The sequence below is a fragment of the Peromyscus eremicus genome, chromosome 9, assembly GCF_949786415.1.
Source record: "Peromyscus eremicus chromosome 9, PerEre_H2_v1, whole genome shotgun sequence".
Classification (NCBI taxonomy): Eukaryota; Metazoa; Chordata; class Mammalia; order Rodentia; family Cricetidae; genus Peromyscus; species Peromyscus eremicus.
In genome coordinates, this window is record NC_081425.1 from 112,602,035 (window position 1) to 112,674,123 (window position 72,089).

The following is a 72,089-nucleotide window of genomic DNA, read 5'->3' on the forward strand; positions in this document are numbered from 1 at the left end:
TATCGCGGTTCCCCAAATTACCTGAGGACTTACCGGTATACCACCCTAACAGCAAAAAGTTCTGAGCTCCACGAAGAGGCTGAGGTTCCCCGTACGGGCCACCACTTGTCACATCAGCCTCAACCAGCAAGGAAGACACAACACTGAACTCTTCTTTCTGCCGTTTATTCAGGAACCTTGAACAATCTTCTGACCCTGGGGAAAGCCATCTTCTGACTCCAGGGAAAGCCAGCCCACGCCCTTTATAGCCACTGGGCAACCAACCCCGTAGTGCCATGTGGACAATGCCGATAGGGTCAGACATACACAAGCAAGCCAGATTCCACGCCCGAGTCAAATAAGGAGTTGTTTATCCCAGAGAACACCTGCCATCGGGAAGGCGGAAGCCGGACGCCGGCGCCACCTTTGAGGCGTGGCTGTGCACGGCTCTCTACAGGAGGATCATATCATATTGTTGCTAAGTAGTGGAGCCTGTCCTTTTGAATCTACTGCTTGGTCCTAGTGACATAACACATGGTTGTTCAATAGATATGAATGAAAAACTGGTACTTAGCCATGATGATATCAAAGTCTTGGTGCAACAATGGGCAACCATTACAATTCTTCTCATTTTATATCATAATGTTACATCTCTAAGTTTGTTCTTAAACACTGGCAGTTCTCTTAATGTTTCTGACTGACTTCTGCTAAGTTAATTCTAAAGCCTTTAAAACTAAGCATATAATTCTCACTTTTCTTTCTAGTTTCTGCTCCAGTTGATCCTTGGTCCTTTGGAGCTTCTCTCTTGAGACCCACTGCTACATCAAGCTACAATCTATATCAAGTAGAATAAAAAATTTAAAGCAAAATATTTTTCTGAAAGATAACATTGTATTTATTGAACTGTTTGTGTATTATTTTAATAGCTTCCCATTATAATGTATTAAGTAAAAGTCATAAATTTTAAGCAGTTGAATGGTGGTTAATCTGAATTTTTTCCTTTTTAAAATTTTTATGCCACTGTCCCTCGTACTAACTGCCCATAGTTTCTTACTGAGGGTTGGGGCTTTGTGATCCCTTCCCCATGCATTATGGAATGATGATGCCCTAACCATGTGTAGGATTTCCACAAGAAAATACAGCTGTATTGAGTTCATGAGTGAGTCATCATGTCATGACCAGAAGACTCCATTTTACAGCATTTCTCACCAAACCTTGACTTTTTTATTTTTATGTTTTTTGATTCTTTCTTCCATAGGATTGCCTGAGCCTTGGAAGTTGTTGTACTTGTTGATTTTTGTCAACTTGATAGAAACCTAGACATAATCAGGGCAGAGGGAATCTCAATAGAGGGATTGTCTCCATCAGATTGTCTGGTAGGAAGTCTATGGGGGCATTTTCTTGATTGATGATGGATGTGGGAAGGCCCAGCTTACTGTGAGTGGTGGCACTCCAGGGAAGGTGGTTCTATAACAAAGCAAGCTGAACAAATCATGGGGAGCAAGCAATGAGCAATGTTCCACTGTGGTTTTTTTGCAGGTGTGTGTGTGCATGCGTGAGTGCGTGTATGTGATGTGTATGATATGTGTGTATGTAAGGTACATATGCAGAGATCATATTGAAACTTTTGGGAGTTTAATCCTCCTACCATGGATTCTAGGGATTCAGGTTATTAGGTTTGTATGGAAAGAGAACTTGTATGTTGAACCATCTCAATGACCTTTTCCCTAAATTTCTTTTCATTAACATTGTTTTCATTAAAAAAAACAAAATTAGTCAGGTGGTGGTGTCCCATGCATTTAATCCCAGCACTCAGGTTGTAGAGGCAGGCACATCTCTGTGAGTTCAAGGCCAGCCTAGTCTACAAAGCAAGTTCCAGAACAGCCAAGGTTGCTACACAGGGAAACCCTGTCTTAAAAAGCAAAAAAAAAAAAAAAAGAAGAAGTATAAAAAACAAAACAAAACAAAGAGAGAAGTCTTTCTTAGATTCCTCTCCTTCATTAAATAGAGTAACACCTTGAAAAATGCTGTAGTTCAAGGGTAGAGTGAATTCCTCCTCTCCTCCCCATCCCTTCCTTTAAGTCCCCCATCCTCCATTTCCTTTCAGAAAAGAGCAGATCTTCCAAAGATATCACCTGAACATGGCATAACAAGTTACGATAAGACTAGGCACATACCCTCATATCAAGGCTGGATGAGGCAACCCAATAAGAGTGAAAATGTCCCTTAAGCAGGCAAAAGTGTCAGAGACAGCCCCCACTATCACTGTTAGAAGTCCTACATGAACACCAAGCTTCACAACCATGACATATATGTAGAGGGTCAGACCCATGAAGGCTCCCTGATTGTTGGTTCATTCTTTGTAAGTCCCAATGGGCCCAGGTTAGTTGATTCCATGGATCATGTTCTTATGGTGTTTTTGACCCACCTGGTTCCTATAATCCTTCCTTCTCCTTTTCCAAGGGATTCCCTGAGTTTCACCTAATGTTTGGTTTTGGGTCACTGCATCTGCTTCTATTAGCTGATGGATGGAGCCTCTTTGATGATGATTATGCTACAAGTATAGAAGAATATCATTAAGAATCATTTCATTAACTTTTTTCCAGTCATGCTTAGTTCTATTAGGTCTCTGGACTTTCCAGCTTCTGGTTCCTGGACACCCAGGCAGTGTCAATCAGGCAGGACAAATTGTAGGTCAAAGGTTTTGTGGCTGGATTGGTGTTCCAGTACTACCATTTGTCAGGTTACAAAAGATGGCCAATTCAGGCTCCCCCATTACTGGAATCTTTAATAGGCTCATGCTTGAAGCTTCCATTGTACTAGGTTTCTACCTTGGCCCTGAAGTGCCCCCCAATTCTAGTCATCTCTCCCAGCACTCTAGCCCTCCATCACTCTTCTCCACCTGATCCCTCCTGTGCCCATCCTTACCGTCCCCCACAGTCCACCTGAAAAACTATTCTATTTTCCTTTACCAGGGAGATCTATGAATCCCCTCTTGTGCATTCTTTATAACTTAGCCTCTCTAGGCTCTGCGTTGTAGCATAATTGCCCTTTACTTTAAACTAATATCCACCTTATAAGTGAGTACATGCCATGTTTGTCTTTCTAGGTCTGGGTTTCTTTACTGAGGATGATTTTTTCTAGTTCTATTAATTGCTAGCAAATTTCATGATGTTATTTTTTAACAGCAAAATAATACTCCACATTTTCCTTATCCTTTCTTTGATTGAGGGTCATCTAGACTGTTCTCAGTTTCTGGCTATTATAAATAAAAGTGCAATGAACATAGTCAAGCAAGTATCCTTGTGGTAGGATGGCACATCCTTTGGGTGTATGCCCAGGAGTGAAGAATAAGATCAACAGAAATATTGAAAACTAGCCCTGTATCCTAATGGATCATCATGGATTAAAGCTAGATTAGAACAACAGAAACAATATGCTACAAACTCATGTAAACTGAACAACTCTCTACCAAATGACCACTGGGTCAAGGCAGAAATAAAGAAATTAAAGACTGTCTAGAACTCAATGAAAATGAAGGCACCACATACCCAAATGAATGGGACACAATGAAAGTAGTGCTAAGAGAAAGTTCATAGCACCAAGTGCCTTCATAAAGAAATTAGAGAGATCTCATACTAGCAACTTAAGAGCACATCTAAAAGTTCTAGAATAAAAAGAAGCAAGTTCAACCAAGAGGAGTATACAGAAGAAAATAATCAAACTTGGGGCTGAAATCAATAAAATAGAAACAAAGACACCAATATAAAGAATTAATGAAATGAAGAGTTGGTTCTTTAAGGAAATCAAGATAGACAAATCCTTATCCAAACTAACTAAAAAGTGGAGAGAGAATATCCTAATTAACAAAAATCAGAAACAAGAAATATGGTGATATTTTATTTGTACTAAAATGTTATTTGTATGTTAATAAATAAAGATGCCCGGGGGTCAGAGCTATTAGCAAGCCATAGGAAAGCCGGGCGGTTGTGGTATATGCTTGTAATCCCAGCACTTGGTAGGCACAGTTAGGTAAGTCTCTGTGTGTTCAGGGATACAACCAGCATTGGATACACATGCCTTTAATCTCAATACCAACCATAGAAGACCTGGAGGTCTGTACAGACAGGCAGTGACGAGGTGGTCATGTGGTTGGGTTTACAACCAATGAGAAGGCAGAACAGAAAGTCTATATAAAGACTTTAACATAGGAAGTAGCTCTCTTTTGGAGAGGTAGGACCATTGCAGGAGGAAGGGTAAGCTTTTAGCTCTTAGCTCTGACCTGTTGGCTTTCATCTTTGCATTGGTTCTGTATTTCTTATTTAATAAGACGGTTGGTTACATCTACAAAGAAAAGAACCATAACAGCAGAAACTGAGGAAATCCAAAGAATTATTATGTCAACTTTAAAAACCTACACTCCACGAAACTAATACCAATACGCCTCAAATTATTCCATGAAACAGAAATAGAAGGAACATTGCCAAATTCATTTTATGAGGCCACAGTCACCCTGATATCAAAAACACAGAGATTCTACAAAGAAAGAGAATTACAGGCCAATTTCTCTTATGAACACTGATTCAAAAATACTCAATAAAATACTCACAGACCAGATGCCATCTGGCTCAGGTGAGTGCAAGCCATCCATACACCAAGACTTGAGATGGTAAAAAGACATCTGTAGTCTCATTATGAATGAGCAAGTATGTGGTGGAGAAATGGGAGAGAAAAAGAAATGGAATGGCTCATGTTTTGTGGAAAGAGATAGAATGGAATAAGTGTAGGCAATGAGTAACAGGCTGCGGTGGGCAGTCTTCTTGTCACCCAGAGCCATGGTGATGTCCAAGCCCATGCTGCTACCAAGGGCAATATCTATGTCTGTGATCCTACCAAAGCCAGGGTCTATGTGGGCTTGCATGGCCCATGTTGCCACCAAAGGCAGGGATGCCCAGTGTCTGGGGTTGCCATTGCAGCCATATAGATGTCCAAAAGCTGTACAGCCACCAGTGCCATACTGATCTTGGTGGACTGTCCTGCCTCCTCGGGCCACAGTGTTGTCCAGGCTTGAGCTCCTGGTGAGGACCATGTCCAAGTCTGTGGTCCTACTACAGCTGAGATCTGTGTTGAAGTCTGTGGCCCATGTGACCACCAGGGGCCACGTGGAGGTGTGGAGTCTAGGACACAACCTGCAGCCTTGTTAGGGTCTGGGGGTCATGCTGCAGCTAGGGCCTTACAGATCTGAATGGCTTATGCTACCACCTGGGGTAATGGTATCATCAAGCCTCTGGCTGTTGCTGAGGGCCATGTCTGGGTCCACAGCCCTATAGGAGCCAGGGTTTGTGTTGATGTCTGTGGCTCCTGTTGCCACGAGGATTCTGGAGTCTATACTGACAACTGGGGTTGTATTGGTGTCTGAGGGTGGGGGTGCTGGTGGGGCCATGCTGGTCTGATTGGCCAGTGCCATATTATGACATATGGCCATGGTGATTTCCAGACCTGGGCTGCTTCTGAGAACCATGTCTGGGTCTGTGGTCCTACTGTAGCTGGGATCTGGGTTGAAGACTATGGCCCATGTTTCCACTAGTGCTGTGTGGATGCTCAGGGTCAAGTCAGCCACCTGAGTCCATATTAGTAGCTGAGGGACATGCTGAAGCAAAGCCCATGCAAATCTAAGTGGCCTGCACTGCTACCCAATGCCACGGTGATATCTAGGCCAGACCTGCAGCTGAGGGCCTTGTCTAGGTCCATGGTCCTATTGCAGCCAGGGTCTATGTTGAGGTCTTAGGTTCCCATTACCGTCAAAGACCATGTAGAAGCCCAAGATCTGGGGCCATGGTAGTATCTGTGGGACATGCTGCTTCTGGGGCCTTGCTGATCTGAGTGGCCTGTATTGCAACCTCTAGCAATGATGATATCCAGATCTGGCTGCTGCTGAAAACCATGTCTGCATCTGTGGTCCCACTGCAGCCAGAGTCTTTGTTGTAACCAAAGATTACATTGGAGCCCAGGGTCAGGTTTTAACCTGTGGCCTTGTTGGTGTCTGGGGGCCATGCTTCCATAAGAACCATCCTAATCTGTGTGGCCTATGCTTCTACCCAGAGCCACAATCTTGTCCATGTGCAAGCTGCTGCTAAGGGACAAGTCTAGGTCAGTGGTCCTGCTGCAGCTGAGGTCTGTTGATGTCTGTGGTCAATGTCCTCAGTGGGCCATTGGAACCATTCATGATGGAATCAGAGGGCCATCTTGAGCCAGCCCTGCCCTTTACTGGCCCTGAGATAGCTGGCCTTACCCCGGGTTAGACACTACAGCAAGAGAACTGGTCCCAAACCTTATGGGAGAGCTGGGTCTTTATACTTAGGGGAAATGGCCCCATCCATCACCACAGTGGGGTAGAGCTGATCCTGATTGCAGGGCATAGGGGAACTGGCTCCACTTCTTGCCTGAGGGGGGCAACCCCAGTGGCCTGGACTGACCAGCTCACCTACCACCCAGGCCCATAGCTGGGCCTGAGATTGGCCCACTCTACCTAGATCTATCCCATCTAGGACCTGCTAGAGCTTGTTAAAGGACTGTTCCTGTGGAAAGATAACCCAGGATCTCCATGACTTGGGGCAATTGAGGAATATCCAAGAAGACTTTGGTGAGGATACAGTCATGGTGTACCAGAAACCAAAGGCCTTGAACCAGACCAGTTACTCATTGTAATGAACATTTGCAAGTAAAGCTGATTGGACAAAAAGGTATACTGTGTGGCACACCATGGCTCTCAGTGCCACTAGGAAAAATAAAGAGGTGTTGGAGAAGTGAAAAAGATGGAGAAGTGAAGAGTTTTTGTTGCTGTTGTTGTTTTGTTTTTTCTCTACATGTGTGTTTGCTTTTCCTGTTTTTTTTTTTTTTCATTTGGGGGGCTCCTGCAGTGGGGAAGGGAGAATATGGAGGAATGATGACGCGAGTTGAATTGGTATGCATGATGTGAAATTCTCCAAGATGCAATAAAAAATTATGCTAAAAGTATTGCTGGCAACAAAAGCTGGGAGGAAAGTCTAAGGCAAAAGCCCTGGACAAATAACAGGGGAAAATTCCTGGTAAAATTGTCAGGAGAATAGGATTGGCAAATATTTGAAGGACAAAGGATAATGATTTACATGGAGGAAATTGCCAAAGTGAAACCTATTTATTCACATGATAAACCCCAATTATAAAATGAGTTAGATTTAAAAAGAAACTAAAAGAATGTTAATGGGATAAACAAAGAAGGCAGACGAAAATATAAAAGATGATATAACCTAGTTGAAAAAAAGGAAAAGAATTACTTTCTGATTACATGTCCCTTTTTCTAAGCAGTTGACCCCCTTTTTTCTATCTCTAGAGTGTACATGCTATGGATGAGGCATGATTTAGCAACAGTAGAAGGGAAGTTTAAAAAATCAAAAGAAATTGCAGGACATTGACCAGAGCAATACATCTTACAATATTCTGTCTACAGGGTCAGTTTATAAAACATATTCATGTTTAGTCTAATTTCAATAAGACTAGGAATGATGTGTGTCATTCCAGGTATGTATCTCAATTCCCATTATCTATAGGAATTGTTGAAATTGAAATTTACACTGTGCTTCTGAAAATCTTGATCTCTCACTATTATTGCTCTTCTAAGAATGTCTAAGACTAGGGAAAGAAAGGCAATTTCAGTTCTCCAGATATCTCAGAATCCAGAGTCTTGCTTATTTACCAGAAAGTTGGGTATCTGTTATTTTCAAAAATTACACACTACTGTAAATCTCACACTAGTGACTTAACAGCACACCTGAAAGCTCTAAAACAAAAAGAAAACAAACTCACCCAGGAGGAATAGACACCAGAAAATAATCAAATTGAGAGCTGAAATCAATGAAATAGAAACAAAGAAAACAATACAAAGAATCAATGAAACAAAAAGTTGGTTCTTTGAGAAAATCAACAAAATAGACAAGCCCTTATCTAAACTAACCAAAAGGCAGAGAGAGAGTGTGTAAATTAGCAAAATCAGAAGTGAAAAGGGAGACATAACAACTGACAATGAAGAAATCCAGAGAATCATCAGGTCATACTTCAAAAACCTGTACTTCATAAAACTGGAAAATCTAAAAGAAATGGACAATTTTTCTGGATAGGTACCACATACCTAAATTAAATCAAGACCAGATAAACTATTTAAATAGACCAATAAACACTAAGGAAATAGAATCAGTCATTAAAAGCCTCCCAAACAAAAAAGCCCAGGACCAGATGATTTCAAGGCAAAATTCTACCAGATCTTCAAAGAAGAGATAATGCCAATACTATTTAAATTGTTCCACACAATAGAAACAGAAGGAAAGTTACCAAAATCCTTCTATGAGGCTACAATTACTCTGATTCCCAAGCCAGATGAAGATGCAACAAAGAAAGAGAATTACAGACCAATCTCCCTCATGAACATTGATGCAAAAATACTCAATAAAATATTGGCAAACAGACTCTAAGAACACATCAAAACAATTATCCACCATGATCAAGTAGACTTCATCCCAGAGACACAAGGGTGGTTCAACAGACAAAATAAACAAACTGAAAGAAAATAACCAAATGATCATCTCACTAGATGCTGAAAAGGCATTTGAAAAAATCCAACACCACTTCATGATAAAGGTCTTGGAGAGATCAGGAATACAGGGAGCATACATACCTAAACATAATAAAGGCAATTTATAGCAAGCCAACAGCCAACATCAAAAGGAGAAAAATCTCAAAGCGATTGCACTAAAATCAGGAGCAAGGCAAGGCTGTCCAATCTCCCCATACTTATTCAATATAAGTACTTGAAGCTCTAGCCAGAGCAATAAGACAACATAAGGAGATCAAGGAGATACAAATTGGAAAGGAAGAAGTCAAGCTTTCACTATTTGCAGATGACATGATAATATACATAAGTGACCCCAAAAATTTGACCAAGGAACTCATACAGCTTATAAACCCCTTCAGTAATGTGGCAGGATACAAGATTAACTCAAAAAAATCAATCGCCCTCCTTTATACAAATGACTAATGGGCTGAGAGAGAAATATCACCCTTTACAATAGCCACAAATGATATAAAATACCTTGGGGTAACTCTGACTAAAAAAGTGAAGGACCTCTATGACAAGAACTTTAAGTCCCTGAAGAAAGAAATTGAAGAAGATGTCAGAAAATAGAAAGATCTCCCATGCTCATGGATAGGTAGAATCAACATAGTAAAAATGGCAATCTTACCAAAAGCAATATACAGATTCAATGCAATCTCCATCAAAATCCCAACACAATTCTTCACAGACCTAGAAAGAACAATACTCAACTTCATTTGGAAAAACAAAAAACCCAGGAAAGCCAAAAGAATCCTGTATAGTAAAACAACCTCTGGAGGCATCACAATCCCTGACTTCAAGCTCTACTATAGAGCTACAGTAATAAACACAGCTTGGTACTGGATAAAAACCAACATGTGGACCAATGGAACTGCACTAAAGACCCTGACATTAATCAGCACACCTATGAACATATAATTTTCGACAAAGAAGCCAAAACTGTACCACGGAAAAAGAAAGCATCTTCAACCAATGGTACTGGCATAACTGGATGTTAACATGTAGGAGATTGCAAATAGATCCATGTCTGTCACCATGCATAAAACTTAAGTCCAAGTGGATCAAAGACCTCAACATAAGTCCAGTCACTCTGAACTTGATAGAAGAGAAACTAGGAAGTAGTCTTGAATGCATAGGCACAGGAGATCACTTCTTAAATATAACACCACCAGCACAGACACTGAGAGCAACATTAATAAATGGGACCTCTTGAAACTGAGAAGCTTTTGTAGGGCGAAGGACACACTCAATAAGACAAAATGACAGCCATAGAATGGGAAGAGATCTTCACCAACCCCACATCTGACAGAGGGCTGATATCCAGAATATATAAAGAACTCAAAAAATTAGACTTCAAAATACTGAACAATCCAATTAAAAATGGGCTATAGAGCTAAACAGAGAATTATCAACAGAAGAATCTCAAATGGCTGAAAGACATAAGGAATTGCTCAACATCCATAATCACCAGGGAAATGTAAATCAAAATGTTTCTGAGATACCATCTTATACCCATCAGAATGACTAAGATTAAAAACACTGAAGACAGCTTATGTTGGAGAGGTTGTGGAGCAAGGGGAACACTGCTACACTGTTGATGGGAATGCAAACTTGTACAGTCACTTTGGAAATCAATATGGTTCTCTCTTAGAAAATTGGGAATCAATCTCCCTCAAGACCCAGCTACACCACCCTTGGCATATACCCAAGGAAGGCTCAATCACATCACAAGGACACATGCTCAACTATGTTCATAGCAGAATTATTTGTAATTGCCAGAACCTGGAAACAACCTAGGTGCCCTTGAACTGAAGAATGGATAAATAAAATGTGGTCCACATACACAATGGAGTACTACTCAGCAGAGAAAAACAATGACATCATGAAGTTTGCAAGCAAATGGATGGAACCAGAAAATATACTGAGTGAAGTAACCCAGACTCAAAAAGACAAACATGGTATGTACTCATTCATAAGTGGATACTAGATGTAAAGCAAAGGATAACCGGACTGCAACTGACAACTCCAGGGAGGCTACCTAGTAAAGAAGACCCTAAGAAAGACACAGGGATCGCCCAGTGATAGAGAAATGGATGAGATCTACATGAGCAAACTGGGGGTCAGGGAGGGTAATGGATGGCAATGGTCAGGGGAAAGAGAGCTTAGGGGAGCGGGAGATCCCAGCTGGATCACAAACAGAGTAGGAGAACAAAGAGAGATATACTATGATAAATGAAGACTCCACGGGAATAGGAAGAAGCAAAGTGCTAGAGAGGTCCCTAGAAATCCACAAAGATGACTCCACTACAGACTACTGTCAATGGTCGAGAGAGTGCCTGAGCTGACCTACTCTGGTGATCGGATGGCCAAACACCCTAACTGTCATAATAGAACTCTCATCCAGTGACTGATAGAAGCAGATGCAGAGATCCACAGCCAAGCCCCAGGTGGAGCCCCAGGAGTCCAATCACCAAGAGAGAGGAGGAGAGGAGGGATTATATGAGCAAGAGATATTGAGACCATGATTGGAAAAAGCATACAGACAAATAGCCAAACTAGTAGAAACACATGAACTGTGAACCAATAGCTGAGAAGACCCCATGGAATTGAACTAGGCCCTCAGAATAAGTGAGATAGTTGATGAGATTGAACTATGTGGGAAGCTCTCAGGCTGTGGGACTGGGACCTGTCTTTGGGTTTTTGGAACCTAGTGCTTATGCTGAGATACTTTGCTCAGCCTTGGTGCAGAGAGGAGGGAACTGGACCTACCTCAACTGAATGTACCAGGCTCGGTTGACTCCCCAGGGGAGACCTTGCCTTGGAGTAGGTGGGAATAGGGGGTAAATTGTGGGCGGGGGAAAGCTGGGGGTGGGAGGAGGGAGGATAGGGGAATCCATGGCTGATATGTAAAATGACTAGAAAAATCTCTTAATATAAAATAAAAACAAATTTTTAAAGGGAGAAAGTAAAAAAAACCTCCAAAGGCAAATAAAAAGCAAACAGCAATAAAACAAAAAGAAGAAACTAATGAACAAAGGAAAAAACTAAGAAAGAACAGGAGAAACACATATTCATGCACACATACACACACAAACAAAACCCATAAAACTCAAAACTGGAAATCATAATATATAGGCAAAAGACTGGCAAGGTAAAAAGGAAAAAATATCCAAAAATACCATTGAGTTTGTTTTGTGTTGGCCATCTATTGCTGGGCATGTAGTCTGCCCTTAAATGTGGTTTGTATACCCAGTAAGACACCTGTGGAGAAACTAAGGGAAACATTGTTCTTAACAGACAAAACCTAATGGTTCTGAGAGAAATATGGGGAGTGAGAGCAGGGACCAAGTAAGTGTGGCAATGGTAGGAGCTTCTTGCAAGCTGAGGCAATGTAACTGAGCATCAGGACCATTAAAAGTGTACACCATCATCTGATAGGAGCCAGGATGAAAAAACAAAGACAGTTGTTGCAAGTAAAAACTTCAAGAGTACTGAAAAAAAGAATAAAAGAAAGTCCTGGATGCTCATTATTTGTTTTGCAACAACCAGGGACTGAATCTGGGACCTCATACATGTGGGTCATGTGTTCTACCTCTGAGGTACATGCCCCAGCAGTTTAAATGTTCATATTAGAACCTCAAATACCTATTTTTTCCATCATATAAAGTTTCATTCCCTAACAGATCTCATAGTATAAGTGTGACCAAATAACCAGAGTGAATAAAAAAATGTTTTTGAGATAAAAAACGAAAGTGTTGAAAAGTCACTGCATAAAAGCCAGATGAAAAGTCCTAGGGAAAACACCTGGGGAAAATGCCAGGATTAAAATCTTCCACAAAAGCCAGGAGCAAAGTCTAAGAGAAAATCCTTGGCACAAATGCCATCTGAAAATTTCTGATGGTGATAATGCCTAGAGAAAAAGTTGGCCAAAAATGTGGGTGCAGCAATTGAAAAATGACAAATCATAATGATTTGCCTGGAGGAAATTGTCAGAATAAACCTATTTCTCTGCATGCTAAACCCCAAGTAGAAAATGAATTAGATTGAAAAATAAATTAGCTCAGCAATAGTGGCATACACCTTTAATATCAGCACTTAGGAGGCAGAGGCAGGCGGATCTCTGTGAATTTGAGGTCAGCTTGGTCTGCAGAGTAAATTTCAGGACAGTCAAAGCTATACAGAGAAACTCTGTCTTGAAAAAAACATAGAAGAAAAAAAGACAGAAAAAAGAAATTAAAAGTATATTACCTGAATAAACAAACAAGAAGACACAATATAAAAATGAAATAACTTGATCCATCTCCCATGACTGCAGCCCCTCCCTGAGACATAGACTCCACCAGCTCTGATTGGACCAAGAGGTGAGTGTTCTTGAAGCCCTATGCCCTGAGGCACACGTGCCTCTCTACCCTCACCCATTGCAGCACAGTTGCAGACCATCAGTGCAAGAATACATTCAACAACAGAAAAAAAAACATGGCACCATCAGAACTTAGTAGTACTAAAACAGCAAAACCTGAACATGCCAATGTAGAAGAAGCAGAGAAAAAATGACCTTAAAAATGACTGTATGAAGTTCATAGAGGCTTTTAAAGAGGAAATAAAAATTCCCTTAAAGAAACTGAGTAAAAGACAAGCAAAAAATTGGAAGAAATAAACAAATACCTTAAATAAAGTCATGAAAACCCAGAAAAAGGAATCAAACAGGTGAAGGAAACAGTTCAAGACGTGAAAATTGAAATAGAAGCAATAAAGAAGACACAAATTGAGGGAATGCTGGATATGGAAAATCTGAGTAAATTAACAGGAACTACAGATGCAGCATAACCAAGAGAATGCAAGAGATGGAAGAATCTCTGCCTTTGAAGATGCAATCAATAGAGGAAATATATTTGTCAGTCAAAGAAAACATTAAAGCCAACAAAGTCATTAAACAAAATGTCCAGGAAATCTAATACACCTGGAAAGACCGAACAAGAATAATAGGGATAAAAGAAGGTGAGTACAAGTTCAATGGCACAGAAAATATATTCAACGAAATCATAGAAGGAAACATTCCCAACCTAAAAAAGGAAATGCATATGAAGATAAAAGAAGCTTAAAGAGCACCAAATAGAGTGGAACCCCACCTCAAAAAGCCCCCTCACTACATAATAATCAAACTACTAAACACACAGAATAAAGAAAGAATATTAAGAGCTGCAAAGGAAAAAGGCCAAATAACATATAAAGGCAGACCCATCAGAATAACAACAAACTTCTCAATGGAGACTTTGAAAGCCAGAAGGTCCAGGACAGATGTAATACAGACACTAAGAGACCATGGATGCCAGGCAAGACTACTAAACCCAGCAAAACTCTCAATCACCATAGACAGAGTAAACAAGTTATTCCATGACAAAACCATGGAATTTTAATCAATTTTAAAATTTAATGATTTTAATTTAATCATTACCTATCTACAGATTTAATCAATAGCTATCTACAAATCCCATCCTACAGAAAGCACTAGAATATAAAAATTCAACCTAGCGAAGTTAGATTCTTCCACAAAAACATGGGCAGTGGGTAATCCCACAGCAGAAAATCTTGAAGAAAGGAAACACACACATATTACCAAAAAATAACAGGAATTAACAATCATTGGTCATTAATATCTCTTAATATCAATAGACTCAATTCACCTATAAAAAGACACAGGCTAACAGAATGGATACAAAAACAGGGTCTATCCTTTTGCTGCATATAAGAAACATACCTCAACTTCAAAGATAGACATTATCTCATAATAAAGGGTTGGGAAAAGAGTTTCCAATCAAATGGACTTAAGAAGAGAACTTGTGTAGTTATCTTAATACGTAACAAAATAGACTTCAAACTAAATTCAATCAAAAGAGATTGGGAAAGACATTACATCATTACACATTCATCACAGGAAAAATCCACCAAGATGAGTCTCAATTCTGAACATTTATGCTCCAAATACAAGGGCACCCACATATGTAAAAAATATTACTAAAGCTTAAATCACACATCAAACCCCACATGCTACTAGTGGGAGGCTTCAACACCCCACTCCCACCAATGGACAAATCTGCCAGACAGAAACTTAACAGAGAAATGAGGGACCTAGCAGATATTATGACTTAAATGGACTTGATAGATATCTACAGAATATTCCACTCTAACACAAAAGAATATGCCTTCCTTTCAGTACTCCTTTGAACCTTCTTTATATTTGGACACATACATGGTTACAAAGCAAGTCTCAACAGGTACAAAAAAAATTGAAATAACCTCTTGTATTTTATTGGGCCACCATGGCTTAAAGTTAGATTTCAACAACAACAAAAAATACAGAGAGCCTACAATGTCATGGAAATTGAATAATGCTCAACTGAATCACCAATGGGTCAAGGAAGAAATAAAGAAATAAAGACTTCCTAGAGATCAATGAAAATGAATGTACAACATACCCAAATTTATGTGACACTATGAAAGTAGTGCTAAGAGGAAAATTCATAGCACTAAATGCCCAAATAAAGAAGTTGGAGAAATCTCACACTAGTGACTTAACATCACAACTGAGAGCTCTAAAACAAGAAGAAGCAAACTCATCCAGGAGAAACATGCCAGAAAATAATCAAAATGAGAGCTGAAATCAATAAAATAGAAACAAAGAGAACAATACAAAAAATTAATGAAACAAAGAGTTGGTTCTTTGATAAAATCAACAAGATAGACAAGCCCTTATCCAAATTAACCAAAAAGCAGAGAGAGAGCATCCAAATTAACAAAATCAGAAATGAAAAGGGGAACATAACAACAGACAACAAGGAAATCCAGAGAATCATCAGGTCATACTTCAAAACCCTAATTTCAAGCTCTACTATAGGACTATAGTAATAAAAACTGCACGGTATTGGCATAAAAACAGACAGGTGAATCAATGGAATTGAATCAAAGACCCTGACATAAATCCACACATCTATGAACACCTGATTTTTTACAAAGAAGCCAAAATTATACCATGGAAAAAAGAAAGCATCTTCAACAAATGGTGCTATTAGAACTCAATGTTGGTAGGTAGAAGAATGCAAATAAATCCACATCTGTCACTTTGCACAAAACTCAAGTCTAAGTAGGTCAAAGACCTCAACACAAATCCAGAGACACTGAACCTGATAGAAGAGAAAGTGGGGAATTGCCTTGAATGCATTGGAACAGGAGATAACTTTTGAATAGCACTCCAATAGGGCAGTCAATAAGATCAACAATAAATGGGAGGGACCTCCTGAAACTGAGAAGCTTCTGTAAGGCAAAGGACACTGTAAATAGGACAAAAGGGCAGCCCATAGAATGGGAAAAGATCTTCACCATGACCACATCCAACAGAGGGCTGGTTTCCAAAATATTTAAAGAACTCAAGAAACTAGACATCAACAAACCAAATAATCCAATAAAAATGGGGTACAGATCTAAACAAAAAATTCTTAACAGAAGAAACTCAAATGGCTGAGAAACACTTAAAGAAATGTTCAACAACAACAACAACAAAAAAAAACTGGGCAGTGGTGGTGCATGCCTTTAATCCTAGCACTTGGAGGCAGAGGCAGGCAGATCTCTGATTTCAAGGCCAGCCTAGTCTACAAAGAGAGTTCCAGAACAGCCAGGGCTGTTACACAGAGAAACTCTGTCTAAAAAAACAAACAAAAACAAAAACAAAAAGTTTAACATCCTTAGCCATCAGGGAAATGCAAATCAAAAGGACTCTCAGATTCCACTTTACACCTTTCAGAGTGGCTAAGATCAAAAACACATGTGACAGCTCATACTGGAACACTCTTTTCTTGCTGGTTGGAGTGTGAGATTGTACAACCACTTTGGAAATCAGTATGGCAGTTTCTCTGAAAATTGGAAATCAGTCTACCACAAGACCCAGCTATACGACTCTTGGCCATATACCCAAGGAATGCTCAATCATGCCAACAAGAACACTTGCTCAACTATGCTCATAGCAGTTTCATTTGTAGTAACCAAGAACCTGGAAACAACTTACATGTCCCTCAATTGAAGAATGGATAAAGAATATGTGGTACATTTATGCAATGGAGTATTACTCAGCTGTTAAAAACAATGATGTCATAAAATTTTAAGGCAAATGGCTGGAACTAGAAAAAAAATCATCCTGAATGAGGTGTCTATAAGTGGATATTAGTTGTAAAGGATAACCATGTTACAATCCAGGGACCCAGAGAAACTAGTTAACAAATAAGGCTCAAGGGAAATACTTTGATCTCTCTAGGAAGCAGAATTGAAGAGATTTCATGGATGGACTGGGCAGTGGGTAGAGAGGGGGACATGAGGGATTAGGCTGAGGGTGGGTGGGGGAGAGAATACTGAAAGAGAGAACTGGAAAGAGGGTCATTTTGTGGTCAAGTAGAAACCTGGTACAAGGGAAACTCCCAGGGAATCTACAAGAATGTTCCCAGCTAAGACTCCTAGCAGAAGGGGATACATAGCCTGAACTGGCCATCTCCTGTGATCAAGCATGACTACCAGTGGGTGAATAACCAGCCACATAACCTTATACCTCATTCTGTTGAGTCTATGAGATGTGCTAGGGTAAGGTTGACACAGAGATTGTGGGAGTGGCCAACCCATGACTGGTCCAATGCTGGCTGGATGACCCAGAGACCTAGGATAGAACTAAACAGGTCTGGAAGAGAAAAATGTCAATGTAATGATGCCTAAGAATATTCTGTTATACTTATAGATTGGTGCCTAGCCAATAGTTATCAGAGAGGCTTCATTCAGCAACTAGTGGAAGCAGATGCCGAGACCCACAGTCACTCATTAGGCTAAGTTCAGGGAATCCTGCTGAAGAAAGAGAGGAAGGATTGGAGGAGTCAGAAGAAATGTCACAAGAAAACTCACAGAATCATCTAACCTGGGCTCATAGAGGTTCACAGAGACTGAATAGACAACCAGGGAGTGTAGATGTGATTCTGAATGGTCTTATTAAATAAGAAACACAGAGCCAAATGCATAGTTAAAAGCCCAGAGATCGAGCAGCAGCCAAGAGCTAAGACCACCTCCTTACCCCTTGTTGTCACTGTCATCCTTCCCCTCAGAAAGAGATCTACTTCCTGTGTTGTCTGTATTTTTATTGACTTTCTGTTCTGCTTTCTCATTGGTTGTAAACCCAACCACATGATCTCCTTGTCACTGCCTGTCTATACAGAACTCCAGGTCTCTATGGTTGGTATGATTAGATAAAGTTGTGTGTCTCTATGCTGGCTGTGTCCTTGAACACACAGAGTTTCTGCTTGTCATGTGATCGGGATTAAGGGCATGTGCTACCACTGCCAGACTTCTGCTAAATGGCTTACTGTTAGCTTTGACCCCCCAGGCAACTTTATTTATTAACATACAAATAAAATCACATTTCAGCACAAATAAAATATCACCATAAAGGAGTCTGCATGGGACTGAACTACGCACTCTGTATATATGTGATAGTTGTATAGCTTGATCTTTTTGTGAGTCTTCTAACAGTGGGAGCAAAGGCTGTCTCTGACTCCTTTGCTGGCTTTTGGAACCATATTTCTTATGTTGGCTTGCTTTGCCCAGTCTTAATACATGGAGAGGTGCTTACTCTTACAACAACTTGATAGGTCATGTTTTGTCAATATCGATGGGAAGTCTGCTCTTTTCTGAATAAAAAGGAAGGAAGGGTGTATGGGGGGAGGGGAGGTTGAAGGAAGGGACTAGGAGGAGAGGAGGGAGGGGAAACTAGCGTCTATATATAAAATAAATAAATAACAAAAATAAAAAACAAATTTGAAAAAATGTGTTAATTGAGATTGGAGTGTGTGTGTGTGTGTTTCGATAACAAAGCACACATAGCATGATAACTTCTTAGCCATTCTTAAGTGCACAGTGTTTGGTATTATCACACTGTTATGTTAGTTACTCGATCTACTATAACTTTCTAATTTTGCATAAATGACGTGTTCACCTTAAACAACTTCTCAGTTCTCAATGTCACCAAATCCACACCACTACTATTTTACTTCTGTTTGTGAATGGACTATTTTCCATATATCTGTATGCATTGTCTTTTTGTGACATATTTCATCATCCTGCTATAATGTCATCATTGTCCATTCATATTAGCACACAATGATATGGTCTTCCTTTCAAGGCTAATACTTCCTTGTGTTGTATAACTTGTTCATCCATGTATCTTTGGATGAGGGTTTTGATGTTTCTATTCCTTAGCTACATGGATAGTGAAGCTGTGATCATAGGTGAACACGTGTCTTTACTCTAGCTTCCTTCCAGGTATCATGCCACCTCTACCTCAGGTTCCCTCCTGTCTGCCTTCAATACTCTTGCTTGGATCCAGAAAACACATATGCTCTCTTGTTAAATTTTTAGAGGCTGTTTTGCTAGCTACTTTGCTTTTAAGATATTGAGCTCTCCACATGCTTTGTATTTCACTTTTTAAATTTATCAATCTTATCAACTTTTCATTCTATACATAAATCATGTACAGTCTTTCCTCAGACTTTCCACAAATACACAATTTTCACATGTTCAAGTCTTTCATAGAATATGCCATGGCATTTGGATATAGTCTATACACAGCATAGTCTGAAGATATACAATAACACCATAAAATAAGTTTTATGGAAATCTTTGTGATTTTGTGATGTTCAGGAAGTAGTGACAAAGAAAATGGACTTGTTCAATTCAGGTGCAGTTTTTTATTTAGACCATTTCCCATCTGATGCTGTTAGTAGATTTTGCAGATGTAGGATATGAGGTGGTAGAATGTTTCTGGTGATTTTCTGTATCCCTCCTGCACTAGAATCTCAGCTGATGGTGTAGGGATAGAGAGCTGGTCTTTTTCTTTCACCATTAGCTCCCTAGCACCTACAAATGAATGTGGCAGATAGTAGTCCACCAGTCATTATATGTTGAATTGCCTGATTTACATGTATGGACTGTTTGGGATCAGGCCCATCATGTAGATACCTTAGAAATAGGTACAAGATACAGAACAACCAGGAAGAATTGGTACTGGGCTGTAACACAAATCTTAAAAGGTCTTATAAGAAAAAAACCCAGAGCCAGATATTAGGGTAAAAGCTGAAAGGTCAGAGAAACAGAACAGCCAGCCACTAGCTTACCTCTAGGAAATCTTCAGCCTCAGGAGAGTGAGTTCTTGTTTCCTCATTCCTTATATACCTTTCTCTGCCCAGACATCACTTCCTGGGATTAAAGGCATGTGTGCTTCCCAGTATTGGGATTAAAGGTGTGTGCCACCACTGTCTGGCCTCTATGTCTAATCTAGTGGCTGGCTCTGTCCTCTCATCCTCATGTAAGCTTTATTAAGGTACACGATATATCACCACACTGGACATTGACAGACAGCCTCCCTGGCCCAGACATGCATTGGCCACTCTGTATTGCTCAGACTTCTGTGGCCTCATGTGAAGGTCAGGCTTACCTTTAATGATTTCTATGAATCATGGAAGTGAGTGGGCTGGAGCAGTCTACATTTGTTCTTTCTCTGTGCTTTTCCTGGGCCTTTCCTGGGCAGGGTGGAGGTGGGGGGTCATGTGGAGATGCTCGTGCAAAATGGATCATCCCTGGTCTCATACTAGGTTCTGTAAACCCTCTGACTCTGCTTCCCCTCATCAGGCCTCTAAAGAATTGGCTACCAGTGCTGGGAGGCATATCCTCCCATTTTTTTAGGGTTAAAACAATTTTGTCTTTGAGATTGAACCAAATAGTCTGACTGTGATGAATGATTCACCAGAGAGGAAAGGTGGCCAAATGGTTCATGGTTTCAATAATATATTAATAGTAATTCTTTTTCATTTTGGTAGCCATGTATGTGTTTTACTGATGTGGTTTCTGGCTTAAAGCATGGTTCTGCCCCTCCCTTAGCCACTGACAGGCTGAGCCCTGGTACTTTGGTCCACTGACTTACCTGCCCAGTATCTTACTTTAATTAGTTTGAACATTGGAAAACAGAATGTTAGTGAAACTCTGTGCATAAGAATGAAAATCTGTAGACCACAACTATAGATACAGACAGTTGAAGGGGCTGAAGAGATAGCTCAATGGTTGAGAGCATGGTTGCTCTTCCAGAGGACCCTGGTTCAATTCCCACACTCACAAGGCAGCTAGCAACTAGTTGCCTGTAACTCTAGTTCCAGGGGATCTGGACTCTGCAACCAAAAAAAAAAAAGAATTAAACCCCTCGCTTTGTAGAGGCAGTTACTGAGGATATGAGGTATTGAGTGATGTGCCCAATCATTAGTTTTTGCCTACCTCAATCTATGAAAAAAAATGCCTCCACTTTTTTCTTTATAGACAAAGCACAGAGAAGCTTCTCCTTTAGGTTTCATGGAGACTTACATGCTCTGCCACAAATACCAGCTAGCCCTGGGTGTCATAGGTAATGTATGTCACAGGTTACATAGCTTTGATTTGGCCATTGCAGTCCTTCTCCCTCTAGATATCTCCCTGCATACTTGGCCTTTGGGTGTGCTGCATGCCTGGAATGCAGACATTGTGGTTGCTGCCATCAGAGCCCCCTGGCCAACCTGGTCTATCTTTCTTTTTCTTTTGTATGCACTGAGCCCATCACAGTCCTGCCATATCAGGAAAGGTCAAAGCTTTCCAGCTCTCAATCCATTTTACAGATTCTAGATCAAAGGTCACCTCTTTGTTCCCTAGTTGTCAGGAATGAATCTCCATTCACAGCTCTGATATTACCTTACCTGAAGGTGTATGTTGCAGAGACTGAAGATGTGCTAAGAAGTGTGTTTTGGATGAAAGTTGGAGATAGAAGATTTCCTTAGAAAGAACCTTCCTAATGTTTATAAATGATATCAACATTTCTCACTTTTATTCCTTTAGCGTCCTACACTTGGAGATTAGCAGATCTTTATATACACCAAAAACTATGTCATAATTCCCAGTCCTAGTACTAATGCAGTGCTCAGGAAGGATCACTTATGATTTTAGGTGCTGACAGGTATACTAGATGGTAGACTAAAGAGTGGCAAGAGCTTATGGAGAACCAAAGCAGAATTAGAGAAACTATGGAGTGGGTGCTGTAGTGCCAGCACACAAAGGAAGGGATCCCACCCAGAGCCAAAGGGGGGATACTAGTCCTGACAGGAGCTGGTCAAAGCTGAAATCTCAGATCCAATTGTTGCATCTTATTGTGCGCACTTAACCAGCGTATAAGGAAAAGAAACTGGGATCATTTGCTCTAGGAAGGTTATGTCCTAAGGGCACAGAACAAGTTGAGAGTGGGTAGTAAGTGAGTGCGGAGGGGGAAACAGAAACACTACCCTACCCTCCAGCCAGACTTAGTGCCAAAGAAAAGTCTTAAAACACCAGTAGCCACACAAACACCAAAGAAGGTTTAGAGTGAGGGTCTGTGGCTACAGAACTTGATATCCAGGCTCAGTCTTTGATATTGGTTGCTCTCAGTCATTGAGGGGGTGTTTAATCCACCACACTGAGAAATTTTGAAACTTGGGATTCTCAGCATCAAAACCTACTTATGATGCCAGTAACCCTGCTTCCTGTCACCTCCTCTCTCTATCTGCTGCAACCCCTGAGTCCTTCGTTCCCTCTAGGACTAAAAAAATATGGATGATGCAGAGCCCTTCCAAGAGCATAGCTTATGATGCTGATTTTCTCCTTTCTTAGTTAACTGCTCCCTGCTGCTCTGGCTGCAGATGAATTTATTTATAGTAGGAGTTATATTGGCTAAAACTGAAGGGTTAGGAAAATTATGTAAAATATTTGAGAGTGTATGTGCTCTGCTTTTATTTAATGGGTCCATTTAGAAAAGTCTCTGAACCTTGAAGCCAAGACAAAATTTGATATCTCTGAGGCCACATGTTTAAGTATTCGGGATTCAGAAGAGCCCAATTCTAGTGTTTTCTGCATCCTCTTCTGGGATCTGTGTCCCCACATGCAAGTATTTTCCCATTCATTCTTTTCATGATTAAATTGATGGTTATCACATCCACACTGCCATCTTTCATTTGAATCTTCTGGGCAAGATATTATCTAGTGATAAGTGAAGTGATGATGCCTTCATTTTACAGGTGCAGAAATTAAGAAATGCATAAATGACTCAGCCAGGGTACCTGAAAGATCTGGAAGGACCTGATCACATCCACATCCACCCCCACCCCTACACACACACACACACACACACACACACACACACACACACACACTTTTCTTTTTAAGATGTTCTTAAGATGTAATTTTCTAACAGAAGTACTCTTGGTTTATAAATGTGGCACTTTTACCGGCACTGTTACCTTCTGAGGAAAGGTCAGAGGCACAACAAAACCCAGTATCAGAGCTTTATTAGGAGGAAGAGTGGGGGGACAGAAGAGGGCTTGGCCAGGCCTGGGGCAGAGATAGGTGCAGGAGAGAGAGAGGGGTTGGGGGAGGAAAGAGCAGAAGAGAAGGGAGGAGTCTGTGTCTGGCTTTTTAAGGATTCCCCTGCACATGTGCAGGTGGGCTTAGGGAGCTATGTCATGCATACGCTTGATTGCCGTGCTGCACGCATTTGCGCAATCATGTAGCGCAAGGATGGCGTAAGACGTAAGACCCCTCGCTCAACTACTGAACTGCACATATGCGGTCGTATAGCTGGAGTACAGAATCCTAACAAGTACCTTTTCTTTTTTTTTTCAAAGAAAAAAATCAGTGTGTGTGTGTGTGTGTGTGTGTGTGTGTGTGTGTGTGTGTGTGTGTTCTATTGTAATAAAATACCATGACTGAAAGCAACTTGGGGAGGAAAGGAAAGGGTTTACTTTGTCTTACAGTTTTACATCACAGTCCATCACTGAAACAGCCAGGGCTGGAACCCAAGCTGGGCAAGAAGCTGGAGGCAGAAATAAAGCAGAAGCTATGGAGGCATTCTGCTTGCTAGCTTATTATCCATGGCTTATTCAGCTTGTTTTATTATGCTGTCCAAGACCACAGGCCTAGGGATGGCACCACACCCAATGAGTTTCCTGATATCAATCATTAATCAAAAAAATGACTCAAGGTTTGCTCACAATCAATCTGATGGTGACATTTTCTTAATTGAGGTGCCCTCTTCCAAGGATTCTAGCTTGTGTCAAGTTGACATAAAAGTATCTATCAGTGTGTGTGGTGTACACACACTATAAACATGTCGTGGTGTTGTTGTACACATACACATGTTGTGGTGTTGAAAACCAGGAACTTAAACCAAGATATTGCAAGGCAAAAATTTGTTAACAACTGGGTCATATTTTCAGTCTAAGAGACTGAAAATAGCAATCAACCAAAGTACAGGAACCTCTTTGTAGCAATCAAGCAAGTGATTAAAAGTGTTATTTTGGATCCCTGGGCTCCAGCCACTCCAGGGAAGACCTGCCCAACTTGGCCCCAGGTTCTGGTCACTGGGTAGGTTCCCTTCTAGCCCCACTGGGAAGGATCCCCTTCTCCAAGACCCCTGGCAGACCCTGAAATCTCCACACCCTGCCCCCACGCCCATCTGCCCGAGCCCCCAGCCTCTTCCTGAGACTTAGAGGCCAGCCCCTAGCTCCCATCTTGCCCCAGACTTCTCTTCTGGAGCACAGGTGAGTGCCCTAGGTCAGCCCAGACCCCATCCGTGGGCACCAACAACTACGGGGAAGGCCTGCCCAACTTGGCCCCAGGTTCTGGCCACTGAGCAGGTTCCCTTCTAGCCCCACCGGGAAGGATCCCCTTCTCCAAGACCCCCGGCAGAACCTGCAATCTCCACACCCTGCCCCCACGCCCATTTTCTCGAGCTCCCAGCCTCTTCCTGAGACTTAGAGGCTGGCCCCCAGCTCCCATCTTGCCCTGGACTTCCCTTCTGGAGCACAGATAGCAGTCACTTACTGAGACTGGCCCCCAGCTCCCATCCTGCCCTGGACTTCCCTTCTGGAGCAGAGAGAGAGAGAGAGAGAGAGAGAGAGAGAGAGAGAGAGAGAGAGGAGCTCCCATCCTGCCCTGGACTTCCCTTCTGGAAAATAGCTCCCATCCTGCCCTAGACTTCCCTTTTGGACAAGAGCTCCCATCCTGCCCCAGACTTCCAATTTGGACAAGAGAGCTCCCATCTGGACAAGAGAGAGAGAGACTTCCTGAATCTGTCAGCTCTGTCTGAACCAAGTGTGTGGATAAGGCCAAGAACGAACCACAAGGAGATAGGCAGACGTCAAGGCAGAAACACACACAACAAAATGAATAGCAATACAGCATCACCAGGACCTAGCCCTCCTCCAACACCTAGACCTGAGCATCAGAAATTGGAAGAAGCAGAAGAAAACAGCTTTATGAACGACATCATGAAGAAGCTAGAGGCTTGTGTAGAGGAAAAGACAAAAAAAATGGGAAGAACGCTGTAAACAACTAGAGGAAAGGGCAAACAAATTAGAAGAAATCAATAAAGTCCTGGAAGAAAACAATAAAGTACTGAAAGAAAATCAAGAAAAATCAATGAAACAAATGAAGGAAATAGTCCAAGACCGGAAAAGGGAAATAGAAAAAATGAAGAAGACACAAACAGAGGGAATGCTGGAAATAGAAAATCTGAGTAAACGATTGGGAACTTCAGATGCAAGTATAATCAATAGAATGCAAGAGATGGAAGAGAGGATCTCTGGCATTGAAGATACAGTAGAAGAAATAGATTCATCAGTCAAAGAAAACACTAAAGCCAACAAAGTCATGAACCAAAATGTTCAAGAAATTTGGGACACCATGAAAAGACCAAACCTATGAATAATAGGAGTAGAAGAAGGAGAAGAATACCAACTCAAGGGCACAGAAAATATATTCAACAAGATCATAGAAGAAAACTTTCCCAAATTAAAGAAAGAAATGCCTATGAAGATACAAGAAGCCTATAGAACACCAAACAGACTAGACCCCCCCCCCAAAAAAAGTCCCCTCACCACATAATAATTAAACAACTAAATGTACAGAATAAAGAAAGAATATTAAGAGCAGCAAAGGAAAAAGGCCAAGTGACGTATAAAGGCAAACCCATCAGAATAACACCCAATTTCTCAATGGAGACTTTGAAAGCCAGAAGGACCTGGACAGATGTAATGCAGACACTAAGAGACCATGAATGCCAGCCTAGACTAATACACCCAGCAAAACTTTCAATCATCATAGATGGAGTGAACAAGACATTCCATGACAAAGCCAGATTTAAACAACACTTATCCACAAACCCAGCCCTACAGAAAGCACTAGATGGAAAATTCCAACCTAAGGAAGTCAGATACACCCTCAAAAACACAGGCAATAGATAAAGCCACAGCACTAAACCCCAACGAAGAGAAGTACACACACATCACCACCAAAAAATAACAGGAATGAACAATCACTGGTCATTAATATCCCTCAATATCAATGGACTTAATTCACCTATAAAAAGATGTAGGCTTACAGAATGGATATGAAAGCATGGATATGACCCATCTTTCTGGTGCATACAAGAAACACATCTCAAATTCAAAGATAGACACTACCTAAAAATAAAAGGCTGGGAAAAGACTTTCCAATCAAACAGTCTTAAGAAACAAGCGGGTATAGCCATCCTGATATCCAGCAAAATAGACTTCAAACTAAAATCAATCAAAAGAGATCAAGAAGGGCATTACATACTCTTCACAGGAAAGATCCACCAAGATGAAGTCTCAATTCTGAACATTTATGCCCCAAACTCAAGGGCAACCACATATGTAAAAGAAATATTACTGAAGCTTAAATCACATATAAAACCCCACACATTAATAGTGGGAGACCTCAACACCCCACTTTCACCACTGGACAGATCTCCCAAATCGAAACTTAACAGAGAAATAAAGGTCTTTACTGATGTCATGACTCAAATGGACTTAATCGACATCTACAAAACATTCCATCCTAACTAAAAAGAATATACCTTTTTCCCAGCACCCCATGGAACCTTCTCTAAAATCGACCACATACTTGGCCACAAAACAAATCTAAACAGATACAAAACAATTGGAATAACCTCCTGTGTTCTATCAGACCACCATGGTCTAAAGTTGGATTTCAACAACATCAAAAACTACAGAAAACCTACAATCTCATGGAAACTGAATCATACCCAACTGAGTCACCAATGGGTCAAGGAAGAAATAAAGAAAGAAATTAAAGACTTCCTAGAGATCAACGAAAATGAAGACACCACATATCCAAACCTATGGGACACTATGAAAGCAGTACTAAGAGGGAAATTCATAGCACTAAATGCCCACATAAATAAGTTGGAGAAATCTCACACTAGTGACTTAACAGCACACCTGAAAGCTCTAGAACAAGAAGAAGCAAAGTCTCCCAGGAAAAATAGACTCCAGGAAATTATTAAAGTGAGAGCTGAAATCAATAAAATAGAAACAAAGAGAACAACAGAAAAAATTAATGAAACAAAGAGTTGGTTCTTTGAAAAAATCAACAAGATAGACAAGCCCTTATCCAAACTAACCAAAAGACAGAGAGAGAGAGCATCCATATCAACAAAATCAGAAATGAAAAGGGGGACATAACAACAGACATTGAGGAAATCCAGAGAATCATCAGGTCATACTTCAAAAACCTCTATTCCACAAAACTGGAAAACCTAAAAGAAATGGATAACTTTCTGGATAGGTACCACATACCTACATTAAATCAAGACCAGATAAACTATTTAAATAGTCCAATAACCCCTAAGGAAATAGAATCAATCATTAAAATTCTCCCAACCAAATAAAAAGCCCAGGACCAGATGGTTTCAATGCAGAATTCTACCAGATCTTCAAAGAAGAGTTAATACCAATACTCTCTAAATTGTTCCACACAATAGAAACAGAAGGAACATTACCAAACTCCTTCTATGAGGCTACAATTACCCTGATTCTGAAACCAAACAAGGATACAACAAAGAAAGAGAACTACAGACCGATCTCCCTCATGAACATTGATGCAAAAATACTCAATAAAATACTGGCAAACAGACTCCAAGAACACATCAAAACAATTATCCACGATGATCAAGTAGGCTTCATCCCAGGGATGGAAGGGTGGTTCAACATATGAAAGTCCATCAATGTAATACACCATATAAACAAACTCAAAGAAAAAAGCCACATGATCATCTCACTAGATGCAGAAAAGGCATTTGACAAAATCCAACACCCCTTCATGATAAAGGTCTTGGAGCGATCAGGAATACAGGGAACATACCTAAACATAACAAAGGCAATTTACAGCAAGCCAACAGCTAACATCAAATTAAATGGAGAGAAACTCAAAGCAATTCCACTAAAATCAGGAACGAGGCAAGGCTGTCCGCTCTCCCCATACTTATTCAATATAGTACTTGAAGTTCTAGCCAGAGCAATAAGACAACATAAGGAGATTAAGGGGATACAAATTGGAAAGGAAGAAGTCAAGCTTTCCCTATTTGCAGATGACATGATAGTATAATTGAGCGACCCCAAAGATTCCACCAAGGAACTGATACAGCTTATAAACACCTTCAGCAACATAGCAAGATACAAGATCAACTCAAAAAAATCAGTATCCCTCCTATATACAATGGACAAAGAAGCGGAGAAGGAAATCAGAGATACATCACCCTTTACTATAGCCAAAAATGACATAAAATACCTTGGGGTAACACTAACCAAGCAAGTGAAGGACCTATATGACAAGAACTTTAAGTCCCTGAAAAAAGAATTTGAAGAAGATGTCAGAAAATGGAAAGATCTCCCATGCTCATGGATAGGCAGGACTAACATAGTAAAAATGGCAATCTTACCAAAAGCAATCTACAGATTCAATGCGATCCCCATCAAAATACCAACACAATTCTTCACAGACCTGGAAAGAATAATACTCAACTTCATATGGAAAAACAAAAAACCCAGGATAGCCAAAAGAATCCTGTACAATAAAACAACCTCTGGAGGCATCACGATCCCTGACTTCAAGCTGTACTATAGAGCTACAGTAATAAAAACAGCTTGGTACTGGCATAAAAACCAACATGTGGACCAATGGAATCGAATTGAAGACCCTGATATTAATCCGCACACCTATGAACAAATAATTTTTGACAAAGAAGCCAAAAGTGCACAATGGAAAAAAGAAAGCATCTTCAACAAATGGTGCTGGCAAAACTGGATATCAACATGTAGAAGGCTGCAAATAGATCCATATCTATCACCGTGCACAAAACTTAAGTCGAAGTGGATCAAGGACCTCAACATAAATCCAGCTACTCTGAACCTGCTAGAAGAGAAAGTAGGAAGTAGTCTTGAACACATTGGCATAGGAGACCACTTTCTAAATAGAACACCAGTAGCACAGACACTGAGAGAAACAATCAATCAATGGGACCTCTTGAAACTGAGAAGCTTTTGTAGGGCAAAGGATACGGTCAACAAAGCAAAGCGACAGCCTACAGAATGGGAAAAGATCTTCACCAATCCCACATCTGACAGAGGACTGATATCCAGAATATATAAGGAACTCAAGAAATTAGACATCAAAATGCCCAACAATCCAATTAAGAAATGGGCTATAGAACTAAACAGAGAATTCTCAACAGAGGAAACTCAAATGGCTGAAAGACATTTAAGGAATTGCTCAACATCCCTAATCATCAGGGAAATGCAAATCAAAACAACTCTGAGATACCACCTTACACCTGTCAGAATGGCTAAGATCAAAAACACTGAAGACACCTTATGCTGGAGAGGATGTGGAGCTAGGGGAACTCTCCTCCACTGCTGGTGGGAATGCAAGCTTGTACAACCACTTTGGAAATCAATATGGCGATTTCTTAGAAAATTGGGAATCCATCTCCCCCAAGATCCAGCTATACCACTCTTGGGCATATACCCAAGGAATGCTCAACCACACCACAAGAGCACTTGTTCAGCTATGTTCATATCAGCGTTGTTTGTAATAGCCAGAACATGGAAACAACCTAGATGCCCTTCAACTGAAGAATGGATAAACAAAATGTGGTACATATACACAATGGAATACTACTCAGCAGAGAAAAACAATGACATCATGAGGTTTGCAGACAAATGGATGGATCTAGAAAAAATCATCCTGAGTGAGGTATCCCAGACTCAGAAAGACAAACATGGTATGTACTCACTCATAACAGGATACTAGATGTGGAACAAGGATGACTGGACTGCTACTCACATCACCAGGCAGGCTACCTGGAAAACAGGACCCCAAGAAAGACACAGGGATCGCCCAACGACAGAGAAATGGAATGAGATCTACATGAACAGCCTGGACATGAGTGGGGGTAGTGAAGGGCGAGGGTCGAGGGAAAGAGAGCTTGGGTGAGTGGGAGATCCCAGCTGGATCAAAAACAGAGAGGGAGAACAAGGAATAGGAGACCATGGTAAATGAAGACCACATGAGAATAGGAAGAAACAAAGTGCTAGAGAGGTCCACAGAAATCCACAAAGATACCCCCACAACAGACTGCTGGCAATGGTCGAGAGACAGTCCGAACTGACCTACTCTGGTGATGGGATGGCCAAACACCCTAATTGTCGTGCGAGAAACCTCATCCAACTACTGATGGATCTGGATGCAGAGATCCATGACTAGGCCCCAGGTGGATCTCTGGGAGTCCAATTAGCGAGAATGAGGAGGGTTTATATGAGAGAGAATTGTTGAGACCAAGGTCGGATAAAGCACAGAGACAAATAGCCAAACAAACGGAAACACATGAAATATGAACCAATGGCTGAGGGGTCACCAACTGGATCAGGCCATCTGAGTGGGTGAGACAGTTGATTGGCCTGATCTGTTTGGGAGGCATCCAGGCAGTGGGACCGGGTCCTGTGCTCATTGCATGAGTCGGCTGTTTGAAACCTGGGGCCTATGCAGGGTCCCTTGGTTCGGCATGGGAGGAGGGAACTGGACCTACCTGGACTGAGTCCACCAGGTTGATCTCAGTCTGTGGGGAAGGCTTTGCACTGGAGGAGATTGGAATGGGGGGCGGGCTGGGGGGAAGGTGAGGGGGGCGGGAGGGGGAGAACGAGGGAATCTGTGGCTGATATGTAGAACTGAATTGTATTGCAAAATAAAAATTAAAAAAAAAAGAAACTCTGTAGCGTAGAAGAGTGCTCTTTTTTAAAAAGCAGAGTGTATTTCTTGTAATGGGAGCTAGTGTTTGTTTCCCATTCATAAACGGAGTTGAATCACATCCAGTTTCTGGTCCTATGAGCAAGAGTTGTTTTTTGGTAAGGAAAGTCACTATTGCTCTTTCATTGCCAAACACAGTGCAAATAGCACTTGCGATTGTTCCCAGCAAGTACAGTATATTGGACCGAAGAGAAGCTACTGTTCTTGTCAGTTTCCTAAGAAGACTTGTACTAGATAGGGCCCGTGTGTGTAGCAAGCACAGTTCTTGTGTTCTTGGGATACTCACTGTTCTGGCCTTTTGGAAACACAGTAGAGTAGAAGAGTTCTCTTTTCAATGCAGAGTGTATTACTTTTAAGTCGAGCTAGAGTTTATATCCCATTCATAATCGGAGTTGAATCACATTCAGTTTCTGGTCCTATGAGCCAGAGTTGTTTTCTGGTAAGGAAAGTCACTATTGCGCTTCCATTGCCATACTCAGTGCAAATAGCTCTCGCGTCTGTTCCCAGCAAGTACAGTGTATTGGACTGAAGAGAAGCTACTGTTCTTGTCAGTGTCCTAAGCAGAGTTGAACTAGATATGGCCCGTCCCGTGTGTAGGAAGCCCAGTTCTTTTGTTCAGAGCAAGCTCACTGTTCTGGCCCTATAGGAATATCAGTAGAGTAGAAGAGTGCTCCTTTTTAAATAGCAGAGTGTATTTCTTGTAATGGGAGCTAGTGTTTGTTTCCCATTACTAAACGAAGTTGTATCACATGCAGTTTCTGGTCCTATGAGCAAGAGTTTTTTCTGGTAAGTAAAGTCACTATTGCACAACGATTGTCATACACAGTGCAAATAGCACTGGTGTTTGTTTCCAGCAAGTAGTGTGTATTGGACTGAAGAGAAGCTGCTGTTCTTGACAGTTTCCTAAGATGAGTTGAACTAGATATGGCCCGTGTGTAGGAAGCCCAGTACTTTTATTCTGAGCAAGCTCACTGTTCTGGCCCTATAGGAAGATCAGTAGAGTAGAAGAGTGCTCTTTTTTAAACAGCAGAGTGTATTTCTTGTAACGGGAGCTAGTGTTTGTTTCCCATTACTAAACAAAGTTGTATCACATGCAGTTTCTGGTCCTATGAGCAAGAGTTGTTTTCTGGTAAGGAAAGTCACTATTGCACACCCATTGCCATACACAGTGCAAATAGTACTGGTGTTTGTTCCCAGCAAGTAGAGTGTATTGGACTGAAGAGAAGCTACTGTTCTTGTCAGTATCCTAAGATGAGTTGAACTAGATATGGCACGTGTGTTTAGGAAGCACAGTTCTTTTGTTCTGGGCAAGTTCACTGTTCTGGCCCTATAGGAAACACAGAAGAGTAGAAGAGTGCTGTTTTCTCAAAAGCAGAGTGTGTTTCTTGTAAGGCGAGCTATTGTTTTTTTTCCATTCATAAAAGGAATTGAATCACATGCTGTTTCTGGTACTATGAGCAAGAGTTGTTTTGTGGTAAGAATAGTCAATATTGTCCTCCCATTGCCATACACAGTGCAAATAGCACTTGCTTCTGTTCCCAGCAAGTACAGTGTACAGGACTGAAGAGAAGCAACTGTTCTTGTGAGTTTTCTAAGCAGATTTGAATTAGATATGGCCCGTGTGTGTAGGAAGCACAGTTCTTTGTTCTGAGCAAGCTTACTGTTCTGGCCCTGTAGGAAACAGAGTAGAGTAGAAGAGTGCTCTTCTCTCAAAGGAAGAGTGTGTTTCTTGTAAGTCGAGCTAGTGTTTGTTTCCCATTCATAAACGGAATCACATGCAGCTTCTTGTCCTACGAGCAAGAGTTTTTTTTTTCTGATAAGGAAAGTCACTGTTGTGTTCCCATTGCCATACACAGTGCAAATAGCCCTCGCGTCTGTTCCCAGCAAGTACAGTGTATTGGACTGAAGAGAAGCTACTGTTCTTGTCAGTTTCTTAAGCAGAGTTGAACTAGATATGGCCCGTGTGTGTAGGAAGCACAGTTCTTATGTTCTGAGCAAGCTCACTTTTCTGGCACGATAGCAAACTCAGTATAGTAGAAGAGTGCTCTTTTCTCAAAGCAGAGTGTGTTTCTTGGATGGCTTGCTAGTGTTTGATTCCAATTCATAAATGGAGTTGATTCTCATGCAGTTTCTGGTCCTATGAGTAAGAGTGGTTTTCTGCTAAGGATAATCACATTTGCTCTCCCTTTACGAAACACAGTGCAAATTGCACTCGTGATTAAAGTACAGTGTATTGGACTGAAGAGAAGCTACTGTTCTTGTCAGTTTCCTAAGCAGAGTTGAACTAGTTATGGCCTGTGTGTGTAGGAAGCACAGTTCTTTTGTTTTAAGCAAGCTCACTGTTCTGGTCCCATAGGAAACACAGAAAAGTAGATGAGTGCTCTTTTCTCAAAAGCAGAGTGTGTTTCTTGTTAGGCAAGCTAGTGTTTGTTACCCACTCATAAACACAGTTGAATCACATGCAGTTTCTGGTCCTACGAGCAAGAGTTGCTTCCTGGTAAGAAAAGTCACAATTGCACTCCCATTGCAATACACAGTGCAAATAGCACTCGCGTTCTGTTCCCAGCAATTACAGTGTAGTGGATTGAAGTGAAGCCACTGTTCTTGTCAGTTTCATAAGCAGAGTTGAACTAGATGTGGCCTTTTTGTATAAAAAGCACAGTATTTTTGTTCTGAGTAAGCTCTCTGTTCTGGCCCTATAGGAAACACAGCAGAGTAGAACAGTGCCCTCTTCTCAAAAGTAGACAATGTTTCTTGTAAGGCGAGCTAGTGTTTTTTTTTCCCATTTGTAAATGGAGTAGAATCACTTGCAGGTTCTGGTCCTATGAGCAAGAGTTTTTTTCTGGTAAGGAAATTTACTATTGTGCTCACTTTGCCATACACAGTGCAATTAGCACTCACATCTGTTCTCAGCAAGTAAAGTGTTTTGGACTGAAGAGAAGTTCCTGTTTTTGTCAGTTTCCTAATCAGACTTGAACTGGATATGGCCTGTGTGTAGGAAGCACAGTTCTTTTGTTCTGAGCAAACTCACTGTTCTGGCAATAGAGGAAACACTGTAGAGTAGAAGAGTGCTATTTACTCAAAAGCAGAGTGTGTTTCTTGTAAGGTGAGCAAGTGTTTGTTGCACATTCATAAATGGATTTGAATCCCATGCAGTTTCTGGTCCTACAAGCAAGAGTTGCTTTCTGGTAAGGAAAGTAATTATTGTGCTCCCATTGCCATACACAGTGCAAATAGCACTCGTGTCTGTTCCCAGCAAGTACAGTGTATTGGACTCAAGAGAAGCTACTGTTCTTGTCAGTTTCTTAAGAAGAGTTGAACTAGATAATGCCTGTGAGTAGGAGCACAATTGTTTTGTTCTGAGCAAGCTCATTGTTCTGGCCTTATAGGAAAAACAGTATAGTAGAAGAGTGCTCTTTTCTCAAAAGCAGAGTGTGTTTCTTGTAAAGCGCGCTATTGTTTGTTTCCCATTCATAAACGGAGTTGAATCAAATGCACTTTCTGGTCCTATGAGAAAGAGTTGTTTTCTGGAAAGGAAAGTCACTGTTGTGCTCCCATTGCCATACACAGTGCAAATAACACTAGTGTCTGTTCCTAGCATGTACAGTGTTTTGGACTGAAGAGAAGCTCCTGTTCTTGTCAGTTTTCTAATATGAGTTGAACTGGATGTGGCCCGTGTGTAGGAAGCACAGTTCTTTTGCTCTGAGCCAGCTCAAGGTTATTGCCGTATAGAAAACACAGTAGAATAAAAGAGTGCTCCTTCCTTAAAAGCAGAGTGTGTTTCTTGTAAGACAAGCCAGTATTTGTTTCCCATTCATAAATAGAGTAAACACATGCTGTTTCTGGTCCTACGAGCAAGAGTTGTTTTCTGGTAAGGAAATTCAGTATTGTTCTTGGATTACCATACACAGTACAAATAGCACTCGCATCTATTCCCAGCAATTACAGTGTATTTGACTGAAGTGAAGCTTCTCTTCTTGTCAGTTTCGTAAGCAGAGTTGAACTAGATATGGACCATGTGTGTAAGAAGCACAGTTCTTTTGTTCTGAGCAAGCTCACTGTTCTGGCACTATTGGAAACACAGTAGAGTAGAAGAGTCCTCTTTTCTCAAAAGCAGAGTGTGTTTCTTGTAAGGCGAGCCTGTGTTTGATTCCCATTCATAAATGGAATTGAATCACATTCAGTTTCTGGTCCTATGAGCAAGAGTTGTTTTCTGGTAAGGAAAGGCACTACTATGCTCCCATTGCCATACACAGTGCAAATAGCCCTCGCGTCTGTTCCCAGCAAGTACAGTGTATTGGACTGAAGAGAAGCTACTGTTCTTGTAAATTTCCTAAGTAGAGTTGAACAAGTCATGGCCCGTGTGTGTAGAAAGCACAGTTCTTTTGTTCTGTGCAAGGTAACTGTTCTAGCCCTACGGGAAACACTGTAGAGTAGAAGAGTGCTCTTTTCTCAAAAAGAGATTGTGTTTCTTGTAAGGTGAGCTAGTGTTTGTTTCCCATTCATACACAGAATTGAATCACATGCACCTTTTGTCCTACGAGCCAGAGTAGTTTTCTGGTAAGGAAAGTCACTATTTTGCTCCTATTGCCATACACAGTACAAATAAAACTAGCGTGTGTTCCCAGCAAGTACCGTGTATTGGACTGAAGAGAAGCTACTGTTCTTGTCAGTTTCCTAAGCAGAGTTGAACTAGATATGGCCCGTGTGTGTATGAAGCACAGTTCTTTTATTCTGAGTTTGCTCATGTTCTGGTTCTATAGGAAACACAGTAGAGTAAAAGAGTGCTTTTTACTCAAAAGCAGAGTGTGTTTCTTGTAAGGCGAGCTAGTGTTTGTTTCCTGTTCATAATTGAAGTTGAATCACATAAAGTTTCTGTTCCTAAAAGCCAGAATTTTTTTATTGTAAGGAAAGTCTCTATTTCGCTCACATTGCCATACACAGTGCTAATTGCACTCGTGTCTGTTTTCAGCAATTACAGTGTATGGGACTGAAGAGAAGCTACTGTTCTTATCAATTTCTTAAGCAGAGTTGAACTAGATATGGCCTGTGTAGCTAGGAAGCACATTTCTTTGTTTCTGAGCAAGCTCACTTGTCTGGGCCTCTAGGAAACACAGTAGAGTAGAAGAGTACTCTTTTCTCAAAAGCAGAGTGTGTTTCTTGTAAGGCGAGCTAGTGTTTGTTTTAATTCATAATCGGATATGAATCACATGTAGTTTCTTGTCCTATGAGCCAGAGTTGTTTTCTGGTAAAGAAAGTCACTATGGCGCTCTCATTGCCATACACAGTGCAAATGGCACTCGCATCTGTTTCAGGCAATTACAGTGTATTGGACTGAACAAAAGTTACTATTCTTGTCAGTTTTCTAAGCAGAATTGAACTGGATATGGCCCGTGTGTGTAGGAAGCACAGTTCTTTTGTTCTGAGCAAGCTCACTGTTCTGGTCTTATAGGAAACACAGAAGAGTAGAAGAGTGCTCTTTTCTCAAAAGTAGAGTGTGTTTCTTGTAAGGCGAGGTAGTATTTGATTCCCATTCTTAAACGGATTTTAATCACATGCAGTTTCTTGTCCTATGAGCCAGAGTTGTTTTTTGGTAAGGAAAGTCACTATGGTGCTCCTATTGTCATACACAGTGCAAATAGCACTCGCGTCTGTTCCCAGGAAGTACAGTCGATTATACTGAGGAGAAGCTATTGTTCTTGTCAGTTTCCTAAGCACAGTTGAACTAGATATGGCCTGTGTGTGTAGGAAGTACAATTCTTTTTTTCTGAGGAAGCTCAATGTTCTGGCCTTATAGGAAACACAGTAGAGTAGAAGAGTGCTTTTTTCTCAAAAAAGAGTGTGTCTTGTAAGGCGAGCTAGTGTTTGTTTCCCATTCATAAATGGAGTTGAATCACATGCACTTTCTGGTCCTATGAGTCAGAGTAGTTTTCTGGTAAGGAAAATCACTATTTTGCTTCTATTGCCTTACACAGTACAAATAGCACTCTCGTCTGTTCCCAGCAAGTACAGTGTATTGGACTGAAGAGAAGCTGCTGTTCTTGTCAATTTCCTAAGCAGAGTTGAACTAGATATGGTCCGTGTGTGTAGGAAGCACAGTTCCTTTTTTCTGAGCAAGCTTACTGTTCTGGCTTTATAGGAAACACAGTAGAGTAGAAGAGTGCTCTTTTCTCAAAATTAGAGTGTGTTTCTTGAAAGGCGAGCTAGTGTTTGTTTCCCATTCCTAAACTGATTTGAATCACATTCAGATTTTGGTCCAATGAGCCAGAGTTGTTTTCTGGTAAGGAAAGTCACTATGGCGCTCCCATTGCCATACACATTGCAAATAGCAATTGTGTGTGTTCACAGCAAATACCGTGTATTGAACTGAAGAGAAGATACTGTCCTTGTCAGTTTCCTTAGAAGAGTTGATCTAGATATGGCCCGTGTGTGTAGGAAGCTGAGTTCATTTTTTTCTGAGCAAGCTCACTCTTCTGGCACTATAGGAATCACAGTAGAGTAGAAGAGTGTTCTTTTCTCAAAAGCAGAGTGTGTTTCTTGTAATGCAAGCTAGCGTTTTTTTCCCATTCATAAACGGAGTTGATTCACATGTTGTTTCTTGTCCTTCGAGCAAGATTTTTTTTCTGGTAAAGAGAGTCAGTATTGTGCTCCCTTTGCCACACCCAGTGCAAATAGCCCTCACGTCTCTTCCCAACAAGTACTGTCGATTAGACTGAAGAGAAGCTACTGTTCTTGTCATTTTCCTAAGCAGAGTTGAACTAGATATGGCCCGTGTGTGTAGGAAGCACAGTTCTTTTTTCTGAGCAAGCTCACTGTTATGGTTCTATAGAAAACACAGTAGAGTAGAAGAGTGCTCTTTTCTCAAAAGCAGATTGTGTTTCATGTATGGCGAGCTAGTGTTTGTTTTCCATTCATAAATGGAGTTGAATCACATGCACTTTCTGGTCCTACGAGCAAGAGAAGTTTTCTGGTAAGGAAAGTCACTATTTTGCTTTTATTGCCATACTCAGTACAAATAGCACTAGCGTCTGTTCCCAGCAAGTACAGGGTATTAGACTGAAGAGAAGCTACTTTTCTTGTCAGTTTCCTAATAAGAGTTGAACTAGAATGTTCCATGTGTGTAGGAAGCACAGTTCTTTTGTTCTGAGCAAGCTCACTGCTCTGGCCCTATAGGAAACTCAGTAAAGTAGAAGAGTGTTCATTTCTCTAAAGTGGAGTGTGTTTCTTTTAAGGTGAGCTTGTGTTTTTTTCCCATTCATAAATGGATTTGAATCACATGCAGGTTCTGGTCCTATGAACCATAGTTGTTTTCTGGTATGAAAAGTCACTGTTTTGCTCCTATTGCCATACTCAGTGCAAATAGCACTCGCGTCTGTTCCCAGCAAGTACAGTGTATTGGACTGAAGAGAAGCTACTGTTCTAGTTAATTTCCTAAGCAGAGTTGACTTAGATATGGCCCGTGTGTTTAGGACGCACAGTTCTTTTGTTCTTAGGAAGCTCACTGTTCTGGTTTTATAGGAAATACAGTAGAGTAAAAGAGTGCTCTGTTCTCAAAAGTAGAGTGTGTTTCTTGTAGTGCGAGCTAGTGTTTGTTTCTCATTCATAAACAAAGTTGAATCACATGCAGTTTCTGGTCCAAAGAGCCAGTGTTGTTTTTTGGTAAGGAACGTCACTGTTGTGCTCCTCTTGCCATACTCAGTACAAATAGCAGTAGCCTCTGTTCCCAGCAATTTCACTGTGTTGGACTGAAGAGAAGCTATTGTTCTTGTCAGTTTCCTAAGCAGAGTTGAACTAGATATGGCCCGTGTGTAATAAACACAGTTCTTTTTCTGAGCAAGATCACTGCCCCGGCCCTATGGGAAACACAGTAGAGTAGAATAGTGCTCTTTTCTCAAATGCAGAGTGTGTTTCTTGTAAGCCTAGCTAGCGTTTCTTTCCCATTCATAAACAAAGTTGAATCATATGTAGTTACTGGTCCTATGAGCAAGAGTTGTGTAGCTAGAGTTTCCCTGCCTGGCCCACAGTCAGGACAAATCTCTCTCACCTGCCAGTCCCACACCGCTCAGTCCGAGTAAGTAAACACAGAGACTTATATTGGTTAAAAACTGTATTGCCGTGGCAGTCTTCTTGCTAAATCTTCTTACAGCTTAAATTCATCCATTTCTATAAATCTATACCTTGCCACATGGCTCGTTACTTACCAGCATCTTCACATGCTGTTTGTCAACTTGGAGGCTGGCAGTGTCTCTCTGACTCAGCCTTCCACTTCCCAGCTTTATTCTCCTATTTGTCCTGCCTACACTTCCTGCCTTGCCAATTGCCAATCAGTGTTTTATTTATTGACTAATTAGCAACACATTTGCCATACAGAACATCCCACAGCACTTTCCCCCTTTTTTATGGAAGGTTTTAACCTGAACAAAGAAAATTACATATAATTTGGTAATTTGGCATAACTTCTCTTACTACTTCCTGCTGGAGGGGGGCGCTGTATGTTATGGGGACACAAAGAAAATTTTAGGATTATGGAATAGTCCATGAGGCTGTATCGTCTGAGCCAGTTGCCTTGAAAGCATTCTGGATGTTGGATCATCTGAGCCATGATATCTTCAAAGAACTTTCAGAGGGTCTTGGCTGGTCAAACTGGATGTATCTTAATCTGGTACAAATCCATAGCCTCTGGCTTTCTGTGGGAACAAAAGCAGAGACTCTTTTCCAAAACAACATATCCTTATATCCAAATTTTGAAGTCAAGGTACCTTTAAAATATACATATTGTTTTAACTCAGCTTCCTTTACAATCAAATATCTCTCTGCAGTTAAGAATCCCAAAGACAACACCATCTAGATTCTCTGTGTGATATCCATCTTTACGTGGCTTATTTTTTAAATTAATTTTACTGTCTCTTTAAAGAATTTATTTTTTAAAACTATGTATTTGTTTCTATAACTCTATATATCAACTTTTTTGTCTCTTTCAAGCTTATGTATTTTTTACACACATTGCAAACTATTACATCTCAATCTGTCTTATTATGAATCTATTGCTTTAAACTGCAGCAGCTGTGGCTGTTGACTCCGCCCACCTCAGCTTCCCAACATGGCTATGGTATTTTACCGCCAACTCCGGGAGCTATCGTGGGTTTATGCTTTTAACAAAGCAGCATGTAGTCCAGAACCCTCTTTTTTTTGTTTTATACTAGCAAAGTCTAAATCCATCATGCAGCTTAATGTGCCACTTGCAGAGGCCTCATTCCCACTATACTGCAGGTCGAGCGCACAAGCCAGGAACCCGCCATAGTAGCTCAAACACGCAGGCTGCCAATAACTTGGAAAAACAACTAGGAACTGTTTTACCTCCATTTTAGAATCTCTTTTCTCATGTTTTAGGTGGAAACTCTTGCCCCACAATGGGCACCATTTGTAGCTAGAGTTTCCCTGCCTGGCGCACAGTCAGAACAAATTTCTCTCACCTGCCAATCCCACAGCCACTCAGACCAACCAAGTAAACACAGAGACTTATATTGGTTACAAACTGTATGGCCATGGCAGGCATCTTGCTAACTGTTCTTAAAGCTTAAATAAATCCATTTCTATAAATCTATACCTTGCCAAAAGGCTCGTGGCTTACCGGCATCTTCACATGCTGTTTGTCATCTTGGAGGCTGGCAGTGTCTCTCTGACTCAGCCTTCAACTTCCCAGCTTTATTCTCCTCCTTGTCCCGCCAAGACTTCCTGCCTAGCCAATGGCCAATCAGTCTTTTATTTATTGATTAATTAGCAACACATTTGCCATACAGAACATCCAACAGCACTATGGCCCGTGTGTGTAGGAAGCCGAGTTCTTTTGTTCTGAGCAAGCTCACTGTTCTGGCCCTATAGGAAACACAGTAGAGTGGAAGAGTGCTCTTTTCTCAAAAGAAGAGTGTGTTTCTTGTAAGGCGAGCTACTGTTTGTTTCCCATTCATAAACGGAGTTGAATCACATGTAGTTTCTGGTCCTATGAGCAAGAGTTGTTTTCTGGTAAGGAAAGTAACTATTGCGATCACATTGCCATACACAGTACAAATGGCACTTGAGTCTCTTCCCCGAAAGTACAGTGTGTTGGATTGAAGATAAGCTTCTGTTCTTGTCAGCTTCCTAAGCAGAGTTGAACTGAATGTGGCCTGACTGTGTTGGAAGCACAATTCTTTTTTTCTGAGCAAGCTCACTGTTCTGACACTATAGGAAACACAGTAGAGTAGAAGATTGCTTTTTTCTCCAAAGCAGAGTGTTTTTCTTGAAAGGCGAGCTAGTGTTTGTTTCCCATACATAAACGGAGTTGAATCATATGTAGTTTCAGATCCGATCAGCAACAGTTGTTTTCTGGTAAGGAAAGTCACTATTGTGCTCCCATTCCCATACACAGTGCAAATAGCACTCTCGTCTGTTCCCAGCAAATACAGTGTATTGGAATGAAGAGAAGTTCCTGTTCTTGTCAGTTTACTAATCTGAGTTGAAATAGATATGGCCCGTGTGTGTAGAAAGCACAGTTCTTTTGTTTCAAGCAAGTTCACTGTTCTAGCTCTTTAGGAAAAACAGTAGAGTAGAAGAGTGCTCTTTTCTCAAAAGCAGAGTGTGTTTCTTGTAAGGCGAGCTAGTGTTTGTTTCCCATTCACAAATGGAGTTGATTCTCATGCAGTTTCTGGTCCTTTGAGCAAGAGTTGTTTTCTGGTAAGGAAAGTCAAAATTGTGCTTCCATTGCCAAACACAGTGCAAATAGCAGTCACGTCTGTTCCCAGCAAGTACAGTGTATTGGACTGAAGAGAAGCTACTGTTCTTGTCAGTTTCCCAAGCAGAGTTGAACTAGATATGGCCCGTGTGTAGGAAGCACAGTTCTTTTGTTCTGGGCAAGCTCACTTGTCTGGCACTATAGGAAACACAATAGAGAAGAAGAGTGCTCTTTTCTCAAAAGCAGAGTGTGTTTCTTGTAAGGAGAGCTATTGTTTATTTTCCATTCATAAACAGGGTTGAATCACATGCAGTTTCTGGTCCTACGAGCCAGAGTAGTTTTCGGGTAAGGAAAGTCACTGTTTTGCTCCTATTGCAATACACAGTGCAAATAGCACTCGTGTCTGTTCCCAGCAAGTACAGTGTATTGGACTGAAGAGAAGTTACTGTTCTTGTCAGTATCCTAAGCAGAGTTGAACTGGATATGCCCCGTGTTTGTAGGAAACACAGTTCTTTTGTTTTGAGAAAGCTCACTGTTCTGGCCCTATAGGAAACACAGTAAAGTAGGAAACTGTTCTTTTGTCGAAAGCAGAGTGTGTTTCTTGTAAGGCAAGCTAGTGTTTGTTTCCCATTCATAAACGAAGTTGAATCACATGCAGTTTCTGGTCCTATGAGCAAGAGTTGTTTTCTGGTAAGAAAAGTCACTATTATGCTCCTGTGCCATACACAGTGCAAACAGCACTCGCGTCTGTTTCCAGGAATTACAGTGTATTGTACTGAAGAGAAGCTACTGTTCTTGTCAGTTTCCTAAGCAGAGTTGATCTAGATATGGCCCATGTGTGTAGGATGCACAGTTCTTTTGTTATGAGCAAGCTCACTGTTCTGGCCAAATAGGAAACACAGTAGATTATAAGAGTGCTCTTTTCTCAAAAGCAGAGTGTGTTTCTTGTAAGGCGAGCTAGTGTTTGTTTCCCATTCATAAACGGATTTGAATCCATGCAGTTTCTGGTCCTATGAGTCAGAATTGTTTTCTGGTAAGGAAAGTCACTATTGTGCTCCCATTGCCATACACAGTGCAAAATGCACTCGCGTCTGTTCCCAGCTAGTACAGAGTTTTGGACTGAAGAGAAGATTCTTTTCTTGTCAGTGTCCTAAGCAGAGTTGTTCTAGATATGTCCGGTTTGTGTAGGAAGCACAGTTCTTTTGTTCTCAGCAAGCTCATTTGTCTGGCACTATAGGAAACACAATAGAGTAGAAGAGTGTTCTTTTATCAAAGGCAGAGTGTGTTTCTTGTAAGGTGAGCTAGTGTTTGTTTCCCATTCATAAATGGAGTTGAATCACATGCACTTTCTGTTCCTATGAGCCAGAGTAGTTTTCTAGTAAGGAAAGTCACCATTTTGCTCTATTGCCATACCCAGTGCAAATAGCACTTGCATCTGTACCCAGCAAGTACAGTGAATTGGACTTTAGATAAACTACTGTTCTTGTCAGTTTCCTAGGCAGAGTTGAACTAGATATGGCCAGTGTGTGTAGGAAGCACAGTTCTTTTGTTCTGAGAAAGCTCCCTTTTTTGGCCCTATAGGAAACACAGTAGAGTAGACGAGTGCTCTTTTCTCAAAAGCAGAGTGTGTTACTTTTAAGTCGAGCTAGTGTTTGTTTCCCCTTCATAAACGGAGTTGTGTCACATGCACTTTCTGGTCCTACGAGTCAGAATCTTTTTCTGGTAAGGAAAGTCACTATTGTGTTCCTATTGACATACACAGTGCAAATAGTACTCGTGTCTGTTGCCAGCAAGTACAGTGTATTGGACTGAAAAGAAGCTTCTGTTCTTGTCAGTTTCCAAAGCAGAGTTGAACTAGACATGGCACATGTGTAAGAATCACAGTTCTTTTGTTCTGAGCAAGCTCACTGTTCTGGCCCTATAGGAATCACAGTAGAGTAGAAGAGTGCTCTTTACTCAAAAGCAGAGTGTGTTACTTTTAAGTCGAGCTAGTGTTTGTTACCCCTTCATAAACGGAGTTGAATCACATGCAGTTTCTGGTCCTACGAGCCAGAATTTTTTTTCTGGTAAAGAAAGTCACTATTGTGTTCCTATTGCCATACACAGTGCAAACAGCACTCGTGTCAGTTTCCAGCAATTACAGTGTATTTGACTGAAGAGAAGTTTCTGTTCTTCTCAGTTTCCTAAGCAGATTTCTACTAGATATGTCCCATGTGTGTAGGAAGCACAGTTCATTTGTTCTCAGGATCTCACTGTTCTGCCCCTATAGGAAACAGTAGATTGGAAGAATGCTCTTTTCTCAAAAGCAGAGTGTGTTTCTTGTAAGGGGAGCTAGTGTTTGTTTCCCATTCATAAATGTGGTTGAATCACATGCAGTTTCTGGTCCTCTGAGCAAGAGGTGTTTTCTGGTAAGAAGAGTCACTATTGTGCTCCCTTTCCATACACAGCACAAATAGCACTCGCGTCTGTTCCCAGGAAATACAGTGTATTGGACTGAGGAGAAGCTAATGTTCCTGTCAGTTTTTTAAGCAGAGTTGAACTAGATATGGCCTCTGTGCGTAGGCAGCACAGTTCTTTTGTTCTGAGCAAGCTCACTTGTCTGGCCCTATAGAAACACAGTACACTAGAAGAGTGCTCTTTTCTCAAAAGTAGAGTGTGTTTCTTGTAAGGCGAGCTAGTGTTTGATTCCCATTGATAAACAGATTTGAGTCCATGCAGTTTGTGGTCCTATGAGCCAGAGTTGTTTTCTGGTAAGGAAAGTCACTATGGCGCTCCCATTGCCATAGACAGTGCAAATAGCACTCGCATCTGTTCCCAGCAAGTTCTGTGTATTGGACTGAAGAGAAGCTACTGTTCTTGTCAGTTTTCTAAGCAGAGTTGAACTAGATATGGCCCGTGTATGTAGGAAGCACAGTTCTTTTCTTCTGATCAAGCTCACTTTTCTGGCCTTATAGGAAAAAAGGTAGAGTAGAAGAGTGCTCTTTTTTCAAAAGCAGAGTGTGTTTCTTGTAAGGTGAGCTAGTGTTTGTTTCCCAGTCAGAAATGGAGTTGAATCACATGCAGTTTCTGGTCCTATGAGCAAGATTTGTTTTCTGGTAAGGAAAGTCACTATTTTGCTCCTATTGCCATGCGCAGTGCAAATAACACTCACGTTTGTTCCCAGGAAGTTCAGTCGATTGGACTGAAGAGAAGCTTCTGTTCTTGTCAGTTTCCTAAGCAGAGTTGAACTAGATATGTCCCGTGTGTGTAGGAAGCACAGTTCTTTTGTTCTGAGCAAGCTCATTATTCTGGCCCTATAGGAAACACAGTAGAGTAGAAGAGTGCTCTTTTCTCAAAAGCAGAGTTTGTTTCTTGGAAGCCGAGCTAGTGTTTCTTTCCCATTCATAAACGAAGTTGAATCACATGCAGTTTCTGGTCCTATGAGCAAGAGTTGTGTAGCTAGAGTTTCCCTGCCTTGCCCACAGTCAGGACAAATCTCTCTCACCTGCCAGTCCCACAGCCGCTCAGACCGACCAAGTAAACACAGAGCCTTATATTGGTTACAAACTGTATGGCCGTGTCAGGCTTCCTGCTAACTCTTCTTACAGCTTAAATTAATCCATTTCTATAAATCTATACCTTGCCCCATGGCTCGTTACTTACCAGCATCTTCACATGCTGTTTGTCAACTTGGAGGCTGGCAGTGTCTCTCTGACTTAGCCTTCCACTTCCCAGCTTTATTCTCCTATTTGTCCTGCCTACACTCCCTGCCTTGCCAATTGCCAATCAGTGTTTTATTTATTGACTAATTAGCAACACATTTACCATACAGAACATCCCACAGCACTTTCCCCCTTTTTTTTTTCAAAATGGAAGTTTTTAACCTGAACAAAGTAAAATTACATATAATTTGGTAATTTGGGCGTAGCTTCTCTTACTATTTCCTGCTGGAGGGGGGCGCTGTATGTTATGGGGACACAAAGAAAATTTTAGGATTATGGAATAGTCCATGAAGCTGTATCGTCTGAGCCAGTTGCCTTGAAAGCATTCTGGATGTTGGATCATCTGGGCCATGATGTCTTCAAAGACCTTTCAGGGGGTCTTCGCTGGTCAAACTGGATGTATCTTAATCTGGTACAAATCCATAGCCTCTGGCTTTCTGTGGGAACAAAAGCAGAGACTCTTTTCCAAAGCAACATATCCTTGTATCCAAATTTTGAAGTCAAGGTACCTTTAAAATATACATATTGTTTTAACTCAGCTTCCTTTGCAATCAAATATCTCTCTGCAGTTAAGAATACCAAAGACAACACAATCCAGATTCTCTGTGTGATATCCATCTTTATGTGGCTTATTTTTATATTAATTTTACTGTCTCTTTAAAGAATTTATATTTTAAAACTATGTATTTGTTTCTATAACTCTATATATCACTTTTTTTGTCTCTTCCAAGCCTACGTATCTTTTACACACATTGCAAACTATTACATCTTAATCTGTCTCATTGTGAATCTATTGCTTTAAACTGCAGCAGCTGTGGCTGCTGGCTCCGCCCACCTCAGCTTCCCAACATGGCCACGGTATTTTACCACCAGCTCCGGGAGCTGTTGTGGGTCTATGCTTTTAACCAAGTAGCATGTAGTCCAGAACCCTCTTTTTTTGTTTTATACTAGCAAAGTCTAAATACACCATGCAGCTTAATGTGCCACTTTCAGAGGCCCCATTCCCACCATACTGCAGGTCGAGCGCACAAGCCAGGAACCCGCCATAATAGCTCAAACACACAGGCTGCCAATAACTTGAGAAAAACAACTAGGAACTGTTTTTACCTCCATTTTAGAATCTCTTTTCTCATGTTTTAGGTGGAAACTCTTGCCCCACGTTGGGTGCCATTTGTAGCTATAGTTGTCCTGCCTGGCCTACAGTCAGGACAAATCTCTCTCACCTGCCAGTCCCACAGCCGCTCATACCAACCAAGAAAACACAGAGACTTATATTACTTACAAACTATGTGGCCGTGGCAGGCTTCTTGCTAACTGTTCTTAAAGCTTAAATTAATCCATTTCTATAAATCTATACCTTGCCACAAGGCTCGTGGCTTACCAGCATCTTCACATGCAGCTTGTCATCATGGTGGCTGGTAGTGTCCCTCTGACTCAGCCTTCAACTTCCCAGCTTTATTCTCCTCTTTGGCCAGCCAACACTTCCTGTCCAGCTAATGGCCAATCAGTCTTTTATTTATTGAAAAATTAGCAACACATTTGCCATACAGAACATCCCACAGTACTATGGCCTGTGTGTGTAGGAAGTCGATTTCTTTTGTTCTGAGCAAGCTCACTGTTCTGGCCCTATAGGAAACACAGTAGAGTAGAAGAGTGCTCTTTACTCAAAAGCAGAGTGTGTTTCTTGGAAGGCAAGCTACTGTTTGTTGCCCATTCACAAATGGAGTTGAATCACATGCAGTTTCTGGTCCTAGGAACAAGAGTTGTTTTCTGGTAAGGAAAGTCACTATTGTGCTCACATTGCCATACACAGTGCAAATGGCACTCGAGTCTGTTCTCAGAAATAACAGTGTGTTGGACTGAAGAGAAGCTTCTGTTCTTGCCAGTTTCCTCAGCAGAGTTGTACTAGACACGGCCCGTGTGTGTAGGAAGCACAGTTCTTTGTTCTGAGCAAGATCACTTTTCTGGCACTATAGGAAACACAGTAGAGTAGAATAGAAGAGTGCTCTTTTCTCAGATGCAGAGTGTGTTTCTTGTAAAGTGAGCTAGTGTATGCTTTCCATTCATAAAGGGAGTTGAATCACATGAAGTTTCTGGTCCTATGAGCCAAAATTTTTTTCTGGTAAGGAAAGTCACTATTGTGCTCCCATTGCCATATACAGTGCAAATAGCACTCGCGTCTGTTCCCAGCAAGTACAGTGTATTGGACTGAAGAGAAGCTTCTGTTCTTGTCAGTTTCCAAAGCAGAGTTGAACTAGATATGGCCCGTGTGTGTAGGAAGCACAGTTCATTTGTTCTCAGCAAGCTCACTGTTCCGGCATTATAGGAAACACAGTAGAGTAGAAGAGTGCTCTTTTCTCAAAAGCAGAGTGTGTTTCTAGTAATGTGAGCTAATGTTTGTTTCCCATTCATAAATGGAGTTGAATCACATGCAGTTTCTGGTCCTACAAGGAAGAGTTGTTTTCAGGTAAGGAAAGTCACTATTGTGCTCCCTTTCCCACACACAGTGTAAATAGCACTCTCGTCTGTTCCCAGCAAGTAGAGTCGATTGGACTGAAGAGAAGCTACAGTTGTTGACAGTTACCTCAGCAGAGTTGAATTAGATGTGGCCCGTGTGTAGGAAGCACAGTTCTCTTGTTCTGAGTTAGCTCAGTGTTCTGGCACTATAGGATACACAGTAGACTAAAAGAGTGAACTTTTCTCAAAAGCATAGTGTGTTTCTTGTAAGGAAAGGAAGTTTTTGTTTCCCATTCTTAAACGGAGTTGAATCACATGTAGTTTTTGGTCCTATCAGCCAGAATTTTTTCTGGTAAGGAAAGTCACTATTTTGCTCCTATTGCCATACACAGTGCAAATAGCACTCACCTCTATTCCCAGCAATTACAGTGTATTGTACTGAAGAGAAGCTACTATTCTTGTCAGTTTCCTAAGCAGAGTTGAACTAGATATGGTCCGTGTGTGTAGGATGCACAGTTCTTTTGTCCTGAGCAAGCTCACTGTTCTGGCCCAATAGGAAAAACAGTAGAGTAGAAGAGTGCTCTTTTCTCAAAAGCAGAATGTGTATCTTGTAAGGCAAGCTAGTGTTGGTTTCCCATTCATAAACGGATTTGAATCCCTGCAGTGTTTGGTCCTAGGAGCCAGAATTATTTTCTGGCAAGGAAAGTCACTGTTGTGTTCCCATTGCCATACACAGTGCAAATAGCACTCTCGTCTGTTCCCAGCAAGTACAGTCGATTAGACTGAAGAGTTGCTTCTTTTCTTTTCAGTGTCCTAAGCAGAGTTGTACTAGATATGTCCCGTGTGTGTAGGAAGCACAATTCTGTTGTTCTCAGCAAGCTCACTGTTCTGGCAATATAGGAAACACAGTAGAGTAGAAGAGTGCTCTTTTCTCAAAAGCAGAGTGTGCTTCTTGAAAGGCGAGCTAGTGTTTGTTTCCCATTCTTAAACAGAGTTGAATCACATGCACTTTCTGGTCCTATGAGCCAGAGAATTTTTTTGTTAAGAAAGTCACTATTTTGCTTCTCTTGCCATACACAGTACATATAGCACTCGCGTCCTTTCCCAACAAATACAGTGTATTGGACTGAAGAGAAGCTACTGTTCTTGTCAGTTTCCTAAGCAGAGTTGAACTAGATATGGCCCGTGTGTTTAGGAAGCACAGTTCTTTTGTTCTGAGCAATCTCACAGTTCTGGCCTTATAGGAAACAGTAGAGTAGAAGAGTGCTCTTTTCTCAAAAGCAGAGTGTGTTTCTTGTAAGGCGAACTAGTGTTTGTTTCCCATTCATAAGTGGATTTGAATCATATGCAGTTTCTGGTCCTGTGAGCCAGAGGTGTTTTCTGGTAAGGAAAGTCATTATGGCACTCCCATTGCCATACACAGTGTAAATAGCGCTTGCTTCTGTTCCCAGCAAATACAGTGTATTGGACTGAAGAGAAGCTACTGTTCTTGTCAGTTTTCTTAGACGAGTTGATATAGATATGTCCCGTGTGTGTAGGAAGCATAGTTCTTTTGTTCTGAGCAAGCTCACTCTTTGGGCACTATAAGAAACACAGTAGAGTAGAAGAGTGCTCTTTTCTTAAAAGGAGAGTGTGTTTCTTTTAATACGAGCTAGTGTTTGTTCCCATTCATAAACGGAGTTGAACCACATGCAGTTTATGGTTTTATGAGCAAGAGTTGTTTTCTGGTAAGGAAAGTTACTATTGTGCTCCCTTTGCCATACACAGGGCAAATAGAACTCAGGTCTTTTTCCCACAAGTACAGTCGATTCGACTGAAAAGAAGCTCCTATTCTTGTCATTTTCCTAAGCAGAGTTGAACTAGATATGGCCTGTGTGTATGAAGTACAATTCTTTTGTTCTGAGCAAGCTCACTGTTCTGGCCCTATAGGAAACACAGTAGAGTAGAAGAATGTTCTTTTCTCAAAAGCAGAGTGTGTTGCTTGTAAGGTGAGCTAGTCTTTGTTCCCCTTCATAAACGGAGTTGAATCACAAGAATTTTCTTGTCTATGAACCAGAGCTGTTTTCTGGTAAGGAAAGTCACTATTGTGCTCCTCTTGCCATATACAGTAGAAATAGCACTAGCTTCTGTTCCCAGCAAGTACACTGTATTGTGCTGTGGGATGGTCTGTATGTCAAGTGTGTTGCTGATTGGTCAGTAAATAAATCACTGATTGGCCTTTGGCTAGGCAGGAAGTATAGGCAGGACAAGGAGAAGAATTCTGGGAAGTGGAATGCTGAGTCAGAGAGACACTGCCAGCCGCCATGATGACAAGCCGCATGTGAAGGTGCAGGTAAGCCACGAGCCATGTGGCAAGGTATAGATTTATAGAAATGGATTAATTTAAGATATAAGAACAGTTAGCAGGAAGCCTGCCATGGCCATACAGTTTGTAAGCAATATAAGTCTCTGTGTTTTCTTGGTTGGGTCTTAGCGGCTATGGGACTGGCAGGTAAGAGAGATTTGTCTTGACTGTGGGCCAGGCAGGAAAACTCTAGCTACAAATGGCGCCCAACGTGGGGCAAGAGTTTCCACCTAAAACCTGAGTAAAAAGATTCTAAAGCAGAGCTAAAATCAGCTCCTAGTTGTCTCTTTCAAGGTAGGGGCAGCCTGCGTGTTTGAGCTACTATGGCGGGTTCCTGGCGTGCATGCTTGACCTATAGTATGTCGGGAATGAGTCCTCTACAAGTGGCACATTAAGCTGTGTGGTGGATTTAGCGTTTGCTAGTACAAAAAAAAAGAGATTTCTGGCCTTTGATAGAAGCATAGACCCCCTATTTCTGAGAGTTGATGGCACCTAGAGCTGGCGGAAAACGTACTACCGCCATGTTGGGAAACTGAAGTGGGCAGAACCAGCAGCCACAGGCCAGTGCTGTTTCATGCTTAGAAGGCTGCAGTTTAAAGCAATAGGCTCAAGCTAATATAAAAAAAATAAGCCACGTAAAGATGGCTACCACACAGAGAATCTGGATTATGTTCTCTTTGATATTCGTAACTGAAGAAAAACATTTGATTACAAAAGCTGTTGAGTTATGCCAAAATGTATATTTTAAAGATACCTTGACTTCAAAATTTGGATGTAAGGATATGTTCCTTTGGAAAGGAGGCTCTGCTTTTGTTTCCACAGATAGCCAGAGGCTATGGATTTGTTCCAGATTAAGATACATCAGGTTTGACCAGCCAAGACCACCTGAAAGGTTTCCGATGACACCATGGCCCAGAGGATCCAACATCCAGAACAGTTTCAAGGTAACTGGTTCAGATAATACACCCTCATGGACTACTCCATAATCCTAAAATATTCTTTGTGTCCCCATAAGACACAGCGCCCCTCCAGCAGGAAGTAGTAAGAGAAACAGCGCCCAAATTCCCAAATATACCAAGCTGACTTTGGAGATATGCAAAGGTTAAAACCTTCCTTTTTAAGAAAAGAAAAGGGGAAGTGCTGTGGGACGGTCTGTATGTCAAGTGTGTTGCTGATTGGTCAGTAAATAAATCACTGATTGGCCATTGGCTAGGCCGGAAGTATAGGTGGGACAAGGAGAAGAGTTCTGGGAAGTGGAAGGCTGAGTCAGAGAGACACTGCCAGCCACCATGATGACAAGCCGCATGTGAAGATGCCGGTAAGCCACGAGCCATGTGACAAGGTATAGATTTATAGAAATGGATTAATTTAAGATATAAGAACAGTTAGCAAGAAGCCTGCCACAGCCATACAGTTTGTAAGCAATATAAGTCTCTGTGTTTACTTGGTTGGGTCTGAGCGGCTATGGGTCTGGCGGGTGAGAGAGATTTGTCCTGATTGTGGGGCAGGCAGGAAAACTCTAGCTACAGTATTGGACAGAAGAGAAGCTTCAATTCTTGTCAGATTCTTAAGCAGAGTTTTACTTGATATGTCACATGTGTGTAGGAAGCACAGTTCTTTTGTTCTCAGCAAGCTCACTGTTCTGTCCCTTAGGAAACACAATAGAATAGAAGAGTGCTCCTTCTCCAAAGCAGAGTGTGTTTCTTGTAAGGCGAGCTAGTGTTTGTTTCCCAGTCAGAAATGGAGTTGAATCACATGCAGTTTCTGGTCCTACGAGCAAGAGTTGTTTTCTGGTAAGAAGAGTCACTATTGTGCTCCATTTGCCATACACAGTGCAAATAGCACTTGCATCTGTTCCCAGCAAGTACAGTGTATTGGACTGAAGAGAAGCTACCGTTTTTGTCAGCTTCCTAAGCAGAGTTGAACTAGATATGGCTCGTGTGTGTAGGAAGTACAGTTCTTTTGTTCTGAGCAAGCTCACTGTTCTGGCCCTATAGGAAACACAGTAGAGTAGAAGAGTGCTCTTTTCTCAAAAGCAGAGTGTGTTTCTTGTAAGGCGAGTTAGTGTTTGTTTCCCATTCTTAAACAGAGTTGAATCACATGCACTTTCTGGTCCTATGAGCCAGAGTATTTTTCTGGTAAAAAAAGACACTATTTTGCTTCTATTGCCATACACAGTGTAAATAGCACTCGCGTCTGTTCCCAGCAAATACAGTGTATTGGACTGAAGAGAAGCTACTGTTCTTGTCATTTCTCTAAGCAGAGTTGAACTAGCTATGGCCCGTGTTTTTACGAAGCACAATTCTTTAGTTCTGAGCAAGCTTTCTGTTCTGGCACCATAGGAAACACAGTAGAGCAGAAGAGTGCTCTTTTCTCAAAAGCAGAGTGTGTTTCTTGTAAGGCCAGATAGTCTCTGTTCCCCTTCATAAACGGAGTTGAATCACATGCAGTTTCTGGTCCTACGAGCAAGAGTTGTTTTCTGGTAAGGAAAGTCATTTTTGTGCTCACATTGCATACATAGTGCAAAAAGCACTCGTGTCTGTTGCCAGCAAGTACAGTGTATTGGACGGAAGAGAAGCCACTGTTTTTTTTCAGTTTTTTAAACAGAGTTGAACTAGATATGGCCCGTGTGTGTAGGAAGCACAGTTCTTTTGTTCTGAGCAAGCTCTCTGTTCTGGCCCTATAGGAACCACAGTAGGGTATAAGAGTGCTCTTTTCTTAAAAGCAGAGTGTGTTTCTTGTAAGGCGAGCTAGTGTTTGTTTCCCATTCATAAACGGGGTTGAATCACATGCAGTTTCTGGTCCTAGGAGGCAGAGTAGTTTTCTGGTAAGGAAAGTCACTATTTTGCTTCTACTTCCATACACAGTGCAAATATCACTCCCGTCTGTTCCCAGAAAGTACAGTCGATTGGACTGAGGAGAATCTACTGTTCTTGTCAGCTTCCTAAGCAGAGTTGAACTAGATATGGCCCATGTGTGTAGGAAGCACAGTTCTTTTGTTCTGAGCAAGCTCACTGTTCTGTCCCTATAGGAAAGACGGTAGAATAGAAGAGTGCTCTTTTCTCCAAAGCAGAGTGTGTTTCTTGTAAGGCGAACTAGTGTTTGTTTCCCAGTCCTAAATGGAGTTGAATCACATGCAGTTTCTGGTCCTATGAGCCAGAGCTGTTTTCTGGTAAGGAAAGTCACTATGGATCTCCCCTTTCCATACACACTGTAAATAGCACTCGGGTCTGTTCCCAGCAAATATAGTGTATTGGACTGAAGAGAAGCTACTCTTCTTGTCAGTTTTTTTAGAAGAGTTGATCTAGATATGTCCCGTGTGTGTAGGAAGCAGAATTCTTTTTTTCTGAGCAAGCTCACTCTTCTGGCAGTATAGGAAACACAGAAGAGTAGAAGAGAGTTCTTTTCTAAAAAGTAGAGTGTGTGTCTTTTAAAGCGAGCTAGCGTTTGTTTCCATTCAAAAATGGAGTTGAACCACATGCAGTTTCTTGTCCTACGAGCAAGAGTTGTTTTCTGGTAATGAGAGTCACTATTGTGCTCCCTTTGCCATACACAGTGCAAATAGAACTCACATCTGTTCCCCCCAAGTACAGTAGATTTGACTGAAGAGAAGCTATGCTTCTTGTCAGTTTCCTAAGCAGAGTTGAACTAGATATCGCCCGTGTGTAGGAAGCACAATTCTTTTGTTCTGAGCAAGCTCACTTTTCTGGCCCTATAGGAAACACAGTAGAGTAGAAGAGTGCTTTTTTCTCAAAAGCAGAGTGGGTTTCGTGTAAGGCGAGCTAGTGTTTGTTTTCCATTCTTAAACGGAGTTGAATCCATGAAGTTTCTGGTCCTATGAGCCACAATATTTTTCTGGTAAGGAAAGACACTATTGGGCTCCCACTGCCATACACAGTGCAAATAGCCCTCGCGTCTGTTCGCAGCAGGTATAGTGAATTGGACTGAAGAGAAGCTTCTGTTCTTGCCAGTTTCCTCAGCAGAGTTGTACTAGACATGGCCCGTGTGTGTAGAAAGCACAGTTCTTTGTTCTGAGCAAGCTCACTTTTCTGGCACTATAGGAAACACAGTAGAGTAGAAGAGTGCTCTTTTCTCAAAAGCAGAGTGTGTTTCTTGTAAGGCAAGTTAGTGTTTGTTTCCCAGTCAGCAATGGAGTTGAATCACATGCAGTTTCTTGTTCTACGAGCAAGAGTTGTTTTCTGGTAAGAAGAGTCACTATTGTGCTCCATTTGCCATACACAGTGCAAATAGCACTCGCGTCTGTTCCCAGCAAGTACAGTGTATTGGACTGAAGAGAAGCTACTGTTCTTGTCAGGTTCCTAAGCAGAGTTGAACTAGATATGGCCTGTGTGTGTAGGAAGCACAGTTCTTTTGTTCTGAGCAAGCTCACCGTTCTGGCCCTATAGGAAACACAGTAGAGTAGAAGAGTGCTCTTTTCTCAAAAGCAGAATGTGTTTCTTGTAAGGCGAGCTAGTGTTTGTTTCCCAATCCTAAACCAATTTTAATCACATGCAGTTTCTGGTCCTGTGAGCCGAGTTGTTTTCTGTTAAGGAAATTCACTATGGCACTCCCATTGCCATACACAGTGCAAATAGCACTCATGTCTGTTCACAGCAATTACACTGTATTGGACTAAAGAGAAGCTACTGTTCTTGTCAGTTTCCTTTGAAGAGTTGATCTAGATATGGCCTGTGTGTGTAGGAAGCAGAAATCTTTTTTTCTGAGCAAGCTCATTCTGTGGGCACTATAGGAAACACAGTAGAGTAGAAGAGTGCTCTTTTCTCAAAAGGAGAGTGTGTTTCTTTTAGTGCGAGCTAGCGTTTTTTCCCATTCATAAGCAGAGTTGAACCACTTGCAGTTTCTGGTCCTAGGAGCAAGAGTTGTTTTCTGGTAAGGAAAGTCAATATTGTGCTCCCTTTGCCATACACAGGGCAAATAGAACTCACGTCTGTTCCCAGGAGGTACAGTGTATTGGACTGAGGAGAAGCTACTTTTGTTGTCAGATGCCTAAGCAGAGTTGAACTAGATATGGCCGTGTGTGAGGGAAGCACAATTCTTTTGTTCTGAGCAAGCTCACTCTTCTGGCCCTATAGGAAACACAGTAGAGAAGAAGAGTGCATTGTGTGCTTCTTATAACGCAAGCTAGCATTTGTTCTCATTCATAAACATAGATGAATCACATGCAGTTTCTGGTCCTACGAGCCAAAATTATTTTCTGGTAAGGAAAGTCACTATTGTGCTCCCATTGCCATACACAGTGCAAACAGCACTCTCATCTGTTCCCCGCAAGTACAGTGTATTGGACTGAAGAGAAGCTACGGTTCTTGTCAGTTTCCTAAGCAGAGTTGAATTAGGCAAGGCCGGTGTGTGTAGGAAGCACAGTTCTCCTGTTCTCAGCAAGCTCACTGTTCTGGCCCTATAGGAAACACAGTAGAGTAGAAGAGTCCTCTTTTCTCAAAAGCAGAGTGTGTTTCTTGTAAGGCAAGCTAGTGTTTGTCTTCCATTCAAAATAGTGTTCAATCACATGAAGTTTCTGGACCTACCAGCCAAAATTGTTTTCTGGTAAGAAAAGTCACTATTGTGCTCCCATTGCCATACACAGTGCAAATAGCACTTCCAGCAAGTACAGTGTATTGTACTGAAGAGAAGCTACTGTTCTTGTCAGTTTCCTAAGCAGAGTTGAACTAGATAAGGACCGTGTGCGCAAGAAGCACAATTCTTTTTACTTAGCAAGCTCAATGTTCTGGTCCTATTTAAAACACAGTAGAGTAGACGAGTGCTCTTTTCTCAAAAGCAGAGTATGTTTTTTGTAAGTTGAGCTAGTGTTGTTTCCCATTCAAAAACAAAGGTAATCACATGAAGTTTCTGCTCCTACCAGCCAGAATTGTTTTCTGGTAAGGAAAGTCACTACTGTGTTTCCATTGCCGTACACAGTGCAAATAGCTCTCGTGTCTGTTCCCAGCAACTACAGTGTATTGGACTGAAGAGAAGCTTCTGTTCTTGTCATTTTCCTAAATAGAGTTGAACTAGATATTGCCCGTGTGTGTAGGAAGCACAGTTCTTTTCTTCTGAGCAAGCTCACTGTTCTGGGTCTATAGGAAACAATGTAGAGTAGATGAGTGCTCTTTTCTCAAAAGCAGAGTGTGTTTCTTGTAAGGCGAGCTAGTGTTTGTCTCCCATTCATAAACGGGGTTGAATCACATGCACTTTCTGGTCCTATGAGCCAGAGTCGTTTTCTGGTTAGTAAAGTCACTATTTTGCTCCTGTTGCCATACACAGTACAAATAGCACTCACGTCTGTTCCCAGCAAGTACAGTATATTGGACTGAAGAGAAGCTACTGTTCTTGTCAGTTTCCTACATAGAGTTTAACTAGATATGGCCCGTGAGTGTAGGAAGCACAGTTGTTTTGTTCTGAGGAAGCTCACTGTTCTGGTTCTATAGGAAACACAGTAGAGTAAATGAGTGCTCTTTTCTCAAAAGCAGAGTGTGTTTCTTGTAAGGCAAGCTAGTGTTTGTTTCCCAGTCCTAAATGGAGTTGAATCACATGCAGTTTCTGGTCCTATGTGCCAAAATTTATTTCTGGTAACTAAAGTCACTATTGTGCTCCCATTGCCATACACAGTGCAAATAGCTCTCGCGTCTATTCCCAGCAAGTACAGTGTATTATACTGAGGAGAAGCTACGCTTCTTGTCAGTTTCCTAAGCAGAGTTGAACTAGATATGGCCCATGTGTGTAGGAAGCACAGTTCTTTTGTCCTGAGCAAGTTCACTGTTCTGGCCCTATAGTAAACACGTTACAGTGGAAGATTGCACTTTTCTCAAGAGCAGAGTGTGTTTCTCATAAGGCAAGCTAGCGTTTGTTTCCCATTCATAAACAGAGTTGTTTTCTGGTAAGAAACGTCATTATTGCGCTCCCATTGCCATACCCAGTGCAAATAGCACTCGTGTCTGTTCCCAGAAATTAAAGTGTTTTGGACTGGAAAGAAGCTTCTGTTCTTGTCAGTTTCATAAGCGGAGTTGAAATAGATATGGCCCGTGTGTGTAAGAAACACAGTTCTTTTATTCTGAACAAGCTCACTGTTCTGGCTCTGTATGAAACACAGTAGAGGAGAAGAGTGCTTTTTTCTCAAAAGCAGAGTGTGTTTCTTATAAGGCGAGCTAGTATTAGTTTCCCATTCATAAACGGTGTTGAATCACATGCACTTTCTGGTCCAATGAGCAAGAGTTGTTTTCTGGTAAGGAAAGTCACTTTTGTGCTCCCATTGACATACACAGTGCAAATAGCACTGGCGTCTGTTCCCAGCAAGTACAGTGTATTGGACTGAAGAGAAGCTACTGTTCTTGTCAGTTTCCTAAGCAGAGTTGAACTAGATATGCCCCATGTGTGTAGAAAGCACAGTTCTTTTGTTCTGAGCAAGCTCACTGTTCTGACCCTATAGGAAACACAGTAGAGTAGAAGAGAGCTCTTTTTTCAAAAGCAGAGTGTGTTTTTTGTAAGGCAAGCTAGTGTTTGTTTCCCATTCCAAAACAAAGATGAATCACATGCAGTTTCTGGTCCTATGAGCAAGAGTTGTTTGCGGGTAAAGAAAGATACTCTTGAGTTTCCATTGCCGGACACAGAGCAAATAGCACTCGCGTCTATTCGCAGCAAGTACGGTGTATTGGACAGAAGAGAAGCTACTGTTTCTGTCAGTTTCCTAAGCAGAGTTGAACTAGATATGGACCGTGTGTGTAGGAAGTACAATTCTTTTTTTCTGTGCAAGCTCGCAGTTCTGGCGCTATAAGAAACACAATAGAGTAGAAGAGAGCTCTTTTCTCAAAAGCAGAGTGTGTTTACTCTAAGGCGAGCTAGTGTTGTTTCCCATTCATAAACGGAGTTGAATCACATCAAGTTTCTGGTCCTACATGCAAGAGTTGTTTTCTGGTAAGGAAAATCACTATTGTGCTCCCATTGACATATACAGTGCAAGTAGCCCTCGCGTCTGTTCCCAGCAAGTACAGTGTGTTGGATTGAAAAGGAGCTACTGTTCTTGTCAGTTTCCTAAGAAGATTTGAACTAGATATGGCCCGTGTGTGTAGGAAGCACCATTCTTTTTTTCTGAGCAAGCTCACTCTTCTGGCCGTATATGAAAAAAAGAAGAGTAGAATAGTGCTCTTTTCTCAAAAGCAGAATGGGTTTCCTCTAAGGTGAGCCAGTGTTTGTTTACCATTAATAAACGAAGTTGAATCACATGCAGTTTCTGGTCCTATGAGCAAGAGTTGTTTGCTGGTAAGGAAAGTCACTATTGTACTCCCATTGCCATACACAGTTCAAATACCACTCGTGTTTTTTCCCAGCAAGTACAGGGTATTGCACTGAAGAGAAGCTACTGTTCTTGTCAGTTTCCTAAGCAGAGTTGAAGTAGATATGGCCTGTGTGTGTAGGAAGCACAGTTCTTTTGTTCTGAGCAAGCTCACTGTTCTGGCCCTATAGGAAACACAGTAGAGTAGAAGAGTGCTCTTTTCTCAAAAGCAGATTGTGTTTCCTCTAAGGCGAGCCAGTGTTTGTTTCCCATTCATAAACGAAGTTGAATCACATGAAGTTTCTGGTCCTACAAGCAAGAGTTGTTTTCTGGTATGAAAGTCAATATTGTGGTCCCATTGCCAAACACACTACAAATCACACTCGTGTCTCTTCCCAGGAAGTGCAGTGTATTGGAATGAAGGGAAGTTACTGTTCTTGTCAGTTTCTGAAGCAGAGTTGAACTCGATAAGCTTGTTCTGAACAAGCTCATGGTTCTGGCCCTTTAGGAAACATAGTAGAGTTGAAGAGTGCCCTTTTCTCAAAAGCAGAGTGTGTTTCTTGTAAGGCAAGCTAGTGTTTGTTTCCCATTCATAAACAGAGTTGTATCACATGCAGTTTCTGATCCTTTGAGAAAGACTGATTTCTGGTAAGGATAGTTACTATTGTGCTCCTATTGCCATACACAGTCCAAATAGCACTGGCGTCTATTCCCAGCAAGTACAGTGTATTGGACTGAAGAGAAGCTACTGTTCTTGTCAGTCTCCTAAGCTGAGCTGAACTAGATATGGCCCGTGTGTGTAGGAAGTACAGTTCTTTTGTTCTGAGCAAGCTCACTCTTCTGGCCCTATAGGAAACACAGTAGAGTAGAAGAATGCTCTTTTCTCAAAAGCAAAGTGTGTTTCTTGTAAGGCGAGCTAGTGTTTGTTTCCCAGTCCTAAATGGAGTTGAATCACATGCAGTTTGTGGTTCTATGAGCAAGAGTTGTTTTCTGGTAAGAAGAGTAACTGTTGTGCTCCCATTGCCATACACAGTGCAAATACAACTGACATCTGTTCCGAGCAAGTAAAGTGTATTGGACTGAGGAGATGCTACTTATCTTGTCAGATTCCTAAGCAGAGTTGAACTAAATCTGGACCGTGTGTGTAGGAAGCACAGTTTTTTGGTTCTGAGCAAGCTCATTCTTTTGGCCCTATAGGAAACACCGTAGAGTAGATGAGTGCTCTTCTCTCAAAAGCAGAGTGTGTTTCTTGTAAAGCGAGCTAGTGTTTGTTTCCTAGTCCTAAATGGAGTTGAATTACATGAAGTTTCAGGTCCTACGAACAAGAGTTGTTTTATGGTAAGAAGAGGCACTATTGAGCTCCCATTGCCATACACAGTGCAAATAGCACTCGCGTCTGTTCCCAGCAAGTACAGTGTATTGGATTTAAGAGAAGTTACTGTTCTTGTCAGTCTTCTAAGCAGTGCTGAAGTAGATGTGACCCAAGTGTGTAGGAAGCACAGTTCTTTTGTTCTGAGCAAGCTCACTCTTCTGGCATATAGGAAACACAGTAGAATAGAAGAGTCCTCTTTTCTCAAAAGAAGAGTGTGTTTCTTGTAAGTTGAGGTAGTGTTTGTTTCCCACTCCTAAATGGAGTTGAATCACATGCAGTTTGTGGTTCTATGAGCAAGAGTTGTTTTCTGGTAAGAAGAGTCACTGTTGTGCTCCCATTGCCATACACAGTGCAAATAGCACTGGCATCTCTTCCCAGCAAGTACAGTGTATTGGATTGAAGAGAATCTACTGCTCTTGTCAGTTTCCTAAGCAGAGTTGAACTAGATCTGGACCGTGTGTAGGAAGCACACTTCATTCATTCTGATCAAGGTCACTCTTCTGGCCCAATAGGAAACAGTAGAGTAGAAGAGTGCTCTTTTCTCAAAAGCAGAGTGTGTTTCTTGTAAGGCTTGCTTGTGTTTGTTTCCCAGTCCTAAATGGAGTTGAATCACATGCAGTTTCTTTTCCTATGAGCAAGAGATGTTTTCTGGTAAGCAGAGTCACTATTGCGCTCCCATTTCAATAAACAGTGCAAATAGCACTGATGTCTGTTCCCAGCAAGTACAGTGTATTGGACTGAAGAGAAGCTACTGTTCTTGTCAGTTTCCTAAGCAGAGTTGAACTAGATCTGGCCTGTGTGTGTAGGAAGCACAGGTCTTTTGTTCTGAGCAAGCTCACTCTTCTGTTTCTATACAAAAAACAGTAGAAGAGTGCTCTTTAATCAAAAGCAGAGTGTGTTTCTTGTAAGGCAAGCTAGTGTTTGTTTCCCAGTCCTAAATGGAGTTAAATCACATGCAGTTTCTGTTTCTAAGAGCAAGAGGTGTTTTCTGGTAAGAAGCGTCACTGTTGGGCTCCCTTTGCCATACACACTGCAAATAAAACTGGCGTTTGTTCCCAGCAAGTACAATGTATTGGACTGAAGAGAAGCTACTGTTCTTGTCAGTTTCCTAAGCAGAGTTGAACTAGTTATTGCCCGTGTGTGTAGGAAGCACAATTCTTTTGTTATGAGCAAGGTCACTCTTCTGGCCCTATAGGAAACACAGTAGGGAAGAAGAGTGCTCTTTTCTCAAAAGCAGAGTGTGTTTCTTGTAAGGAATGCTAGTGTTTGTTTCCCAGTCGTAAATGGAGTTGAATCACATGCAGTTTCTGGTCCTATGAGCAAGAATTGTTTTTTGGTAAGGAAAGTCACTTTTGTGCTCACATTGCCATACAAAGTGCAAACAGCACTCGTGTCAGTTCCCAGTAAATACAGTGTATTTGACTGAAGAGCAGCTACTTTTCTTGTCAGTTTCCTAACTGGAGTTGAAATAGATATGGCTCCTGTGTTTAGGAAGCACAGTTCTTTTGTTCTGAGTAAGCTCACTCCTCTGGCCCTATAGGAAACACAGTAGAGTAGAAGAGTGCTCTTTTCTCAAAAGCAGTGTGTGTTTCTTGTAATTCGAGCTAGTGATTGTTTCCCATTCATAAACGGAGTTGAATCACATGCAGTTTCTGGTTCTATGAGCAAAATTTTTTTCTGGTAAGGAATGTCACTATTGAGCTCCCATTGCCTTACACTATGCAAATAGCACTTCTGTCTGTTCCCTGCAAGTACACTGTATTGGACTGAAGAAAAGCTATAGTTCTTGTTAGTTTCCTGAGCAGAGTTGAACTAGATATGGCCCGTGTGTGTAGAAAGCACAGTTCTTTTGTTCTGAGTAAGCTTATTGTTCTGATCCTATAGTAAACACCTTAGCGTAGATGAGTGCTTTGTTCTCAAATGCAGAGTGTGTTTCTTGTAAGGCGACCTAGAGTTTGTTTCCCATTCATAAATGGAGTTGAATCACATGCCGTTCATGGTCCTATGAGCAAGAATTGTTTTTTTGGTAAGGAAAGTCACTATTGTGCTCAAATTGCCATACAAACTGCCAACAGCACTCGTGTCAGTTCCAAGTAAATACAGTGTATTTGACTGAAGAACAGTTACTGTTCTTGTCAATTTCCTAACCGGAATTGAACTAGATGTTTCTCCTGTGTGTAGGAAGCACAGTTCTTTTGTACTAAGCAAGCTCACGCCTCTGGTCTTATAGGAAACACAGTAGAGTAGAAAAGTACTCTTTTCTCAAAAGCAGAGTGTGTTTCTTCTAGTCGAGCTAGTGTTTGTTTCCATTTCAAGAATGGAGGTAAATTAAATGCAGTTTCTGGTCCTATGAGCAAGAGTTCTTTTCTGATAAGGAAAGTCACTATGGTGCTTTCGTATTCATACACAGTGCAAGTAGCACTTGTGTTTGTTCCGAGCAAGCACAGTGTATTGGACTAAAGAGAAGCTACTTTTCTTGTCAGTTTCCTAAGCAGAGTTGAACAAGATATGGCCCGTGTGTGTAAGAAGCACAGTTCTTTTTTTCTGAGGAAGCTCAATTTCTGGCCCTATAATAAATACAGTAGAAAAGAAGAGCCCTCTTTTCTCAAGAGCAGAGTGTGTTTCTTGTAAGGCAAGCTAGTGTTTGTTTCCCATTCATAAACGCAGTTGAATCACAGGCAGTTTTTGGACCTACAAGCAAGAGTTGTTTTCTGGAAAGGGGAGTGACTATTGTGGTCCTATTTCCATACAAGTGGAAATAGCACTCGTGTCTGTTCTCAGCAAGTACAGTGTATTGGACTGAAAAAATCGACTGTTCTTGTCAGTTTCCCAAGCAGAGTTGAACTAGATATGGCCAGTGTGTTTAGGAAGCACAGTTCTTTTGTTCTTAGCATGCTCACTGTTCTGGACCTATAGGAAACACAGTAGAGTAGAAGTGTGCTCTTTTCTAAAAAGCAGAGAGTGTCCCTTGTAAGGTGCGCTAGAGTTGTTCACCATTCATAAACAGAGTTGAATCACAAGCAGTTTCTGGTCTTATGAGCAAGAGTTGTTTTCTGGTAAGGAAAGTCACTATTGTGCTCCCATTGCAATACACAGTGCAAATAGCACTTGCGTGTGTTCCCAGCAAGTACAGTGTATTGGACTGAATAGAAGCTACTGTTCTTGTCAGTTTCCTAAGCAGAGTTGAACTAGATATGGCCAGTTGTGTTAGAAGCACAGTTCTTTTGCTGTGAGCAAGCTCACTGTTCTGGCCCTATAGGAAACACAGTAGATTAGTAGAGTGCTCTTTTCTCAAAAGCAGAGTGTGTTTCTTCTGAGGCGAACTAGTGTTTGTTTCCCATACATAAACGGAGTTGAATCACATGCATTTTCTGGTCCTAGGGGGAAAGATTGTTTTCTGGTAAGGAAAGTAACTATTGTGCTCCCTTTGACATACACAGAGCAAATAACACTGTCGTCCTTTCCCAGCAAGTACAGGGTATTGCACTGAAGAGAAGCTACTGTTCTTGTCAGTTTCCTAAGCAGAGTTGAACTAGATATGGCCCGTGTTTGTAGGAAGTACATTCTTTTGTTCTGAGCAAGCTCACTCTTCTGGCCCTATATGAAACACCGTAGAGTAGAAGAGTGCTCTTTTCTCAAAAGGATTGTGTGTTTCTCGTAAGGCGAGCTAGTGTTTGTTTCCAGGTCCTAAATGGAGTCGAATCATATGAAGTTTCTGGTCCTATGAGCAAGAGTTTTTTTCTGGTAAGGAAAGTCACTATGGTGCATCCGTATTCACACACAGTGCAAGTAGCACTTGTGTCTGTTCCCAGCAAGCACAGTGTATTGGACTAAAGATAAGCTACTGTTCTTGTCAGTTTCCTAAGCAGAGTTGAACTTGATATGGCCTGTGTGTGTAGGAAGCACAGTTCTTTTTTTCTGAGCAAGCTCAATTTCTGGCCCTATAATAAACACACTAGAGTAGAAGAGTGCTCTTTTCTCAAAGCAGAGTGTGTTTCTTATAAGGCAAGCTAGTGTTTGTTTCCCATTCATAAACGGAGTTGAATCACAGGCAGTTTCTGGTCCTACAAGCAAGAGTTGTTTTCTGGAAAGGGAAGTGACTATTGTGGTCCTATTTCCATACAAGTAGAAATAGCACTCGTGTCTGTTCTCAGCAAGTAGAGTGTATTGGACTGAAAAAATCTACTGTTCATGTCAGTTTCCCAAGCAGAGTTGAACTAGATATGGCCAGTGTGTGTAGGAAGCACAGTTCTTTTGTTCTTAGCATGCTCACTGTTCTGGCCCTATAGGAAACACAGTAGAGTAGAAGAGTGCTCTTTTCTCAAAAGCAGAGTGTGTCTCTTGTAAGGTGAGCTAGAGTTGTTTCCCATTCATAAATGGAGTTGAATCACATGCAGTTTCTGGTTTTACGAGCAAGAGTTGTTTTCTGGTAAGGAAAGTCACTATTGTGCTCCCATTGCCATACACAGTGCAAATAGCACTCGCGTCTGTTTTCAGCAAGTACAGTGTATTGGACTGAAGAGAAGCTACCGTTCTTGTCAGTTTCCTAAGCAGAGTTGAACTAGATATGGCCAGTTGTGTTAGAAGCACAGTTCTTTTTCTGTGAGCAAGCTCACTCTTCTGGCCCTATAGGAAACACAGTAGATTAGTAGAGTGCTCTTTTCTCAAAGGCAGAGTGTGTTTCTTCTAAGGTGAACTAGTGTTTGTTTCCCATACATAAACGGAGTTGAATCACATGCAATTTCTGGTCCTATGAGCAAAGGTTGTTTTCTGGTAAGGAAAGTCACTATTGTGCTCCCTTTGACATACACAGAGCAAATAGCACTTGCGTCCATTCCCAGCACGTACAGTGTATTGGATTGAAGATAAACTACTGTTCTTGTCAGTTTCCAAAGCAGAGTTGACCTAGATATGGCCGGCATGTGTAGGAAGCACAGTTCTTTTGTTCTGAGCAAGCTCACTGTTTGGGCCCTATAGGAAAAACAGTAGAGCTGAAGAGTGTTCTTTTGTCAAAAGCAGAGTGCATTTCTTGTAAAGCGAGCCAGGGTTTGTTTCTCATTCATAAACAGAGTTGAATCACATGCAGTTTCTGGTCCTATGAGTAAGAGTTGTTTGCTGTCAAGGAAAGTTACTCTTGATCTCTCTGCCGGACACAGTGCAAATAGCACTCATGTCTGTTCCCAGCCAGTACATTGAATTGGACTGAAGAGTAGCTACTGTACTTTTTAGTTTACTAAGCAGAGTTGAACTAGATATGGCACGTGTGTGTAGGAAGCACAGTTCTTTTGTTCTGTGCAAGCTCACTGTTTTGGCCCTTTAGAAAACACAGTAGCGTAGAAGAGTGTTCTGTTGTCAAAAGCAGAGTATGTTTCTTGTAAGGCGAGCTAGTGTTTGTTTCCCATTCATAAACGGAGTTGAATCAGATGCAGTTTCTAGTCCTACAAGCAAGAGTTGTTTTCTGGTAAGGAAAGTCACTATTGTGCTCCCATTCCCATACACAGTGCAAATAGCACTCACATCAGTTCCCAGCATGTACAATGTATTGGACCGAAGAGAAGCTACTGTTCTTGTCAGTTGCCTAAGCAGAGTTGAACTAGATATGGCCCGAGTGTGTACAAAGCACAGTTCTTTTGTTCTGACCATGCTCACTTTCTGGCCCTATAGGAAACACAGTAGAGTAGAAGAGTGCTTTTTTCTCAAAAGCAGAGTGTGTTTCTTATACGGCAAGCTAGTGTTTGTTTCTCATTCATAAACGGAGTTGAATTACATGCAGTTTCTGGTCCTAAGAGCAAGAGTTGTTTTCTGGCAAGAAGAGTCCCTATTGTGCTCCCATTGCCATACACATTGCAAATAGGACTCGTGTCTTTTCCCAGCAAGTACAGTGTATTACTCTGAAGAGAAGCAACATTTCTTGTCTGTTTCCTATGCAGAGTTCAACTAGTTATGGCTTGTGTGTAGGAAGCCCAGTTCTTTTGTTCTGAGCAAGCTCACTCTTCTGGCCCTATAGGAAATACAGTAGAGTAGAAGAGTGCTCTTTTGTCAAAAGCAGAGTGTGTTTCTTGTAAGGAAACCTAGTGTTTGTTTCCCAATCCTAAATGGAGTTGAATCACATGCAGTTTCTGGTCCTACGAGCAAGAGTTGTTTTCTGGTAAGAAGTGTCACTATTGCGCTCCCATTACCATACACAGTGCAAATAGCACTGGCGTCTGTTCTCAGCAAGTACAGTGTATTGGACTGAAGAGAAGCTACTGTTCTTGTCAGTTTCTTAAGCAGAGTTGAACTAGATATGGCCCTTGTGTGTAGGAAGCACAGTTCTTTCTTTCTGAGCAAGCTCACTCTTCTGGCCCTATAGGAAACACAGTAGAGTAGAAAAGTGCTCTTGTCTCAAAAGCAGAGTGTTTCTTGGAAGGCGAGGTAGTGTTTGTTTCCCAGTCTTAATGGAGTTGAATCACATGCAGTTTCTGGTCCTACAAGCAAGAGTTTTTTTCTTGCAAGGGAAGTGGCTATTGTGGTCCTATCCACACAAGTTGAAATAGCACTCGTGTCTGTTCTCAGCAAGTACAGTTTATTGGACTGAAAAAAACCTACTGTTCTTGTCAGTTTCCCAAGCATAGTTGAACTAGATATGGCCAGATGTGCAGGAAGCACAGTTCTTTTGTTCTTAGCAAGCTCACTATTCTGGCCCTATAGGAATCACAGTAGTGTAGAAGAGTGCTCTTTTGTCAAATGCAGAGTGTGACTCTTTTAAGGTGAGCTAGTGTTGTTTCCCATTCATAAAGGGAGTTGAATCACATGCAGTTTCTGGTCTTATGAGCATGAGTTGTTTTCTGGTAAGGAAAATCACTATTGTGCTCCCATTGCCATACCCAGTGGAAACAGCACTCGCATATGTTCCCAGCACGTACAGTTTATTGGACTTAAGAGAAGCTACTGTTCTTGTCAGTTTCCTAAGCAGAGTTGAACTAGATATGGCCGTGTGTGTAGGAAGCACAGTTCTTTTGTTCTGAGCAAGCTCACTGTTCTGGCCCTATAGGAAACACAGTAGAGTAGAAAAGTGCTCTTTTCTCAAAAGCAGAGTGTGTTTCTTGTAAGGCGAGCTAGTGTTTGTTTCCTAGTCTTAATGGAGTTGAATCACATGCAGTTTCAGGTCCTATGAGCAAGAGTTCTTTTCTGGTAATAGGAGACACTATTGCGCTCCTATTGCAGTACACAGAGCAAATAGCACTGGCGTCTGTTTCCAGCAAGCACAGTGTATTGGACTGAATAGAAGCTATTGTTCTTCTCAGATTCCATAGCAGAGTTGAACTAGATATGGCCTGTGTGTGTAGGAAGCACAGTTCTTTTTTTCTGAGCAAGCTCACTCTTCTGGCCCTATATGAAACACAGTAGAGTAGAAGAGTGCACTTTTCTTAAAAACAGAGTGTTTCTTGTAAGGAAAGCTAGTGATTGTTTCCCAGTCCTAAATGGAGTTGATTCACATGCAGTTTCTGGTCCTCCAAGCAAGAGTTTTTTTCTGGTAAGAAGAGTCACTATTGCGCTCCCATTGCCATAAACAGTACAAATAGCTCTGGCATCTGTTCCCAGCAAGCACAGAGTATTGAACTGAACAGAATCTACTGTTCTTGTCAGTTTCTTAAGCAGTGTGTGTAGGAAGCACAGTTCTTTTGTTCTGAACAAGCTCACTCTTCAGGTCCTATTGGAAACACAGTAGAGCATAAGAGTGCTCTATTCTCAAAAGCAGAGTGTGTTTCATGTAAGGCGAGCTAGTGTTTGTTTTCAAGTCCTAAATGGAGTTGTATCACATGCAGTTTTTGGTCCTATGAGCAAGAGTTGTTTTCAGGTATGAAGAGTCACTATTGCGCTCCCATTGCCATACACAGTGCAGATAGCACTGGCGTCTGTTCTCAGCAAGTACAGTGTATTGGACTGAAGAGAAGCTACTGTTCTTGTCAGTTTCCTAAGCAGAGTTGAACTAGATATGGCCCGTGTGTGTAGGAAGCACAGTTCTTTTGTTCTGAGCAAGCTCACTCTTCGGACCCTGTAGGAAACACAGAAGAGTAAAAGAGTGCCCATTTCTCAAAAGCAGAGTGTGTTTCTTGTAAGGCAGATTAGTGTTTGTTTCCCAGTGTTAAATGGAGTTGAATCACATGCAGTTTCTGGTCCTATGAGTAAGAGTTGTTTTCTGGTATGAAGAGACACTATAGTATTCCCTTTGCCATACACAATGCAAATAGCACTGTCGTCTGTTCCCAGCAAGTAGAGTGTATTGGACTGAAGAGAAGCTACTTTTCTTGTCAGTTTCCTAAGCAGAAATGAGCTAGATATGGCCCGTGTGTGTAGGATACACAGTTCTTTTGTTCTGAGCAAGCTCACTCTTCTCTCCCTATAGAAAACACAGTAGAGTAGTTGAGTGCGTTTTTCCCAAAAGCAGAGTGTGTTTCTTGTAAGGAGAGCTATTGTTTGTTTCCCAGTCCTGAACGGAGTGAATCACATGCAGTTTCTGGTCCTAAGAGCAAGAGTTGTTTTCTGGTAAGAAGAGTCACTATTGTGCTCCCTTTGCCATACACAGTGCAAATAACAATGGTGTTTGTTCTCAGCAAGTACAGTGTATTGGCCTGAAGCGAAGCTACTGTTTTTGTCTGTTTCCTAAGCAGTGTTGAACTAGTTATTGCCCCTGTGTAGGAAGAACAGTTCTTTTTTTCTGAGCAAGGTCACTCGTCTGGCCCTATAGGAAACTCAGTAGGGTAGAAGAGTGCTCTTTTCCCAAAAGCAGAGTGTGTTTCTTGTAAGGTGAGCTAGTGTTTGTTTCCCAGTCCTGAAAGGAGTAGAATCACATGCAGTATCTGGTCCTAGGAGCAAGAGTTGTTTTCTTATAGGCACAGTCACTATTGTGCTCCCATTGCCATACACACAGCAAATAGCTCTGGAGTCTGTACCAAGCAAGTATAGTGTATTGGACTGAAGAGAAGCTACTGTTCTTTTCAGTTTCCTAAGCAATGTTGAACGGATGTGGCTCGTGTGTGAAGGAAACACAGTTCTTTTGTTCTGAGCAAGCTCACTCTTCTGGCCCCGTAGGAAACACAGTATAGTAAATGAGTGCTCTTTTCTCAAAAGCAGAGTTTGTTTCTTGTAAGGCGGGCTAGTGTTTGTTTCCCAGTCCTAAATGGAGTTGAAACACATGCAGTTTCTGCTCCGACAAGTAGGAGTTGTTTTCTGGTAAGGAGAGTCACTATTTTTCTCCCATTGCAATACACAGTGCAAATAGCACTGGCGTCTGTTCCCAGCAAGTACTGTATTGGACTGAAGAGAAGCTACTGTTCTTGTCAGTTTCCTAATCAGTTGAACTAGATATGGCCCGTGTGTGCAGGAAGCACAGTTCTGTTCTGAGCAAGCTCACTCTTCTGGCCGTATATGAAGAAAAGTAGAGGAGAAGAGTGCAGTTTTCTCAAAAGCAGAGTGTGTTTCTTATAAGGCGAGCTACTGTTGTTTCCCAATCCTAAATGGCGTGAATAATATGCTGTTTCTGTTCCTATGAGCAAGAGTTGTTTTCTGGTAAGAAGGGTCACTATTGCGCTCCCATTATCATACACAGTGCAAATAGCACTGTTGTCTGTTCCCAGCATGTACAGTGTATTGGACTGAATAGAAGGTACAGTTCTTTCAGTTTCCTAAGCAGAGTTGAATTAGATATGGCCTGTGTGTTTAGGAAACACAGTTCTTTTTTTCTGAACAAGCTCACTCTTCTGGCCCTATAAGAAACACAGTAGAGTAGAAGAGTGCTCTTTTCTTAACAGCAGAGTGTGTTTCTTGTAAGGCAAGCTAGTGTTTATTTCCCAGTCCTAAATGGAGTTGAATCACATGTAACTTCTGGACCTATGAGCAAGATTTGTTTTCTGGTAGGAAGAGTCATTATTGAGTACCATTTGCAATTCACAGTGCAAATAGCATTGGCGTCTGTTCCCAGCAAGTACAGTGTTTTGGACTGAAGAGAAGCTACTGTTCTTGTCAGTTTCTTAAGCAGAGTTGAACTAGATATGGCCCGTGTTTGTGGGAAGCACAGTTCTTTTGTTCTGAGCAAGCTCACTCTTCTGACCCTAGAGGAAACACAGTAGAGTAGAAGAGTGCTCTTTTCTCAAAAGTAAAATGTGTTTCTTGTAAGGCGAGCTAGTGTTTGTTTCCCAGTCCTAAATGGAGTTGAATCACATGCAGTTTCTGGTCCTGTGAGCAAGAGTTGTTTTCTGGTAAGAAGAGTCACTATTGTGCTCCCATTGCCATACACAGTGAAAATAGCACTGGCGTCTGTTCCCAGCAAGTACAGTGTATTGGATTGAAGAGAAACTACTGTTCTTGTCAGTTTCCTAAGCATAGTTGAACTAGATATGGCCCGTGTGTGTAGGAAGCACAGTTCTTTGGTTCTGAGCAAGCTCACTCTCCTGGCCATATAGGAAGCAAAGTAGAATAGAAGAGTGGTCTTATCTCAAAAGCAGAGTGTGTTTCTTGTAATGCGAGCTAGTGTTAGTTTCCCAGTCCTAAATGGAGTAGAATCACATGCAGTTTCTGGTTTTAGGAGCAACAGTTGTTTTCTGGTAAGAAGAGTCACTATTGTGCTCCATTTGCCATACCCAGTGCAAATAGCTCTCGCGTCTGTTCCCAGCAAGCTCAGTGTACTGGACTGAAGAGAAGCCACTGTTCATGTCAGTTTCCTAAGCAGAGTTGAACTAGATATGGCCCGTGTGTGTAGGAAGCACAGTTCTTTTGTTCTGAACAAGCTCACTCTTCTGGCCCTATAGGAAACACAGTAGAGTAGAAGAGTGCTCTTTTCTCAAAAGCAGAGTGTGTTTCTTGTAAGGCTAGGTAGGGTATGTTTCCCAGTCCTAAGTTTAGTTGAATCACATGCAGTTTCTGGTCCTATGACCAAGAGTTGTTTTCTGGTTAAAAGAGTCACTATTGCCCTCCCATTGCCATACACAGTGCAAATGGAACTGGTGTCTGTTCCCAGCAAGTATAGTGTATTGGACTGAAGAGAAGCTACTGTTCTTGTCAGTTTCTCAAGCAGAGTTGAACTAGATATGGCCCGTGTGTGTAGGAAGCACAGTTCTTTTGTTCTGAGCAAGCTCACTCTTCTGGCCCTATAGGAAACACAGTAGAGTAGAATAGTGCTCTTTTGTCAAAAGCAGAGTGTGTTTCTTGTAAGGCGAGTTAGTGTTTGTTTCCCAGTCCCAAATGGAGTTGAATCCCATGCAGTATCTAGTCCTATGAGCAAGAGATGTTTTCGGGTAAGAAGAGTCATTATTGCGCTCCCTTTGTAATACACTCTGCAAATAGCACTGGCATCTGTTCCCAGCAAGGACAATGTATTGGACTGAATAGAAGCTACTGTTCTTGTCAGTTTCCTAATCAGAGTTGAAAACGATATGGTCTGTGTGTGGGGGAAGCACAGTTCTGTGGTTCTGAGGAAGCTCACTCTTCTGGCCCTATAGGAAACACAGTAGAGTTGAAGAGTGCTCTTTTCTCAAAAGCAGAGTGTGTTTCTTGTAAGGCGATCTAGTGTTTGTTTTCCAGTCCTAAATGGAGTTGAATCACAAGCAGTTTCTGGTCCTTTGAGCAAGAGTTGTTTTCTAGTAAGAAGAGACACTATTGAACTCCCATTGCCATATTCAGTGCAAATTGGCTCTGGCGTCTGTTCCCAGCAAGTACAGTGTATTGGACTGAAGAGAAGCTACTGTTCTTGTCAGTTTCCTAAGCAGAGTTGAACTGGATATGGCCCGTGTGTGTAGGAAACACAGTTCTTTTTTTCTGAACAAGCTCACTCTTCTGGCCCTATAAGAAACACAGTAGAGTAGAAGAGTGCTCTTTTCTTAACAGCAGAGTGTGTTTCTTGTAAGGCAAGCTAGTGTTTATTTCCCAGTCCTAAATGGAGTTGAATCACATGTAACTTCTGGACCTATGAGCAAGATTTGTTTTCTGGTAGGAAGAGTCATTATTGAGTACCATTTGCAATTCACAGTGCAAATAGCATTGGCGTCTGTTCCCAGCAAGTACAGTGTTTTGGACTGAAGAGAAGCTACTGTTCTTGTCAGTTTCTTAAGCAGAGTTGAACTAGATATGGCCCGTGTTTGTGGGAAGCACAGTTCTTTTGTTCTGAGCAAGCTCACTCTTCTGACCCTAGAGGAAACACAGTAGAGTAGAAGAGTGCTCTTTTCTCAAAAGTAAAATGTGTTTCTTGTAAGGCGAGCTAGTGTTTGTTTCCCAGTCCTAAATGGAGTTGAATCACATGCAGTTTCTGGTCCTGTGAGCAAGAGTTGTTTTCTGGTAAGAAGAGTCACTATTGTGCTCCCAT